We start from the raw sequence: 72,089 nt of genomic DNA on the forward strand, positions 1-72,089 counted from the left end.
CCATCAGCCCGGGTCTCTGGGAAAGGGAGCTTTGAGAAAGCCACATGAAGCTCAGGAGGAAGAAATATCTTGGGCTCTGAAATAAATTGTTTAGGTGAAGAATAAACGTTTGAGGTCATGGATATCTTAATAACCCTGATTTGTTCATTACAAATACATTACATTGTATGTATGTATCAAAATATCACATGTACATCATCAATATGGAAAAGTATTATGTATCAATAAAAAGAAAAAAGGCTACCATTTTAATAAAATAGAATAAAATTCTACAAAGAGTAAAACTCTCCTGCCAATCTGTGATGGGCATGTGCTATGAGAAATCTCCCTTTGTGTTTTAAGCCACTGAGATTTAATGGCATTTTGTTACCATAGCTTTATTTAACCTACCCTGACTGACACTGAGACTGCACTGCTCCATGGCTGCTGACTATATCATGGCTAAAACAATTCCACTCTAGTGCATTTTGCTATTCTTTCTCCTCTACTGCTGGTAGGGAGAAACCTACTTTCCATTTCTTTGATCCTCTTTCAGAGGAGGCTCCCACAAGATTCCTGAGGGGAATCAGCTTCTTTTCAGTCCAGGTTATCTTCTTAAAGAATACAGATAGTGAGTCCTGGGACAGAGGATGGAAAGCACAGATTTGCAAGCACTCTTATCAGCAACAACAACCCATTTTAAAATTCTCACCCTGATACTTAATTTATTATATGCTCCCAGATTTATTCTTCACCTCTACATTTTAGAGCTCAAGATGCTTCTTCCTTCTGACTCTCATGTGGCTTTGCTCAAGGATCCATTGTTCCAAACCATCAGACCTCCTAGAGCTATTACCAATGTCATACAATGTGGCCATAAATTACAGTACAAGGAATTTGACAGAGAAAATCTTCATAAATGAAATGTGAGAAAACCAAAAAATGGTAAAAGTATTACCCTTTATAAAGGACTATCAATGGGCTAAAGCAGTGGTTCTCAACTGGGAAATGATCGTGCCTGCCAGAGACATTGTGCAATGTCTACAGAATTCTTTGCTGTCACACCTGTAGGGGCTGCTACTGGCATCTAGTGGGTAGAGGCCAGGGATGCTGCTGAACATCTTGCAATCCACAGGTCAGCTACCCTTGACAAAGAATTATCTGACTCAAAAGGTCCCTAGTTCTGGGATTTAGAAAACCCAGGCTAGCCAGAACTTCCGACGCTATGTTGAATAGGAGTGGTGAAAGAGGGCATTCCTGTCTTCTGCCAGTTTTCAAAGGGAATGCTTCCAGTTTTTGCCCATTCAGTATGATATTGGCTGTGGGTTTGTCATAGATAGCTCTTATTATTTTGAGATACGTCCCATTAATACCTAATTTATTGAGTTTTTAGCATGAAGGGTTGTTGAATTTTGTCAAAGGCCTTTTCTGCATCTATTGACATAATCATGTGGTTTTTGTCGCTGGTTCTGTTTATACACTGGATTATGTTTATTGATGTGCATATGTTGAACCAGCCTTGCATCCCACTTGATCATGGTGGATAAGCTTTTTGATGTGCTGCTGGATTCGGTTTGCCAGTATTTTATTGAGGATTTTTGCATCAATGTTCATCAGGGGTATTGGTCTAAAATTCTCTTTTTTGGTTGTGTCTCTGCCAGGCTGCTATCAGGATGATGCTGGCCTCATAAAATGAGTTAGGGAGGATTCCCTCTTTTTCTATTGATTGGAATAGTTTCAGAAGGAATGGTACCAGCTCCTCCTTGTACCTCTGGTAGAATTCGGCTGTGAATCCATCTGGTCCTGGACTTTTTTTGGCTGGTAAGCTATTAATTATTGCCTCAATTTCAGAGCCTGTTATTGGTCTATTCAGAGATTCAACTTCTTCCTGGTTTAGTCTTAGGGGGGTGTATGTGTCGAGGAATTCATCCATTTCTTCTAGATTTTCTAGTTTATTTGCGTAGAGGTGTTCATAGTATTCTCTGATGGTAGTTTGTATTTCTGTGGGATCAGTGGTGATATCCCCTTTATCATTTTTTATTGCATTTATTTGATTCTTCTCTCTTTTCTTCTTTATTAGCCTTGCTAGCAGTCTATCAATTTATGCAGCCGAAAGACACATGAAAAAATGCTCTTCAGAGAAATGGCCATCAGAGAAATGCAAATCAAAAACACAATGAGATACCATCTCACACCAGTTAGAATGGCAATCATTAAAAAGTGCTGGAGAGGATGTGGAGAAATAGGAACGCTTTTACACTGTTGGTGGGACTGTAAACTAGTTCAACCATTGTGGAAGTCAGTGTGGCGATTCCTCAGGGATCTAAAACTAGAAATACCATTTGACCCAGCCATCCCATTACTGGGTTTATACCCAAAGGATTATAAATCATGCTGCTATAAAGACACATGCACACGTATGTTTATTGTGGCACTATTCACAATAGCAAAGACTTGGAACCAACCCACATGTCCAACAACGATAGACTGGATTAAGAAAATGTGGGAATATATACCATGGAATACTATGCAGCCATAAAAAATGATGAGTTCATGTCCTTTGTAGGGACATGGATGAAGCTGGAAACCATCATTCTCAGCAAACTATCACAAGGACAATAAACCAAATACCGCATGTTCTCACTCATAGGTGGGAATTGAACAATGAGAACACATGGACACAGGAAGGGGAACATCACACACTGCAGCCTGTTGTGGGGTGGGAGGAGGGGGGAGGGATAGCATTTGGAGATATACCTAATGTTAAATGATGAGTTACTGGGTGCAGCACACCAACGTGGCGCATGTACACATATGTAACTAACCTGCACGTTGTGCACATGTACCCTAAAACTTAAAGTATAATAAAAAAAAAAGAAAACCCAGGCTAAAGTCAGGTTTTATTTAGAAATTTGTTCTTAATTAGGAATATTCTTCTCTGGATGCTGCCACATCCGTCCTCTCTAAACATAACATATTCTTTCTATCCGAGATAAAACTTTTGGTATTGCAAGCAACAAAGGAATACTAACAGCAATACACAATAAGAACAGCAAATAGCATTGCCATAATAGCCACCAAAACTCCTGGGAAATTCCTAACTGTCATTTGTTACCTGATTAAAAGAGAAGAAAATTGACTCCCTCCTAGGAGGAGCTACAAATTATTTGCTCATTCTCTTTCAAAAGAACTGAATCTTGCAAGCTTAATCATACTGTATTCTCAGAAAGTTAGAGGGAATATCTGGATCATAGTTGTTTCTCTTTTCTTTTCTTTTTATTATACTTTTAAGTTCTGGGATACATGTGCAGAACGTGCAGGTTTGTTATACATGTGCCATGGGTTTGCTGCACCCATCGACCTGTCATCTACATTAGGTATATCTCCTATTGCTATCCCTCCCCTAGCCCCCAACCCCTCCACAGGCCCTGGTGTGTGATGCTCCCCTCCCTGTGTCCATGTGTTCTCGTTGTTCAACTCCCACTCATGAGTGAGAACATACGGTGTTTGGTTTTCTTTTCTTGTGTTAGTTTGCTGAGAATGATGGGGTTTTTTAATACTCTTGAGAGCCTGAAATGAGTGTACAGAACAGGATATCTTGTTCTTCTAAACAGAAGCAGAGCCAATAACATAGGGTACTTTATAAACCAAATAACGTCTGGTGTCCTGAAGCTAAAGAAACTGTCGGCACATCCTGCAGAATCACAGCTGTTTCAGTCTTATTTAGTGACTTGTCCCACTCTCTGCAGCCCAGTTTGCCTTTCGAAATATAGCACAGCTGGCTATTCTGCAGCAGTGATTAAAGCCACTGACAAGAGAAGTTTTTTTTTTTCTATTTGTTAGCTCTTTGTCTCAAAAGCTTTAGAAATCTTGACAAGTACTCTTACAAAATACAGATAACTTTCTTAAAAGAAGACACATAGAGATTTCCTAATGTACACATGACTGCATATTTTTATCAACAAACTAAATACACTTTGGAGTCATGAGGATAAAATGGTGCCTTTCTAAGATGAAAAAAAAGTTGAACAAATTTAACCACATGCAATGCCATTTTAAGAAAGGATTCCTGTGACTTCATTGGCTTATCATGTGCATTTTTAGGTTGCAAAACAGTCTGCCAGCAACCCTTCTTAGTCAGACCTTTCTTACAGCAAAGCCCTATCCCAGAGGACTAAAGAGCTTAAAAATTGGTGAAGATGCCGTATTTTGACATAAGACAGCTATGTGTAAATTGGAAGTGGGGCAAAAGGTGACATAAGCATAGACACTTCAAACTCCTCTAACAGGCCAAGGAGGACAGTAAGAAATGGTTACAGTTCTTTGCATAAATGTCAAGGAAATAATTCCTTTAGGAAAAATTCATTCGTTTAGGAAATTGTTTAATAAAAAGCAGGAGCATTATGGTGATGCCCAGAAAACCACTGGCAGTAAATCATTCAACATTGACTATATTTCTCCCATACTCCAAGACACAACTTTTTATTATACTTTAACTTCTGGGATACATGTGCAGAACATGCAGGTTTGCACATAGGTATACACGTGCCGTGGTGGTTTGCTGCACCCATCAACCCGTCATCTACATTAGGTATTTCTCCTAATGCTATCCCTCCCCTAGCTCCCCACCCCCTAACAGACCCCGGTGTGTGACGTTCCCCTCCCTGTATCCATGTGTTCTCATTGTTCAACTCCCACTTTTGAGTGAGAACATGCGGTGTTTGGTTTTTTGTTCCTGTGCAAAACACAATTTTAAAAGTGACTATCTGAGATCTTTTGTATTTCACAGCAAATAAAACAGGTAACTGGTAATTTTTAATAAATTAAAGGTTGAAGTGAAAATAAACTCGAAGGTTTGTTTCTATAGTTGATTAAGTAAATGGTAGTGAATTTGGAATTGATGGTATGGGCTGAAAATGTTTAAGAATTGGTAAAGTAAATAGTCTCTCAACTTTCATTGGTAAATAAAGTATCTCATTAAATATTCTTTACCAAAACCTAAGTTTTCACCTTTGCATAAAAACAAAGCTGTTAAAATATATTAGGTGAAGATCTTCTGAATGCAAATAATATAATTTCCCATCTTCTTAAATACACTGGAAAGCAAGCTTTCTTAACCTGGGAGACCATAGACCTGGGAAGGAAGAGCTCCATAAATGGGTATCTGCAGATCTGAGAGCCCCATGAAACTATGTACAGAACTGTATAGACAGCTGAACTTTTAATCAGCTTCTCAAAGAGATCCAGATCTCATAAAAGGCTAAATACCACTGGTACAACACAGAACACAAATTAATGCATTTCTGATAAATCAGTATATTCATTAGGTTGCAAAACAGTATTAATCTATTATTGTAACACGACACTGGAACATGATGATGTCTGCAGAACATATTGAGGTGATTAGACCATTTAGCCACAACGTGACTCTGAACTATCATTTCAAGCAGCAATCATTGACAATAAACTACAGATAGGCAAACTCTTACTGTGAGTACCAAATCCCCTCTCTAGTCTAATAAGAGTTCATTTCTGGACACTTCTCAAAAGAATTGTTTTCCTACGTTTTTGCTAATAAAGATGTAACTTAAAGTCCAATTACAGGTCTTGATTGATGATTAACATGTTAAAAATTTACTTATTAATTCATGTATCTGCATTGTTTAACAGAGCATAACATAGTAAATTCTCGATCAACTGTGCAATGTAATCATCAAAAGTTTCATAATATAAGTAGCTTTCTTGTTTATTCTGCTCTCCAAATGTTCATAAAACAGTGCCCTAAAATTATTACTACATATGAATATGCCTATGTAAAACCTTCAAGGTTTATAAAGTTGGGATTTCTTATTTTATCTTGGTAGATAATAAATCTGAGAAAATCTTGGCTTTCTAACTTTCTAAGTCAGTTTTAACATTGAAGATTCTAGGTCAACAGTTTGTATAGACTGGGGCAAGTCACTTTGCCTCACTAAGCCTTAGTTTCTCCATCAGGAGGATGAAGTTGTTGGACAAGATGCTGACTTCATGGTCACATTTTATTATAAAATTGTGTAAGTCAGCCAAGTGCTGTGGCTCACGCCTGTAATTCCAGCACTTTGGGAGGCCAAGGCAGGCAGATCACTTGAGGTCAGGAGTACCAGACCAGCCTGGCCAACATGGTGAAACCCCATCTCTGCTAAAAATACAAAAACTAGCAGGGTATGGTGGCAGGTGCCTATAATCCCAGCTACTCAGGAGGCTGAGGCAGGAAAATCCCTTGAACCCAGAAGGCAGAGGTTGCAATGAGCTGAGATCTTGCCACTGCACTCCAGGCTGGGAGACAGAGCAAGACTTTGTCTCAAAAAAAAAAAAAAAAGAAAGAAAAATTGTGTAAGTTGTATTTTGAAAGTTTATTAAAGTAAAATTTTCCAAAATGTAAAATCATGACTCTCAAGCAAATAAAATTATATGGCTCTGTGGTCAAATGTTTATTAAAGCAAAATTTTCAAAAGATAAAAAACTGATTTGTATGAACATGTTAAATGAATATAAAGATTTTATTCAAAAAATCAATTAATGATGGAACCGGTGAGATGGTAAAAACCATTTAAAAGAGTATTTCAAAAGCTAAATAATTACAGGCAATATTAGCATAAGATTGTTGGACTAGATTTAAAACTGGTTAATGCCCAACAGAGTAATAAATTGTAATCATTAAGGTTATCTCTTCCACCAGAAGGAAATTATTTGCATCTCTATGGAACAAAAGTCTACAAGTCTCTGCCCTCCTGCATTGTTAAGTAGCCCAAGTAGCAGAAAATTAAGCCCAGCATTGCACTGAAAAAAACACACAAAACTCTCTTCTGGCTATTTCCATGTTTCAAATAATTTTTCTGACAAGTCAATTCTTTCTTTTTCTTCTTCTTTTTCAACATTTATTTTAGATTCAGGGGGTAAATGTGCAGGGCTGTTACCTGGGCATACTGCATGATGCTGAGGTTTGCGATATGAATGTGCCCATCACCTAGGTGCTGAGCATAATACCCAAGAGTTAGTTTTTCAACACTTGTCCCCCTCTAGTAGTCCCAAGTGTCAATTTTTATCATCTTTATCTGACAAGTCAATTCTAGTTATCTTTCACAAATGAAAGTTCTTGATTATTGTTTATGATACTTAATTTTTTAAAAAACATCTTTATCATCCTTATTTGACCCATGTTCAATTTCCATATAATTTTCAGATGAATGCCCTAAATGTGTGCTTGTTCTGTGCTGACATAAACATAACAGAACCAAAGACAAAAACCACATGATTATCTCAATAGATGCAGAAAAGGCCTTTGACAAAATTCAACAACACTTCATGCTAAAAACTCTCAATAAATTAGGTATTGATGGGACTTATCTCAAAATAATAAGAGCTATCTATGACAAACCCACAGCCAATATCATACTGAATGGGCAAAAACTGGAAGCATTCCCTTTGAAAACTGGCACAAGACAGGGATGCCCTCTCCCACCACTCCTATTCAACATAGTGCTGGAAGTTCTGGCCAGAGCAATCAGGCAGGAGAAGGAAATAAAGGGTATTCAATTAGGAAAAGAGGAAGTCAAATTGTCCCTGTTTGCAGATGACATGATTGTATATCTAGAAAACCCCATCGTCTGAGCCCAAAATCTCCTTAAGCTGATTAGCAACTTCAGCAAAGTCTCAGGATACAAAATCAATGTACAAAAATCACAAGCATTCTTGTACACCAATCACAGACAAACAGAGAGCCAAATCATGAGTGAACTCCCATTCACAATTGCTTCAAAGAGAATAAAATACCTAGGAATCCAACTTACAAGGGATGTGAAAGACCTCTTCGAGGAGAACTACAAACCACTGCTCAGTGAAATAAAAGAGGATACAAACAAATGGAAGAACATTCCATGCTCATGGGTTGGAAGAATCAATATCGTGAAAATGGCCATACTGCCCAACGTAATTTATTGATTCAATGCCATCCCCATCAAGCTACCAATGACTTTCTTCACAGAATTGGAAAAAAATACTTTAAAGTTCATATGGAACCAAAAAAGAGCCCGCATCGCCAAGTCAATCCTAAGCCAAAAGAACAAAGCTGGAGGCATCACACTACCTGACTTCAAACTATACTACAAGGCTACAGTAACCAAAACAGCATGGTACTGGTACCACAACAGAGACATAGATCAATGGAACAGAACAGAGCCCTCAGAAATGATGCCACATATCTACAACTATCTGATCTTTGACAAACCTGACAAAAACAAGAAATGGGGAAAGGATTCCCTATTAAATAAATGGTGCTGGGAAAACTGGCTAGCCATATGTAGAAAGCTGAAACCGGATCCCTTCCTTATACCTTATACAAAAATTAATTCAAGATGGATTAAAGACTTAAATGTTAGACCTAAAACCATTAAAATCCTACAAGAAAGACTAGGCAATACCATTCAGGACATAGGCGTGGGCAAGGACTTCATGTCTAAAACACCAAAAGCAATGGCAACAAAAGCCAAAATTGACAAATGGGATCTAATTAAACTAAAGAGCTTCTGCACAGCAAAAGAAACTACCATCAGAGTGAACAGGCAACCTACAGAATGGGAGAAAATTTTTGCAACCTACTCATCTGACAAAGGGCTAATATTCAGAATCTACAATGAACTCAAACAAATTTACAAGAAAAAAACAAACAACCCCATCAAAAAAGTGGGCGAAGGACATGAACAGACACTTCTCAAAAGAAGACATTTATGCAGCCAAAAAACACATGAAAAAATGCTCATCATCACTCGCCATCAGAGAAATGCAAATCAAAACCACAGTGAGATACCATCTCACACCAGTTAGAATGGCCATCATTAAAAAGTCAGGAAACAACAGGTGCTGGAGAGGATGTGGAGAAATAGGAACACTTTTACACTGTTGGTGGGACTGTAAACTAGTTCAGCCATTGTGGAAGTCAGTGTGGCGATTCCTCAGGGATCTAGAACTAGAAATACCATTTGACCCAGCCATCCCATTACTGGGTATATACCCAAAGGACTATAAATCATGCTGCTATAAAGACACATGCACACGTATGTTTATTGCGGCACTATTCACGATAGCAAAGAGTTGGAACCAACCCAAATGTCCAACAACGATAGACTGGATTAAGAAAATGTGGCACATATACACCATGGAATACTATGCAGCCATAAAAAATGATGAGTTCATGTCCTTTGTAGGGACATGGATGAAACTGGAAAACATCATTCTCAGTAAACTATCGCAAGGACAAAAAACCAAACACTGCATGTTCTCACTCATAGGTGGGAATTGAACAATGAGAACTCATGGACACAGGAAGGGGAACATCACACTCTGGGGACTGTTGTGGGGTGGGGGGAGGGGGGAGGGACAGCATTAGTAGATATACCTAATGCTAAATGACGAGTTAATGGGTGCAGCAAAACAACATGGCACATGGATACATATGTAACAAACCTGCACATTGTGCACATGTACCCTAAAACCTAAAGTATAATAATAAAAAAAGAAAAAAGAAATAAAAAGAAAAAGAAAAAAAAAAGAATTTCATAAGACAGTGTGTAAATAAATCTATATCTAGGTATTTTATTCGTTATGTATAAGGTAAAGTATATTTAATGGCACAGTAGAATAAGCAGACTATGATTACAAGTCCAAAGATTACAAATATAATGATGATATCAAATATATGCACACACAAACACAATCCAACAAAATTCTTGACTCTCTTTCTTTTTTCACCACTAAAGATAGCAAACATTCCTCTGTACCTAGCTTTGAAAACACATCTACAAAAGCAAATGAACTCATCTGCAAAATAAAAAGCACATATCCTTAATTTCTGATGTTTTATTATAGATTTTTAAGATACATATTTATGTTTATATTATTAGCTTAAAGAAAGTAAGTCACACAAGAATAAGCTTTTGCATGTCTGCTAAGGTAAATTATTGTATTATAAATTTGTTATGAAGTTATAAATAAAACACATATTGTGCTTATGTGAATGAAACCACAGCATAATCGGAGTGCATTCAAAATGCACAGAGTGTTCTCATTGTTTCAATAAGACAAAAGAGAACATTACCTATTAGAATTAAAAGCCTGGCCTTCAGCTATCCATTAGTCAAAAATAATTCATCACGAATTACTCACTGATTACAAAACAAAATTGTTAAAAAGCAAAGGTGACTAAAATAAACATGTTGCTGGGCCTTTCATTTAGTAAGCATTTTGGAATAACTGGAGGCAAATAAACAAAGTTAAACTCTCATGTGGGAAGACCAGGCTGCCCAACAGCACTGTAGCTTGAGACTCAAAGTTTAAGCCAGCTTCTAAAAAGCCTGTTAGTCCTACCATCAATATGATAAATTTGGATCAAGGTGGTAAAAAAAAAAAAAAAAAAAGTTTTAAGCAGTAAAAGTGCAAATACGCCACCTTGGTAAGACAAGATGTCAGGCAACTTGCCAAAAGAGTTATTTCAAGTCAGTGGCTCAAAGTAGAATTCCAGTCTCTAAACTTTCGTTAGGCTAATTTTCATTAAGAGGATGATTTATAAGAGAAGAAAAGGATCTTAAAAATCCCAGAGACAGTGAGTAAAAGTGGAGACTCAAAAGAGCCAAGGAGTACTATAAATCTGTAGAAGCAGAGGGAGGCACTCAGGTCAATAGAGGGAAAATTGAAGAGGAAGATAATCCAAAGCTCAACTGTCCAGGGGGTAAGCACAGCCCATAAAGGTGCTAAAAGTAGTACATGAATGTGAGCCTAGAAAAGCTACAATTAGATTTTCAAATGATCTCTCTCTCGTTGGTCCATCTTCTCTTATACTTAAAACATTATTTTGACATTTTGTTCTACAATTGTATCAATTAGATCTATAGATTTTTTTCAAATCTAGCCTCTATTGTAATGTTGTTAGTAGTTCCCTTTCACACAGATACTGAGTTACCCTTGACCAGAACAAAGAAAATGTGGTGTATTTAGCAATAACAGACGTAACTGTGAAAAGACAGGAGAGAATGTATTATAAACATTCTCAAATTGTATTTTTAAACTTTCAGGAAATGAAAAAGTCACAAATTGAACTTTTAAATAAGGAGTAGGATGTGTAAGGGCAGGAGGGTAATGGTAATCTATTCTGAATTTGAAACTCTATGTGAATATCTACCATATGTGATGATCTTGGATATTTGCAAAGGACATAAAGATGCAACACATGAACCTGATTTGTCCATGTCTTCCAATCTGATTTAAAAAGTGTTAGAAGGAGTTTGGAGATGATTATTTGAGGCTTGATATTGTCCAAATTTACTGTTTTAGTTCTAGTCATGAGGAAAATTGATCAGAGGCAGGTTTTAACTTATTTTGTTCATATTACTCATGTTGAAATAAGCCAGATAATATATTGAAAAATACTCAATATTTGGACCAATTCTCAATATCTGGGCAGTAACCATTAAATCAAATTAAATATAACTACATAGAACAAATTTTAAGGAATTTACTATTATTAATAAAATATACATAAATTATATTACATTGTTTGTAAAAGTAACAAAATTTTTAAGAGACATCCATTTTAAAATGATACTCTTTAAGTACATTTTCAGATAGGTAACTTCATACTTTAGAATTATTTAATTTCTCAGCCACTAGATACAAATTGGACCAAAATAGAGAGAGTAAAACTCTTTAACATATAAATTGTCAGATGTGAATGATTTCCATAGGGGTAACAAAATAAATTTCTAAAAAGGAATGGAAAATATGATTCTTGTACTTAAATCGCTGATTATTTACAGACACAATAGAAAATACACTGGTGATTTTGCAAATAAACCAGCATTTCTGTTTAAATGTATGGTCAGCTCTGATGCTCTTGCAGGCTGTGGGTCTCTGTTCCAATGTAGAGTTGCCTCGGGGTAGTGTAGAGACTGCTCTATGTTAACAATCAGCAACAGAAAAACGTCAAGAATCATTCCCATTAGTATTTGGTCAGAACAGTCAAAATGGAACAAAATATGGTTTATTAATGGAGTCAGTACCTCTGGTTTGCACTTTTCTATTAAACAACATGACAAATGTTTTCAAAACTTAGCTAGAATAATAACTGAAACTTCTGTTGTCAGATGTTCAGACTCACACATAGCATGATGTTAGAGAAAAATATAAACAAATATTTCTCTAGTTTGTTTTTCAAAACTTTTTTAAGTACGCATACAGTGCTCAGTCCCATTACAGCTACTTGGTTAAAGTCGTTTATTTTATGTATTCATCTACAGTGCCTCATTGCTAAACGGGCTTGAGGTTGATGTGCTTGATTTAAAAACAAAACCAAAAATGCATAAATATATCTAACACCCTAGCCAGAGATTCTTTTGTCATTCATTCATAGGTAATACTTTGACCCCGTGTGCATTGATATAGGTGATAAGAATTTTGGCTCTGTGTTCTATTACGTCGATAAGCTTTTCAATTCCTTGTCTACCTCCTTGACTTTCCCAATACACTTTATCAAGAAACAGAGACTGAAGAAGTTTCTGCCGTAAGTGCTGGCTCTTCAAAACAGAAACTGCAGAAGCAGGAAACCTGAAAAGATAAAATGATATTTCAATCTTAGTAATTGCTTGGGAATAGTACTCCTTACCCAACTGTCCTGCCTTTCATTAATCTCACATAAATCACACTAACAAATGGTATCTTTGAGAACCAAAACATTTTTGTCACTGCCAAGGGGACACTTCTCTTAATAATAATATACTAGAAGAAAGTGTTTCCAGTGAACTGAATATTCTACACCATTCAGAACATGACAGACGTCTTACTTAAGTTCATTCTGTACAGTCAAACAAAGGCATGGAATTGGAAAGGATTCTATTAGACTGGCAGAAATACTTTTCTTAGTCTTAGGCTCATTTCACCTGCGGAAACCCCTTTAATCTGTCAAGTAGAAGAGTATCCTCAGATGTGTCAAGGTGGGATTTTACGCAAGAAAATATGAGAGACAAATTGATAATGACAACTTCAATAAAGTATTCTGCCTGAATAGAAGTTACACAACTGAATTTATGTGAAATAATAAAAAATGTGTGTACTAAAATGAGATAAGATTCATTCAAAAACATCAAATTAAAGAAAGAATTGTCTTTGAGTCATACTTCTGGAACTCTGAGGATTTAGGATCATTTTATTTAACTGGAGTATTAAGATGTTTTCAAATAAATTTAGCAAAACTCAAGTTTCAGAGAAAAGTTTTAGTTCCATAATGAAAGTCTCTCTGGAAAACCTAAGACCAATTTAGAGGGGTCTTTGCTGAATTACCTTAAAAGAATGCACTGTGCTTGCTTTTCTTCGTTTAGAAAGTAGAAAGCCAGAAGTCCAGTATATACATTATCTGAAGGACTTGGCAAAATTTCTAGATCAAAAACATAAGTAATATTTTGCTAAATCCCAAATTTGACATTTCTCAGCTTTCATTAAAATGCTGATAAAAACACAGTAAAAATATTGTTTTAAGAGTACATTTCTAATAAACTCAGTTATACCTCAAAAACTATAGTAAGAACATATATACTTGCTTAAAGAGTACACTTTGCCAGAAATTTCAGGCCTTCTAAGCACCTCTTCCAAATTTCAATGTAGCACAATGGAGATGGCACAGAGGGTGCCCGAAAGCCAAGGATCAGGTGCTCTAGCAGTTCTGATGCTGCAGAAAGAACAAAGGCCACAGCGCTGGACATGCTTAATGCTTGTGAGGAAGTGTGGAATGAAAGAATGTTTATAAGATGCTCTGAGTTCCCTGAAGACATTACTATATAGTTTAGGGCCTAACCTGTAGGGGATCTAGTATTAAGTAGCATTTTTGCTTTATGAAGTATTAATAATCCATGAATTGTCAATTCTATAGCCCTTCAACTAATTTAACTGTAGCAGAATGTATGAGAGGAAATCGTTAAAACCATTGGATCTCCTTAGTGGCTAATCCTTTTCATAAAGGAAAGCAAAAATATTACCTGTCTCTGCACTACATTGATATAATAGTAGGAATATTCAATGCATAAATCGGGGATTAGAAAAGCCTTCATTTTTGCTTTTCAATGTGTGAATTATATTTTCAAAGAAGATTTAACTTCAAACCCATTACTCCTCATAATGCATTTAAACGTAAATCTTCTTTGAAAGAAGAAATAAAGATATTCACATTTACATGAATATATGAAATGGATGGACTGTATTCTTCAGGCACTGCTAATTCTAAGAGGGAATTTAGGGATTCAAGAAGACCCTGTAATATCACCTTAGTAAGTGATGTCTTAGGAAAGTAAATTTTCCCATACATAAAATTTCCTTAGCTTAAAAGAGAGGACCTGCCACATATCCTGCCTTCAATCCACAAAGAGATGTGAGAAACAAGTGTCAACAGGGCAGGACCCGGCAAAAACTTATAAAATCGTGTCTCATAAAACTCTCACAGGAACAGTATTGCTCTTAATGCTAAAGTACACAAAATCCACACCATGTAGGTCATAGTGTTTAGGAAGAATGATTGAAATATGCTCCAGAATATTATTAACAAGAGTAATGGTAACAGAGCACACCACAGTTACTACAGAAATAACACCACAGTTATTACAGAAAAAAAAAATACTGGACTTGGATTTGGAAGACTTGGGTTCTAACCTCAATTTTAGGCTTGCTCATGCTTTCCAGCAGTCACCTAGCTTCACGTAGCTGGTTACCTATTTTACCAATGAACCCTCTATTTTTAGGTCTCCAACCTACCGCAGTCTCTTAGTCAATCTGATTTCTGACTAAGATGGGAAGTATGGAGAGTGGCTCTGCCCACTATGCGGTGCAGCTTGAAATCCAGCCACAATTTCCACTGCTGGGGTTGAACAGCTCATGCTTTATAGCTGGGTTCTTGCCATTACTAAATGTCTTAATTTCTTTTATTTCCTATAGATGTATGATCAAGTGTGCCATGAGCAACCACTGTGTTTTAACTTCTGCATTGCAGAACTCCTTCTTTGGTTCCCTCTCCACTCTGCATTCTTTCTGAGTCTTGACGGATGTCCCCAGATCTTTGAGGTCTTCCCTGAATTCTTGGTCAACCCTATGTAAATAAATAATTCTTCCCTAACTAGCCTCCATAAGCCCTCTCTTTCAGGTGTTAGATACTTTTCCCCTTAATCTATGTCTCCTCAAAGGATTTCAAAATGCTGAAAAATCCTCCTGCTGAATTCAACAGCCAGCTTTCCTTTGAGACTATGCCTTACTTACCAGATTGGCTGTCATTTTCCACTGCATTCATAAAAGTCACTTGAGTTCATTATGAATTTGGACATTCTGCCATGTCAATATTTGCACGTCTATTAGTTCTTCCCATGTCCTATCTTATGCCTAATAATGGAGCCTCTGCCACCTGCTTATCCCTGCTCTGCCAAATCCTATGCCAGAGGTCCCTGCATTCTTCCAACAAAACCCACATGGATTTTCACAATGAGAACCAAGCAACATCATGAATGTGAAATGTAGCATGCACTTTGCAGGCGGTATTGGTTGTTGATAGAGGCGCCATGGCTGCACTCTGGTTCTGTTCTTCTTGGGTTTGTTTCCCTTCTTGGGTCTCCATTCCCAGATTCCACATTCACAATTATTTTCAAGGGTTAAAATGATCAGACGTAAGATGTTAGTTTTCTCAGAACCTTGCTACTTATCTAACATAAATGTGATGTCCTGCAGATGTTACTATAAAACTTACTCTTTGATGCCTTCTAACAATTTGAAGTTTAAGTTATCTTCACTCCTGTCAAAGAAACCCTTGTTGTCTATAAAAACCAAATGCCTTGGGTCATGCTTTCGCTGGATAATGTGTGCTAGAGCCACAGAACCTTGGTCATCACATTTTGGCCTCAATCCATTCTGTACACAGGCATCTTCCTTGCGAGGTCTGAATCCACAGCAATTTGTATCTAAGCGATTATAAATCTGTAAATGGAAAACACAAAATCCAAGATGCTGAGTGAAAACAAAACTTGGGAAAGTTACAAGATTTTCAGAGACCAGTGCTTTCTGAATAGCTGACTTGCCAGAATCTAAGAGGGCCAGGCTCATTTAATTAAAGGCAACTGTCAGAACAAGTCCAAGGTTCATATCCTTCTGACTCAGTCACAGTTATAAGCATTTCCAGCTTCTGCTAATAGATCCAAAGTCAGATTATCCAAGTTAGGCATCTCCACCCTAAATATTCAAAGTTCCCACTGACATCACATACAGACACACGGCCAGCAGAACCTCTGACTCCATGCACGACAGAAGAAACACCATTGTACTTCTATGTGTCTGGAAGGCTCTGTCTTGTTTTCTCCCTCAGGTGGCTTATGGGAAATTGGAGTTACTTCACTGCCACAAAAAGTTTATTGCATCCCCTACCCTATCTGGACTTCAGTATTACAGTAATCTAACTTGAAATTACATAGAAGAGATACACTTAATGCTAAATGACAAGTTAATGGGTGCAGCACACCAACATGGCACATGGATACATATGTAACAAACCTGCACATTGTGCACATGTACCCTAAAACTTAAAGTACAATAAAAAAAAGAAATTACATAGAAGAAATCTGTTGAAAAGATGTGAGACCCAATCATAAAACCTAAAAGCACTATCAAAATGGAGGCCACAGCTAGATTAGATTCTAAACAAGTGAACAAAATGGGCCTACTGAAGTTTATTATAGGAGTTAAGGATACCACCCTATAGAAAAGGGTAACTAGATTAATTAGAAAAAGAAGAACTGTTTAATTCCATTTCCTTTGGGCAAGGAAAGAAATAATATTTATGAATCAGGTAAAATAAAGCCTGGGCAAAGAAATTAGATAAATTTAAGTCAAATCTCTGTTTTCACACTTCTGAGCTCTGCAACCTTGTGTAGATTCCTTTTCATCACTGACTCTCAATTTAAATGCCTGAGTAACAGGAATGATACTCTTTACCTTGAACACCTGGTAGAAAGATTGATGAAAATATGTGTACACCCTCCGTCCCTGTCCCAAGCATCTATAAGACACTCAAAAAATGAAAACTACTGTTACTCTTGTTGAAACACACCTACATACCATCCAAAGTTATTTATCTCAAAACAAGCTTCTAAGACAAAGAGTAATTTATCCTTTTTTTTTTTTTTTTTTTGAGAAGGAGTCTCGCTCTTTCACCCAGGCTGGAGTGCAGTGGCGCAATCTCGGCTCACTGCAGGCTCCGCCCCCCAGGGTTCAAGCCATTCTCCTGCCTCAGCCTCCCACGTAGCTGGGACTACAGGCGCCCGCCACCTCGCCCGGCTAATTTTTTGTATTTTTTTAATAGAGACGGGGTTTCACCGTGTTAGCCAGGATGGTCTCAATCTCCTGACCTCGTGATCCACCTGCCTCGGCCTCCCAAAGTGCTGGGATTACAGGCGTGAGCCACCACGCCCGGCCCTATCCATTTTAAATGTAGAAAAATTCAGCCTTAGAGACATTAAGTAACCTGCCCTGGGTAGAATATTAGTAAGTAAGTAGCAAAGTTAGGATTTAGACATAGATTTGTTTGTCTCCAAAATTCCACGATTTTTTTCCCCAGTACATCATATTGAATGGTTTTAGGCTAACTAGTCAAAAGATGGCTAGACAGACACTGCCACTTTTATTCTTTTGGTATTAAATTCCCATCTTTTTCTCGTCCTCCTGTGCTTCTGCAGCTCCCATGGAGCTGTCTAGGAGACCAGCTGCTTAGAAAGGGGTGCAGAAAAGCAGTGCCAAAATTTAGCCTACTTTGGAATGACCATTTATTCATTTATCCAACAAACACTTATTGAACATCTTCTACATCCTATCAGTGAGCTAGGCACCAAGGCAAATGCTGCCCATGGTCAGCACCTCTCCACCATTACCACTTCCAGTGGAAATTGAAATGGTTATTTAGTTTTCCTTTGCTACCAGAGCAAGCTTCAAGAACTGGACAAAGGACTTTCTTCTCTGTTTTCTGTATGTAAATGGACTTTGTATCAAATAGCATGCTTGAGATCAAGGATTGTAAGAGAAGTTAGCATAAGCCAATTTTCTATGAAGTTTATGTAAAGCTGGTCACATGAGTGGCAAGCGAGCGACCAAGCATTTGCACCAGTCAAAGGGTGCACTGCTGGCCTAGAAACAGTCACAGAAAAGGAGGGTTCTGTCAAGATTGGTTCCAAGTCACTGATCCATGGGACCGTAAGTCTAACCCATAGTTTATCCAAAAAGTCACACAGGCTGACTCCAGGGAACAGTAAGTTACCACTGCTTGTTAATGTACATTTGATTGACATGAGAATAAGAAGGTTTCCCAAAGGTGAGCAAGAGTGCCCCAAACAAATCACTGTAGGTTAGAATAGCACATTAAATTTAAAAAGCACAAATTAGAAACTTTTAGAAAACTTTATTGAGCCCTTCTCAATTTCAGTCATTTTATGCAGTACCTTCACCGACTGAATATAAGAGAAATCAAATGATATAAAAAAGACTGCATCTGATTGCCAATTATTTAAGTTCAGGTCAGAAAGAACATGAAAACTAACTTTTCTATAAGCTGCTTCCCTGATCACCCTTTTTTAAAATACACATTAACTAATGATTCTCAAAGAATCTGTATACCATTTTATCATCATCATTGTTTTATCTAGTTACATTAACATTAAAAATAAAAAAACTTAAATCTTATTTAATTTTGACTACAATATCAAAGTCTATTACATTGGACATATGTGTTTTGAATATAACCCATAAAGAAAACGCTACCAAACATTTCTTAAATGCTTCTTCAAACCCTAAGTTCTTCCATCATTGTGGATTTCATAGTAGTGGGGAAAGGACTAAGATACATAACTACATTTGTACTGTTTCTATAACAAAACCATGAATATCATATATTTATGTTAAATAATAAGCTCTTTAGAGATAAGGCCCTTTCAGTACTTCTGTAAACATTATATTCTTCTATTTTTAAACTACACAAAAGCATTAAAGTTAAAGTTTGAAAAGATTGATTTAGATCATCTTTTTATTGCCTTACCAACATTAGATTGTTTGCTACAGTGTACTTTTAAAGTACTTCGTCTGATCTAATTTTGAATCACTCAACAGTCTGTGATGATTTCACCACCTCCCTGACAGACTGTTGTGCCATTCAGATCTAAGAGACATTATTGCTGAAAACAGGTGTGTGTGTTTGGCCCGACTTCTCTTACAGAAAATGTTGCCACTCATTTTTTTCAGATCTATATATGTACTTGATGCGCGCGCGCGTGTGTGTGTGTGTGTGTGCGCAAACACTGTGTGTACACCTACAGATGTAAAATGAGCTGTAAGGTCGCAAATAATCTAGGTTTTACTTTGTTTTCCTTATCCTCCAACTATAGTAAATTATGTCTTTGTATTATTGCCCTTGTCTAGCAAGGGCTTATGTACCTCTTAATTCATGTTCTCTAGCTCTTCTCAGAATTTTGTTTACAGGGTTCCTTTTGAATTCACGTTCAATATACCAAAAATAACTTGACCACAAAAACATAATGTACTCCCTTAAATTCAGTGCCATTTTGTTAGGCAGTTAATTTAGTTTTCTATCGAGCATATTTATGCTTACTTTTAAGACAGCTTATCTATTTTTTAAAGCCTAATAAAGCATATCCTACATAGCTATGAATCTATAATATGGTTTTAATATATTTGTTTAGTGCATACATTAAAACAATCACTTAACTACTGCATAATTAAACACTGTAGTGCACATCTACGTGTCTGTGTAGGTAATTATCCTACAAAGAAGGCTATTTGGAGATACATTTTGTCAGCTAAGCAATAGTGAGTGTTAGTCCTCATTATTGCTGCTTGTTCAAATTCACATCTTATTCTTTAAAACAGGAATATCTTTTCCAAAACTAATCTTCTGCATCTTAAAATGCTGCCAATCACCAGTTTCCATAAAATGAGTCTTTCCTTTCTTAGGAAAATACATCTTTTCAATGTTTACCTAACTAAAATTATACTCAGAAAAACCCAGGTGTTCCAGCCAAATTTTTTGGTGGTGGTGGTGGGATATTTTTAGATATATTTCCTTCTTCAAAAATTTTTTTTAAATTCCATTTTCCTTTGATAGTGTTAGTTTTGCCTGTAGGAAAAAACCATCTCATGAGTGATTCAACTTACGCCTGCAGCACCTACACAAGGATGCCTCTGCAGCACTGTCCTAGTTCCCCAAAACCCATTAGAAATCTGAAGAAACCTAAAGATACTCCATCCCTATGCACACTACCACACCAGCTATGTCTTCAAAAATGGGTCTATCAAGAAATTGTGTCAGTTTCTTCATATCTTCTTTTTCCTCAAAACAATATGATTAAATCACTAATTTCAGGCAATGCTTGGATGAAGGCAATAAAAAGTACTACATTTTGGCCGCGCATGCTGTCTCATGCCTGTAATCCCGGCACTTTGGGAGGCTGAGGTGGGCGGGTCACGAGGTCAGGAGATTGAGACCAGCCTGGCCAACATGGTGAAACCCCGTCTCTACTAAAGATACAAAAAAAATTAGCTGGGCGTGGTGGCACGCACCTGTAATCCCAGCTACTCAGGAGGCTGAGGCAGGAGTATCACTTGAATCCAGGAAGCGGAGGTTGCAGTAAGCCGAGATCGCCCCGTTGCACTCCAGTGTGGGTGACAGGGTGAGACTCCGTCTCAAAAAAAAAAAAAAAAGTACTATATTTTTATTTTATTTATATATATAAAATGCTGCTAATATTAATAATAAAAATATTAATAGGTTTTATATTGAGTGTTTAGTATGTGCCAGGAACTGTATACTTAATGCTTCACATGTATTATTTCATTTAATCCTCACAGTAACCTTAAGACATAGGTGATACCAATAGTCTCATTAGATAAATGAAGAAACTGAGGCAAAAAAGGGCTGGTTGACCTCCCCAAGGCCCCTCAACTCCTAAATGACAGAACTCAGGATTCCAGTCCAGGTATCTACAGCTTTAATGTCCATGCTCTTATCCATCCTGATTGTATCTCTCAGGGGTGGTCTCCAAAATGATACTGCAAAAAGGAGGTGCATTTGTGTAGAATGTTAAATGATATGGAATTTAAAATATTAGTTATAAAGGTTTCATCAGAAATACAAAGAACTTCAGTAGGATTTCAGAGAAAAACTCATGAAGGAGATGACATTACGGTTAAATTTTAAGAGCCAGGAAGTGTTAGCTAAAAACCAGGCAACGGCATGGAAGTAAGAAATCCAAAGGCATCTTTAGAGATACAATGAGTGTATTTGGCCAGTGCTTCTCTATGTGGACTATTGTTTTGTTAAAAAAATGATTAATCATTAAAGAAATAAAATTTTTGAAATGGAAAATATCAGATAAACATCTTGTTAGATTCAGCAGACAAAATTATTCTATCAAATTATTATCAAAGTTTCTAAATGCTTACTTGTAACTTTGCATTATCTCATCATGAACTGTATGAAGTGGCATGGGTCCTTGGATCATACTTTGAGTAGCGCAGTAGGAGACCACATTACTGAGAGTAAGGGGAACATTAGGGCAGGTAGTCAGAGAGAAAGGCGAAGAAGAGTATTGTTAGCTAGGTGCAGTTATGTGCACCTACAGTCCCAGCTACTCAAGAGGCTGAGGCAGGAGGATCGCTTGAGCCCAGGAGTTCAAATCAAGCCTGGGCAACATAGCAGGACCCCATCCCCCCACCTCCCAAAAAACGCACTGTGCCTATTAAAAAAAAAAAAAAAAAGCTAAAAATGTTTTATGTGTCTGCAAGTTTCATTTTTATTTTCTCATGCAGAGCTGGAAGAAAGGTTGAAGGCAAGGGGGTAGGGCATCAGGTGAAAACATTAGAAGAATGAAAACTAAAGGGAACACAGGCAGAATGTACTTGACAGTTAAAAACAGGGCAAAATGAGGATGTTCTTCCTAACATAGGAAATCCCCATCATCCAAATGTTATTCTCATTCAAATCTGTTAGTTAAATTAGATAAAACTCTGTTTTTCCACCTCTGTTTTCCACCTCTTTAAGGGTCTAAGTGAGGGTATAATCACAAGTGTGTATGTAGGTGTGTGTGTTTCTGGTTTGGTAAGTCAGCATCTTAAGATCCTCATCATCTCTTTTCAAATGATTTGTTTTTAGCATTTAAAAACTGCATCTTTAGAAAGAAGAATGCATATGAGAGAGAAAGTATAAATATGCAATAAGACATGTAATTGGTGGAATTTAACATTCACCATAGTAATTCACCCAATGCCTAGCACATAGTAGGTACTCAATAAATGTTTGTTATTGAATGAACCCTGCTGAAAGTTGGCACCCACTTTGTATTTGGCTATTTACAATGCTCCTTCAAAGCACTGTTTTGTATTGGGAAGAGTCAAATAAACAAAATGATGGTGGCTTATCAAGATAATGGATTTTTTTTAAATGTAGCATACACTGAATAAAGTGCACAAATAATTCCAAATAATGGAATGGCCTGTGCTTGTTACATGCTTTTGGTTAGTTTCTTTATGTGGGTTTAAATTAACTAACCATGGATAATGAATTCTCATATCTCACAGAGGGTCTGCCATAATGCCATGTATGTAATAGGCATTCAATAAATACTTACTAGGCAGGTTGACAGAAATAACCAAAGGAACTGCTTTTCTATAATTAGCAGTTTTCTGGAAGATTTCTTTCAATCCAAGTTACCTCATTGGATATCTCATTTAGAAAAAAGTTCCATTTTCAACAATTATTTTAATTATTTCAAAAAGGGAAAAAGACAGTGAGAATTGTTATCATTATCAGCATCCCTTCAGACAGACAGATACAAAAACACATGGACTTACTTGTTTACCAGCTAATAACTTACACTAGAAAATCCCTTTACATGAGCTTGTCTTGATGAAAACCATTGTATGGTTGCCATATTATCAGTAGAGCTAGAGTTGGCCCCATATAGTCTAATGAGTGTATAAAGGGACACTAGATTGTAGCGAATGCAACCTCAGACAAATCCCACAATCCCATGGCACTTGTTAATATAGACACAGCCTCGTACTTGGGGAGCTATACAAAGCAAAAGCCCACAGTATTCCCCCCGCTCCACCCCCGCCAGCACCTGTATCACCTGGGAACTCTCACCGCATAAAATAATGAATTTCATTTTTATTCTCTGCTGCCATGACAACAGGTGCCTATTAAATTAGCGAGAATGCATCTGTGACTTGAAGAGCAGTTGATGTATGAAAAGAAATGTAAAAATAGTCTACAATATAGAAATCTAACAATGGGCATAGGCTCCTTTGTGCCTCTGCCTCTGTAAAGAGCATTCATTTCTCTACTCCACCTCTACTTTCGAATTCCGTGTTTAAAAATAAATGTCAGTGTATACCAATCCAGGGAAGAATCTCTAGTTTCTTCCACATTAATTAATAAATGACATGTAATGACACATTATTTCTTTATGTATGAGTAAAAATATTCTAAGGTTATTATACATTTGGATCGATTTCTATAGATGTAATGTTTAAAATCCATATATTGCACCTCTCAATAAGAACCAGAAGCCAAACATCACGATGCCACAGAAAGACTGGAGTCACCAGGCAAGCAACAATCTATTTTTGGAGAAAGAAAATTTATGTTCTATAATTTGCACCAGCAGAGATACATGAAAATAGTATCTGTCAAAGACAAATCCATTTTCCTGTAAAGATTTAAAAAGAACACTCAGACTAAAAAAAAAATAATTTTTGCATTTTATGAAATTCTGATTTATAGAATGAATTGCTATTAAGCAACAAATTTAACATGGAAATTAAATAACCTTATTGTAATAAAATTTTTAAATGCTTTTCTTCAGTGAAGTAAAGTACTACTATTTGGAACTAAATCTATAAAATAGAAATAAGTAAAACGTGTTCATTTACATCTAAAGGAATAGTATCACTGAAAACCTTTTTTTTGCTGAACTTGATGTGTATTACTTTTCTTATTAACATAGTATTTCTGTCAATTTTTTTCTATAATATAGATTTTTAAAGGAAAATGACAAAAGTAAAGATAAGCTACGTGACTATATTAAAACTCAGTTTTGGTTATGGTTAACAGAACCTAATGCAGCAAACAAATCTAATAGCCATTTTAACATATTTTTTATAAAAATCAGTTCTCTTTTGAAAAAATAAATTAATTTTGGCAGCCTAATTATTTTCTGGCCACTAAAAATAAATTTTGCTTTTATGAATTAAACTTTTCTTAAAAATTACTTTTACGTATACATATAGAATTTTCCATCCTATGTTTCTATGCTTCTTGGGTTAGAAAATAGCTACAGAATCAAGCCCTTTATATAACCTGGCTAAAATATTTCAGAACACTGCTAAAGCACTTTACATTAGAAGTTCCTAATCATCAAAATAATCCAGAATGGTATATATTTTTCCCATATTACAATTGAAGAAAAACATTCAGAGAGGATAGCAACCGGCCTAAGGAGATAAAACGAGTGACTCGTGTGGATTTCAAAAGACATCCGCCTGCCTACCACGATGCTTCCCCTGCTAGAAAAGACAAAGTTCTTGCTTTCATGAAGATTACAACTTAATGCCTCTAAGTATGATTCACTGGGTATTCTCTATAGCAACCAGCATTATACTTTATACAGTGCAGGTATTTTATAAATGTTTGTTGAAAGAAATCAAAAAACGCATACCAGCTCCATTCAGCTCACCCATTGAAACAGAATGCAGATAGCTATCTACTAAAAGGTCTGTTTTCCCCTACCCATCCTTTTGTGGAAATCTCAAAATCTTAAAATCACAGAATCTTAGAATCACAGAAATGTAATACCTTTGAAGTTACTAGATCTTATATAGACAAAAGGAAGTTTATTTCAGAAAAGATAACCTAGAGCAGTGGTCTTCAAACTTTTGATTTCAGAATTCTTTGACACTCTTAAAAATTACTAAGGACCCCCTAAGAGTAGTCATTTGTGGTTATTTACCATATTAAATGAAAAATTAAAGCGAAGAATTTAAAAAATAAGTATGCATTAAATTTATATAAAAATAATCTATCATATGTTAATATAAATAACATATTTTAAAGGAACTTGCTATACTTTCCAAACAAATGAGAGAAGTGGAATTGTTCTTTCAAGTTAAAATGGCATTTAATGAAAAAAGCAGCTAGTTCAGCTCACAATTCAAACAATTACATAAGTGGTTTCCTCAGCACAACCATTGCACTATGGGATACAGCCAATGTGCTTTACACATTCTCATTTTGTCATGCAGGATATTAAAAGACAGGGACTTACAGGTAGAGATTTTTAAAAATTAATAGATTTTCATTGCTTCAAGAAAAATTTTATGGGAATCTGGAATTTATTTCATGTCCTACTTTTCTTCCTGTGACTGCAGTGGCAGTGAAGAGTACAATGACCACTAGTACACTTTGGTGCCTACCTTTATTCATGCTAAAGCATCAACAGATTTAACCACTACTGCATATATCAACAATGAAAAAGCGAAAAAACAAAGTTCTCAGTATTACTGTGAAAATAGTTTTGCCCTTATGGACTCCCGGAAAGGCACACAAAAACCATGCCCCAAACAGTTCCATTCAACTTGACCATACAACAGTAATAATTCTTGGCAGCTCCATATATCCCTTAGTGATATGTGTCCATAAACATCATGAATATGGCTGGGAAGAGCATGAAACTAATAGAACACTTACCCTATTTTTGCACTGGTTGAACCAGCTCTCACTTAACCCTTAACCCTCTCTGAATATACTTCTTCATTAGCCAATAATGAGTCATAAATTTTAAAAAATACATACAAAAACCATATACATTGAGCCCAATGAGTATCTGCCTGCCCTCTCAGATGTTCCTATGAAAACACTATCACGTTCATTTTTCCAAAACTGTTATATTTGCATCCTACCAGACTTACTCAGAGGCTCAGTGCTTTGACCTCTTGCTTTGCTGGAACATACCCATCAAGGTTGGTTTCAGACTGTCTATGGTTCCATGGCACAGGCTTAGTGAAGAAGCCAATCCCAAAAGCTAGTCTCAGCAATACGTTAAACAATGTTTGAATCTCAAATGGTTATTTATGAAATCACACAGGCTTCCTCAAGTCTCTCATCTTTCTAGCCCAGCTATGTCTATAACTAGACTTACGATTGAAGCATACTAACTATGCACTGATCAATTTCAACATAGTCTAAAAAATTCACCACAACGGTGGAAATAAGCAAAAGAGACATAAAACTTAAAAATACATACTGCACTTTTGATTAATAAAATTAGAATGAATCCAGCAATGCTCAACTGGTTGTCACTTAGCAATTTGAAATTATAAATATGACATATTTGATCAGACATTTCCTTCTTTAATTCAGACGGATTCAAGAGCAAAGACTTATGTTAACCAATTTTCTAGTGTACATGTTATGCAGATGAGGCTTTAGAACAACAACACCAGCAATCTCTGAGCATGAGTGCTAGATAGTAGGTGGAAAGAATATATTAAGTTCTAGAGGCTTTCAAGCTGGAAGCAGACATATGAGGAATCTATATGTTTCTTAATGGAAGAGATATGCTTTGAGACAAAGATCATTCTGAAAAGCATGTGTACCAGCACTTGTTATAATGATCCATGTTCATTATAGAGGCATAGCTTATGAGATATTCGGCCTCAATAACCAAATGTATCAGAAAACATTCAGAAGTACCTTCTGGTTATTGAGGACAGGTATCTCATAAGCTATGCCTCTATAATGAACATGGGTCAGGGTGGCTAGGCTATTCTTTTTCTTAAAGTTGCCTTCATGAAAGAATGCTTAAATTATGTGAAGTGAGAGAATGTGATCTTAAGTCAAGTCTCCACTAGAAAAATGATGTTAATGCCCAAAAGGGAGATTCATAGGTCTGTGCCTTTGTATTTACTTTTTTTTTCTTTTTTTTTTTTTTTTTTTTTTGAGACAGAGTCTCACTGTGTTGCCCAGGCTGGAGTGCAGTGGCGCGATCTCGGCTCACTGCAAGCTCCGCCTCCCGGGTTGACGCCATTCTCCGGCCTCAGCTTCCCGAGTAGCTGGGACTACAGGCGCCCACCACCACGCCAGGCTAATTTTTCTGTATTTTTACTAGAGACGGAGTTTCACTGTGTTAGCCAGGATGGTTTTGATGTCCTGACCTCGTGATCACCCCACCTCAGCCTCCCAAAGTGCTGGGATTACAAGCGTGAGCCACCGTGCCCGGCCGATGTTGTGGTTTCTTACAGCACCAAATACCATAATGAGCAGCTCCACACTGTAGAACATTCAAAGAAAGACCAATATAATCTCTACTACTAAAGGCAGTGGTGAATAGACCATGAACAAGAGTGTGGGGCATATTTAATCAACAGTGGATAGACCAAACTACAACACACACACACACACACACACACACACACCGTATGAGCAAATAGTGGCAGACAAGATTGGAAAGTCAGCAAATTAGGTCATGGGATTTATTAAAAGCAATGCTATTTTTTTTCTATATAAACTGTACCCCTGGGTAACCAAACAGGACATGAGGTGAAATTTCTCTTTAAAGAAGTAGTCTAACTAATAAATGAAGAATTAATGATATAATTAATTTTTCAATTCCCAGTGAACTGGTGGATCAATGTGAACACCAATAGCTGCTATTGTCACAAAAAGGACTAACCAGATATGATGTCTTCTGATAAAAGAACACACCACTATCTACAAAGAAGACTTGACAAAATAAATCAAATCTAAATTTGATCATCAATTCAACACCAATCTATAGGGAATATAGACAACGGAAGGGAAAAAGAAAGGCACCACAAAAGTATAACCAGCAAAATCGAGAGTGTGAACTCTACAAAACAAATGATCTAGTTTCTTCAACAAGCTATTGAAAGGGAAGAGAGAAGATATAGAGATGAAGTCCATAGATTAGAAGACACACCAACCAATCACATAGTGTGGGCATTATTTAAATCTTGATTCAAATAAACAAACTGAAATATATGAATGGCACTTATGAAACAAAAATGTGGCCACTGATTGGATATTTGGCTAAAATCACTGCTCAATTTTATTTTGGGTGTGATAATAGTAATGTGCTTATGTGTTTTATCTTCTAGTGATACATACTGAAATATTTACAGATGAAATAATATAATGCCAATTATTTTCCTGAAATTAATGTGGATGTGGAAAGTAGATAGAGATAGAGATTTAACAAGCTGGATCATGAGCTGATAATTGTTGAAGCTGAGTGACAGGCACATAGGGGTTTATTATAATATCCTGTCTTCTCTTGCATATGTTTAATTTTCCATAATAATTTTTTGAATTTAAACTTTATTTTCCAATCAAATGGAAGTCTTTCGAGATTTTATTTTGCAAGTGGCAATATGATTAAAAGGGAAATACGAAAGATAAATTCAGCAATGATTTGCACATTAATTGGCAGTTGGGGAAGACTAAAGACCAGGAGATTAGTTAAGAGTCTCTTAGAGCATCCTGATCTACATTGACAAAATTCTGACTGAGGTAACATTAATAGAAATGAAAAGGAAAAAGTGACAGGAATGATTTTGAGGAACATCAAAGTTCGCTGCTACTTGAATATGAAACACCAAGCAGGGAAAGATTAAAAGATGACACAAAAATCTCAAACATGACATATTTTAAAAATAGTAATGTCATGAATAAAAATAGGCCAGTCAAGATGACAAACTGTTAGGTGATGAGGTAACGAATTTACTTCTAGACATCAAGTTTGAGAGGATGAAGTGACCACTTGCTATTAAAGTAAAATATTGTTTAGCTACACATGCATAAAAAAATATATCCTTTCTGCTGTCTCCTGAAATGTGATGATGTGTTTAAAAATACAGTGTCATAAATAAACACCATAATAAAATAACTGAATAGAATAAAAATATAAGTCAAATGTCCTTGTTACTAATATTAAAATAGCCCAAACCCTTCTTTGATAAAATTCTACTTTTTTGTCATGCTTTACCATTTGTTTACATTATTCCCTGCAAAAAAAAATTCATGTTCCTTGATATCATAAGTAGATCTGTATATGTACTTATTTTACATCACTTTCCCTGTCTCTACACATCTAAACATATAAAGCAATGAACACATCATAGGTGCCCAATAAATACCAAGTTTTCTGGCCAATATGCTCACTTATTGCAAGCAGTACTCAGAAGAATAAGATTGTAATGTTGCCAGAAAATTTGGAAAGTCTTCTGAAGCTTCTTTAAGTAAGATAACATCATTATTTTATTAAGTAGTGTCATTAATTATCTTAAGAAACATCATCAATACTGAAATAATTTCTCCTAGTGACAAACTATGGAAATATGTAAGTAGAAACTGTGTCTAAGTCAGACTTTTGAATTTCATTTATGACAAACCTAGTTATACACTACTAAAAGTCTGTAATAACCACAATACCATTCAGTGCTTAGCATGTCCGTACCTGAAAATTTGGAATTTGTCATTTTTAATCCCTAGCATCATACATTCCCATATCCTTTACCTTAGTAAGTGATTCCTTGTGACCAAGTGAACCACTCTAATTACCTCCATAAAAAGAAATTGGGAAGATGCCTCAAAAACAATAAAAAGCAGAAATATATTGTTCTCTAAACCCTCTGATTCTTGATAGTTTTTGCTCCCTAGATCCGCCAATTAAGCATGCTACTCAATACTGACAACTAATCCCAGACTTTCTTTGCTACCTGAAGCCAAGACAACATCCAGCTACATCATCTCTCACTGTTTGCTTGAAAACAAATGTGAAACTATTTCATTCGTTTGCTTGAACTTACCAATAACTACATGGCTAGAGGTCATTTAGTTTGGCAGTATTCTGATTCAGCAAAACAATAAAACCAACCCAAACTATTTGAAATCCCAATGTTCAGGACCCTGGTGCACTATGTCTCTTGCTGTTAAAGCACCTGACTGTGAGTGTGTTTCCTTACTCGCCTCTGACAGCTGGCAGCAAGACCCTTGACCATCAAGCAGGAGAAAAATCCTCATCATTTATCAAGGGGGCCATAGTTGGAAACTTTCTTTGTTATGCACATAGGATGTTCCTGCAGAAACAAAGATCTTTCCATGAACAGTAGTAAGTTCCCTCTTGTTTCAACAATGATTGGTTGGAATTTTTATTCTTACTTTTATCACACCATTAAGTGGGGAAAAGAAATGCACAGAATCAAAAATAGGAGAAAGTAGGACAAAGATGAACACCTCTTAATCTAATTCATTAGATTCAGGAAATAATTCTTTAGAAGTCAGGTAAGAATTAGGAGGACAGAGTTAAGTTAAAAGAGACAAATCTAGGAGGTAAGGCATACCAACTCATATTCTTGTTGTCTGTTGAATTTATGAATATAAGTTTATTGCAGCCATCTGAGAGAAAATCACCTTTAGGGAACAGGATATTTCTGTAAACACCATTTCTCCCACTCAGTGAACTTTTTCATACCTTCAACCCTTTGCTAAAATTCCTCTCTCTTATAAATTCTCTTCCCATCTCTTACACTCACCTAATTTCTGCACGTTTTTCCATTTCTGGATTACATATCACATTTTCTGTCTATGCTCTTGAAATTTCTTTCTATAAAATATTACTCTTAATTATGACACCTGCTATATTCTGCTGTGATTATCTGTCTCTTCTACTAGATTGTATAACTCTTGAGGGCTGGGAAATAGTCTCATTCATCTTTTATCACCAGCACTAAACCTACTCAGTGTCTGGAGCAGTTAAGAGCTCAGAAAAGTCTGTTAGGATCAAGTGAAAAGAAATATATGCAGCCTTTTTTTGATGGTAGAAAAAATATCTCCCAAGACATATCTTTGTTGGTCCACCTCTATGTTAACACCCATTAATTTATCATTAAATAAACAGTTATTCTTAGAAAATGTAAGTATATGAAGAATGCCATCAGTGAAAATATTAAATATTTTTTACTTGTTTGATTCTTTTATTTTCTAAACTTCTAATTCTCTTCCTTTAACAAAACTAAATATACATGTATTGTGAGAACACTTTATATCTTTCACTTTCAACATTGTTAATCTGATACTTTGGACTTACTATTTTAATATAACTAGTTTTTTTTTTTTTCAATAAACCATGCCCTGAGTAAGTGTGACATTTCCAGACACTCTGCTGTTAATAGAATTGTTACAAAGTTGAAAAAGACAGGGACTTGCCCTTGAGAAATTTACAGTTTGTCAAGACAGACTAGTAAAAAATAATTAAAACTTAATAGGCGAAGGCCTATAATATAAGTACGAAAGTCCAGATGAAATTATTTGGGAATGGCTTATAATTTAATAAATAAAAATAATGATAATATAATACAGTTTATTTAATTCTTACTTATTTCTACTCTTATATCTGGATGATCAGTTGCTTAATTCATAAGCAATACTTATTGAGTGCCCACCATGTACTAGGCATCATTCTAAATGCTGTATGTATATAAAAATATTTAATCATCTCAATAGCTCTCTATATATGCACCATTATTATTCCTATTTTACAGATGAGGACACCATTGCAGAGAGAGGTTCAAGCAACTTCTTGAGGTTAAATCAGTAGTAGCAGAAATGGTACTGAAATGTAGCTGACTGCAGAGTCCCAGTTCCTAACACAATACAATACAGTGATACAATACAGTGTCTCTTTGGTCAAAAAGCAAGTTTTCTACCTCCTGAATGTGTTCCTGTTACTTTATATAATCTTTTGAGAGAAGTTTGACCAAATCTTGGAGACTCAAACACTCTCTAGAATACTTCTCTTTGTCATCCTAATGGAGGTGAATTTTTGTCTAGGCAGTTTATACCCCCACGCTTCAAGAATAAAAGATTATTTGTGCTTCTCTCACATTTTACAGACCCAGTAAAATGGCATAGCCTTTGTGAATGTAGATTTGTTAAATGGGTGAAACAAAAAGAATGCTGTGTACAGAAAATTAACAACTGGGTTCTGTATTCCCTTGCTCTTGCTCTGGCATCATAGAGCAAGTGATTTTAGATTGCTTCAGGCATAACTTTTCTACGATTGTTCACAAATATCCATCCAATACATTCCTAAATACCATTTAAATGAAGCATTTATTCTGATTTAAAATAAAATTTTCAGTGTAATTGATGAGAAAGAGTGTATAGATAATAATAACTATTTACTATGGCATTCAGGAAAAATGGCCTAAGTTTGTCCATTTATTTATTTATTCAATACACTTTTTTGATTGATATGTTCTATAAGCATCTGATGGCCAGGCATGGTGACTCATGCCTGTAATCCCAACACTTTGAGAGGACGAAGCAAGAACATCACTTGAGCTCTGGAGTTTAAGACCAGCCTGGGCCACATAGTGAGACTCTGTCTCTATTGAAAATCAAAAAATTAGCCAGGCATGGTGGCGCATACCCATAGTCCCAACTACTCAGGAGGCTGAGGCAAGATGATCACTTGAGCTAGGAGACTGAGGCTGCAGTGAGCTATGATCATGTCAACACACTCCAGCCTAGGGAACAGAGCAAGACTCTGTCTCAAAAAAAAAATAAATTTAAATTTAAAAAAAACTTGTATGATGGTGAATACAGGAAGTAAAAGAATCAAGATATGATTTTATTAAAAACAAGCAAAACTCCTCTAGAGTAAGATCTACTGTAAGCCAAGTCAAAAGAAAAACAACAAAGTAAGAAAAATTATTTAAGACATAGGATTGACAAAGGTTAATTTTCATGATATACAAAAACTTTGTATCGATCAATAAGAAAAAGCTACAGAATACAATAAAAAAGCACAATGATTTGAATGAGCAATTCACAGAAAGTAAAATATAAATAATCAATAAATATTTGAAAATAGAGGCTGGGTATGGTGGCTCACGCCCAGCATTTTGGGAGGCCAAGGCAGGTGGATTGCTTGAGCCCAGGAGTTTGAAACCAGACTGGGCACAATGATGAGACCTGTCTCTAAAAATAATTTTTGAATTTTTTAAAAAGTGTGGTGGCATGTGCCTGTTGTCCTAGCTACTCAGGAGGCTGAGGTGGAAGGATCACTTGAGCCCATGAGTCTGAGGTTGCAGTGAGTTATGATCACATCACTGCACTCCAGCCTGGGGAACAGAGCAAGACCCTGTCTCTATTTTAAAAAAGGGAAAGAAAATATAATATCCTCAATATCACTCAAAATGAAAAACTGAAAAATATAAATAACACCCCATCACCATCTACAAGATTAGCAAAAATATTAATTTACTTTCCACTTCCCACAGTTGGTAAGAGAAAAGGAAAGAGGTACTTTCATACCTTACTATTGAAATTGTAAAATGCTGCAACATCTACAAGAAATTGGCCTCTTACCTTTTGCACTGTGGGAAATAAATAAATATTGAATGAACAAAATATGGAAGTCCATTCTCTCAATTGCTATCCCTGTATATATAATTTGACAAATAGTATGACTTTTGTAAATACTAACCAAATTAACTTCTAATAATGAGATTAACTTCTGATTTTAGCTTTGTGCTTTAGCCATAGCTAAAATCAGGAGCTCCAATCCTGGTGTTATAATTTGAATAAGTTCTAGTAAAGTCTTGCAGAGACCTCAACCTTATGGAGCATCAAAAAAGAGAAAGGCCCTCCCACCCCAGGCAGAAGGAGCAACAGATTTGAAATATTTATTTTTGTTGAAAACTCCTAATAGTGATTTCACATGTTCTTATTCATCCTAAAGACCACAGACAATAGGCACGATAATGATTAAAGCTGCTGATGCACTCAGAAGAAGACTGGGGATCAGCTGGAATTTGTTCTTGTTCAGTCAGGAACATGTATGAACAGTAGAAAGTTACAAAGTAAACACACATCTTGGAGAAACATCTCTCTTCTTCTATGTTGAATCATATCTCTTAGAGGCAGCAAGCATTACTATTCTGCTCAAAGAACTCTCTGCTTCAAATGGTATATTTAGAATGCCCTGAATGTTATAAGAACAGTACCAATCTTACCTTTTTACTCATGCTTTTCCCTATCCTCTCAATCATTGACAGCCTACAATCCTACTCAAACTCTTCCTCCACTATTTTATGGCAAAGTGCTCTTCTCTTTTGACCTCATAAAAATTAGAACTTACATTATGTCATCCAGCAATCCTTGGATCTACCATTCATTTCATGCACTATATTTTCTTAACTAAATAGTTTTTAAAAAACTTAGAGTGGGACAGTGAGGATAATCACATTGTACCACTTTGCTACCATTGTGGTTGTTTTCTTCACTATAACACACAATAGATGTTGCATAAATGGAGCTTCCCTCAATAGAAAATAAAATGATAAAGGCAGTAGGGTAGAATGAGATTTAGTTGAGGGGTTCAGAATTAAAATACATGTCACTAGAGAACATAAGAGTTTGTCCTCTATTCACAATAGGTTAGCTCTTAGGATGTTCATCAGCTTCAAACCTCAAGGTCCTTTCTCATAGACTTCACTGCCAGGTTCAAAATTTACTTTCCATTGTCCTTCTGATCATTCTCAGGAACTTCAACATCTCTGCTTACCACTCCCCAAACACTTGACCTCATAGTGAGAACTTTTACCTACTTCACTCTAGGTACCTTCATTCATTCTCCACTTTATTACTATTACATTTTATCATATTGACTTGTTTCATTAATCCAAGGATAACTTGGTAGTAGTTATACAACAATGGCTAAAAATATGGAATCCACCATCAGCCAGATTTGATGATATCTCTGTTTAGGAACTTACTAGCTATGTAACATTGAACAAGTTAGATAATTGTTGAGAGACAATTCTTCATGGCATTTCTGCACATCTTAGATTTTGTTCTGCATGCATTTTTTTTTTTTTTTAAGACAGAGTCTCACTCTGTCACCCAGGTTGGAGTGCAGTGGCGCAATCTCGGCTCACTGCAAGCTCCGCCTCCCAGGTTCAAGCCATTCTCCTGCCTCAGCCTCCCAAGTAACTGGCACCACAGGCATCCACCACCATGCCTGGCTAATTTTTTGTATTTTTAGTAGAGACGGGGTTTCACCATGTTAGCCAGGATGGTCTCGATCTCCTGACCTCATGATCCGCCCACCTCAGCCTCCCAAAGTGCTGGGATTACAGGCGTGAGCCACTGCGCTCGGCCTCTGCATGTATTTTTAAGAGTGTCAGCACACCAGAGAATATCTCCCTCTGAGATGAAGGGCAGATTTGTTTCCTGACAAAGATAATAAAGATAATGTATCCATCTGAGGCAAATATTGGGCAGGTTAGCTAGCAGCCCCTTAGAGAATGGGGGGTTTCCTAAGCTTAGAGTCTCTCAGCAGTGACATAAACACACTATCTGAAGCATTCACCAAGGCCACTCTATCACCCCAATAGAACTTGAGAGGCAAGGGAGCATAAAACTGATGCCACCTGCTATATCATAAGTAATAAAGTCATTTGTCTCTGACCCAGGAGTCTCATATCTTCTGCTAACGTCTATCAACCTGTGGCAGACCACCTTGTTAGCTTCCAAGTAAAGTAAAATCCCAGACTCTTCATAGTTCTTGATAATAACTTCTCTGTGCTTCAGTATTCCTACCTATAAAATGGAGAAAGGATGCCTACTTCACAGAACTAGTACATTAATAAAATGGAATAATGAGATAATGCATATACAATGCTTAAAACCAGTTACAGCCTCATAGCAGGACTGTTGAACACTCTTTAAGGAGGCAGAACTTGGTGGCTGCTGACCATCTCCTTGCCAAGTCAAATGTCCTACTCCCCAGTTCAGTCCTTGCTGGTGTCTCTGCACCACTGACGTCAGAGATCCTTCTCTCCTCCATCAAAGTTCCTATTTCGTAGACTGTGACTCTGTACTAAACTGGTTTTCTTCCTAAATTTTTGTCCGTCTGCAATTTCTTCCTCCTACTCACACTCACAAAATAATGAACTAACAAAAGGATAATGTTTTCCAAATGTTCTAAGGCCATCCTAAATTTCCACAAGATACTAGTTAACAATGCAACAACGGAAAAGTTTTTTTTCTAAAATGGGTGAAAGGAAAGGGAGTAATCAGAATAAGGGGGTGGAGAAAGTCCTGAGATATTTATCAAAGGGAGAAAAGAGTCAGAAGAAAACCTTATAAAATGTGAGGAGTCACACAATTATGTAGATGATCAATATTTATTATTCTGTAATGTAGAATCTTCATGAAAAATTTGCAATAAATTTAATTGGAAAGAAAATAAGGAAAATAAGTTACATGGCCAACTGACCATTGAAACACAGTGTGGAATGTTGGAAAGAAGACACTTTTACCATCAACAGATCCCAACAAATCCCAGCGCCAGCCTTCAGTGGTTGTAAGAACTTGAGTGAGATACTTAACCTCATCAAACCTCAGTTTACTCACCTCCCCAATGGGGTAAGACTATTCCTCATAGCTCAATAAATGGTAGCTATGATGAGTATGATTATTGCAGGATGATGTGAACCAAAAATAAAATTCTAAGCCCTCAACTAACTGCATTGACCTCTAAACCTGGGGCAATCTACAACCAATACCACAGCAATAGAAAAGATCATTCAAGGCTACTATAAACACCTTTACGTGCACAAACTACAAAACCTAGAGGAGATGGACAAATTCCTGGATATATACAACCCTCCTAGATTAAACTAGGAAGAAATACAAACTCTGAACAGACCAATAACAAGCAGTAGTATTCAAACAGTAATTGTGATGGTTAATATTGAATGTCAACTTCATTGGATTGAAAAATGCAAAGTATTGTTCCTGAGTGTGTCTGCGAGGGTGTTGCCAAAGAGATTAACATTTGAGTCAGTGGACTGGGAGAGGCAGACCCACCCCCAATCTGGGTGGGCACCATCTAATTAGCTGCCAGCGTGGTGCCAGAGTGGAAGGAGCTGACTTGCTGAATCTTCCAGCCTTCATCTTTCTCCCATGCCGGATGGTTCCTGCCCTCAAATATCAGATTCCAAGATCTTCAGCTTTTGGACTCTTGGACTTACACCAGTGGTTTGCCAGGGTCTCTCAGGCCTTTGGCCACAGACTGAAGGCTACACTGTCGACTTCCCTGCTTTTGAGATTTGGGGACTTGGACTGGCTTCTTTGTTCCTCAGCTTGCAGATGGCCTATTGTGGGACTTCACCTTGTGATTGTGTGAATCAATACTCCTTAATAAACTGTTCATATATACATCAAACCTATTAGTTCTGTCCCTCTAGAGAACCCTAACTAATACAGTAATTAAAAAATTGCTAACAAAAAAGTCCAGGACCAGATGGATTCACAGCTGAATTCTACCAGACATTCAAAGAAGAATTGGCACCAATCCTATGACACTATTCCACTATAAGATAGGGAAAGAAGGAATCATCCCTATATCATTCTATGAAGCCAGTATCACCCCAATAGGAAAACCAGGAAAGGACACAACAGAAAAAAAGAGGAAACTACAGACCAATATCCCTGATGAGCAAAGATGCAAAAATCCTCAGCAAAATACTAGCTAAACCAATCCAGCATACCAAAAAGATAATCCACCATGATCAAGTGGTTTCATACCAGGGATACAGGATGGTTTAACATATGCAAGCAAGTCAATAAATGCGATACACCACATAAACAGAATTAAAAACAAAAACCACATGATTATCTCAACAGATGCAGAAAAATCATTTCACAAAATCCAGGATCCATTTATGATTAAAACCCACAGCAAAACTGGCATAGAAGGGACATACCTTAAGGTAATAAAAGCCATCTATGATAAACCCACAGCCAACATTATACTGAATGGGGAAAAGTTAAAAACATTCCCCCTGAAAACTGGAACAAGACAAAGATCCCACTTTCCCCACTTCTATTCAACATAATACTGGAAATCCTAGCCAGAGCAATCAGAAAAGAGAAAGAAATAAAGGACATCCAAATCAGTAAAGAGGAAGTCAAACTGTCACTGTTCACTGATTATATAATTGTATACCTAGAAAACTCTAAAGACTCCTCCAAAAAACTTCTAGAACTGATAAATGAATTCAGTAAAGCTTTGGGATACAAAATTAATGTACACAAATCAGTAGCTCTGCTATACACCAACAGCAACCAAGCTGAGAATCAAATCAAGAATTTAACCCTTTTTACAATAGCTGCAAAAAATAAAATAAAATACTTAGGAATATGCTTAACCAAGTAGGTAAAAGATCTTTACAAGGAAAACTACAAAACAGTGCTGAAAGAAATCATAGGTGACACAAACCAATGGTAACACATCTGATGTGCGTTTGGATGGGTAGACTTAATATTGTGAAAAAGTCATGACCATCCTGCTAAAAGCAATCTACAAATTCAATGCAATTCCCATCAAAATACCACCATAATTCTTCACAGAACTAGAAAAAAGACTCCTAAAATTCATAGAACCAAAACAGAGTCCACACAGTCAAAGCAGGACTAAGCAAAAAGAACAAATCTGGAGCCATCACATTACCTGACTTCAAACTGTACTATAAGGCTATAGTCACCAAAACAATATGATACTGGTATAAAAACAGGCACATAGACCAATGGAACAGAATAGAGGACCCAGAAATAAAGTCAAATACTTACAGCCAAGTGATCTTCAACAAAGCAAACAAAAACATAAAGTGGGTAAAGGACACCCTATTCAACAAATGATGTTGGGATAATTGGCAAGCCACATGTAGAAGAATGAAACTGTATCCTCATCTCTTACCTTATACAAAAATCAACTCAAGATGGATGAAAGCCTTAAATATAAAATCTGAAACCATAAAAGTTCCAGAAGATAACATCTGAAAAACCTTTCTGGACATCAGCTTAGGCAAAGGCTTCATGACCAAGAACCCAAAAGCAAATTGCAACAACAACAACAAAAAAGATAAATAGATGGAACTTAATTAAATTAAAAGGCTTCTGCATAGCAAAAGAAATAATCAGCAGAGTAAACTGACAACCCACAGAGTGGGAGAAAATCTTTGCAAACTATGCATGACAAAGGACTAATATCCAGAATCTACAAGGAACTCAAACAAATCAGCAAGAAAAAAAAAAAAAAGAAACCATCCCATCAAAAAGTGGGCCAAGGACAAGAATAGATAATTCTCTTAAGATATACAAATGGTCAACAAACATATGAAAAAATGCTCAACATCATTAATGATCAGGGAAATACAAGTCAAAACCACAATGTGATACCACCTTACTCCTGCAAGAATGGCCATAATACAAAATAATAGATGTTGGTGTGGATGTGGTGAAAAGGGAACACGTTTGCACTGCTGGTGGGAATGTAAACTAGTACAACCACTATGGGAAACAGTGTGAAGATTCCTGAAAGAACTAAAAGTAGATCTACCATTTGATCCAGCAATCCCACTACTGGGTATCTACCCAGAGGAAAAGAAGTCATGATACAAAAAAGACACTTGCACACGCATGTTTATAGCAGCACAATTTGCAATTGCAAAAATATGCAACCAGACCAAATGCCCATCAATCAAGTGGATAAAGAAAATGTGGTATATATATACCATAGAATACTACTGACACATAAAGAGGTATGAAATAATGGCATTTGCAGCAACCTGGATAAAATTGGAGACCATTATTCTAAGTGAAGGAACTCAGGAATGGAAAACCAAATATCATATGTTCTCACTCATAAGTGGAAGCTAAGCTATGAGGATGCAAAGGCATAAGAATTATACAATCGACTTTGGGGCCTCAGGGGAAAGAATGGGAGGAGAGTGAGGGATAAAAGACTACACACTGGGTACAGTGTACACTGATCAGTTGATGGGTACACCAAAACCTCAGAAATCACCACTAAATAATGTACCCATGTAACAAAACACCACCTGTCCCCCCAAAACCTATTGAAATTTAAAAAAATCAAAATTAAAAAATAAACGTAAACCTGAATACTAGTTCAGGCCATGATGGGAATGGGTGGTTGGGCATGCTGCCTTATACACTCTTCCCTTTGGAATTCAGGCACAGTTGACCGGCATTAACATTAAAACAGAACTTAAGACCGACAAAACAGACTCTCTTTGTAGCAATAAGATACCAGCATGACAGACAGTGGGCCCTGAAAGAAATCCAAGTATTTTACCCCAAGATGTATTTCTTTGATATATTTTGAAATGGCCCTGCCAAGCTGTCCTTTGTGCAGAAAATCTACATTCTGTAGAGAATCTCCTTCCCTTTCCAGATCTTTTTCCTGGTCCAGGAGAGATTAAGAGTCTGCCACCTCTTTAAGTCTGATAAGAACTTCTATCTGAAGCCTGCTACCTGGAGGCTTCATCTACATTTGGCCGTTAGGGCCAAAACCACAATTACTTTTGTACCAAGCTAATAGAAGTCATCACCAGCTTCATAAAAACTCCAGGTGCTGAATATTCCTTAGTGTCAGGCTAATATAACTTAGTGCCAGTCTTAGATAACTGTTTGCTTGATTTGATAAACTTACCTGTAACAAAAAATCAAAAAGTGCCATCTTGGACCACTCATGATGATGTATTTCAGTACAACCCGATTCAGGCTTGGGTACTCTGCCATTCTGCCAGCATTTCTTTTTCAGCAACTGCTGATAAGTTCCCCAGGTGAGCTTAACAGAAGAATGGGTGTCATTACTTGCTGGAGATAAAGATGCATCCCAGAGAATGATGGGGCATGGGCGGCCATCTATGGAATCAGAAAAACAAACACACTTTCAGCACACTATTGACTCAGGGTGTGTCTTTGAGCAGGTCATTCACTCTTTCACAGTCTCACGCTCACCTATCAAACGTGAGAGTATAATTTGACAATATTTTATGATCCCTTTGTCTTCTGAAGTTTTAATACTTTCATACCTCAATGCTTCCTGTTTGAAGTCTCATAAAGCAGAAAGTTATTGTTAGACAATGAAAAAAATTTTAAACAAGATACTTTATAGATGTGGCAGGAATAGGCTACTAAGCACGAATAACAACGTCCTATGGTTAATGTGGTTTTATTCCACATCTAAAAGCAGCCACCACAAAAAGGGAAAGAATCCAGACATTTATAATTGTCTATTCAATGTCTGAGTGGAGCTGCTCTTTATTTGTAATAACAACTGTCTGATTTTCTGAGGCCACATTATGATGTCAGGAAGAAAAAGAATTTTTAGAAGTCGCAAATTTGAAAGTGAAATTGTATGGTTCACACCAATCACTATAATCTCCAAAGACGGAAAAAAAAGAGGCAAGAGGTTTTTTTCTTTCCTGACAGAAACTGTGTAAGCACAACAGTGCTCTTGGTAAGGGATCATTTATTCACACACAACCTCAACAAAGTGCATTTAAGCAAATGTCAGTTCTTCAACCGCATGTTCATAGATGATCTTTTTTAACTTGTCCCTCAATTTGTTTTGTCTCACTCTTGGAAGTTTAGAAATGCAATTTCTTTCATTGCTAAACTTTACAAAGAATTATGGGCCCCAGTGAAATAATCATAAACAAGGAAGACCATGATCCAGACACATTAAACAACACTTCAAGCTTAAAACCAATAACATCATTCCCAAGCCCCCATTTCTGCCCAATAAAGTCACAAAGAGATGGTGTGGAGCAGCTTTGCTTATAACTCAAAAATCAGAATGATGCGCCTGATAAAAACAACTAAATTACAAAGATCCAATAAAGCCCACTTAACTCATTCTTAACAGGCCTGAACAACAGAGGCCTCTGAAATTATAACTGGAATGTTCAGACTTGTCACAGGAATTTTTAAAACCTCTCTTAAATAGCATTGGATGTTCTCAATATATAACTTTATGGCCTATTAGAAACTTTTATTTTGCCACCTTACTGTCTTGCCATCTTGTAGAATTCTTATCTCCAGTCTTTAACACAGGAAACAGTCCTCCTCTCTAACCACTCCTGAGTTTGGTGTTATACTAACCTTAATAGTTTTAATAGCGTTCACTTAAATCATTCTAATCATTTGCATTCCAGTTCTGTTCAAAGAAAAATCTTTCTCCCTTTAGCCTTGCAATGTAGGCCAGGGCATGTGGAAAGTCTATTGGATTATGGAAAATATGCCACAATCATTGATACGAAACTAAGAGAAGAGTAGAGAAAGAAATGTGAGCTATAACAAAAGAGCTTCATTTGTAGCACTCTCTCTCTCCTTCCAATGTCTTTTTACCTTAGTAAATGATTTGGGGTTCCTGGGGCCTAATTATCTTCTTAGATATCAGATAATTTTAAATGTGTATATCCCAAGTACAATGCCAATTTATTTTAAAAGAATAAATTCCAGGTAAAAGCAATCCATCATGCTGTGGAAGACAGCACTGGGCCAGTATAACCAAATACAAATAGAAAACACACACATAGCCTCCAAAGGTGTGTACTTCAGACATCTAAAAATAAACACCAAGAAGCTCTTTCTATCAGTGTCTTTGAACCAAAGTTATACACACACAAAGAGCACTTTGCATGCTCAGGGCTAGAAAGTATTCAAAGGAAGTTGAAACCTAACAGTGAACTTCAACACAAATCAACACACGGGTCAGAGGGACAGCAGTTTCCTCAGCAATTCATATAAGGCCTTTGGAGAAATATGGAAACGATCCACATAAACAATTGAAACCTGCTGGACTGTTTTTCTTCCCTTTAGAAACATTTGTTTCTAATTGTAAAACTAATTAAAGGTAAATCCATTCATTTCATGAAATATAGAAAAACATAAAAATGTATAGCTAAGAAAATAAAAATCACCTATAACCTCATCTCCCAGTAATTGGTTCTGTTATTTGTATATTTACCTCCAGTATTTTTCTATCCCTTTCTTTCTCATCTGAATAGGTAAACTGCTTCTAGAATTTTTTTTAAAGAGTATAACTTATGGTTAGAGCTGGAATCCAACAAACTTCTGGTCACATTATGTCTTCATTTTGTAACGTTAGAGAAGTTATGTAACCTTTTTAAACCTTGTTTTTCTCACTTGTAAAATGAAGCAACATCATACATTCAAAACTGACCTTTTTAGGAAGAAATGAGTTCGTGCATCTAAAATTCCCAGCATGGTGCCTAACATAAACACATGCCCCAGAAAGGTTTTGCTCTGATGATTATTACATATATACATCACATAATCACATAATTCATCAGGCTTCAACTGACCTTTACCATTTCTTGAGCATTTACTGTGCACTAAGCACTGTTCTAGAACCTGAAGCTACATACATAAATAGATAAATGTCAAGTTTTTTGCTTTCATGGAGCTTACACTTCTACCAGGAGAAAGAGGCAAAAATTATGCAAAGAAAAAAAGCTATTTGGGATCATCTTGTACGTAGAGTTTGCCATAATTATTTCACTAAATATTATACTATAAATATTTCTTTTAATTATTTTTAAATAGTACCAATTTAATCGTAATGCAATACTCTAGCCCAGTGATCAGCAAATTTTATAAAAGGCATATAGTAAATATTTTAGGTTTTGAGGGCCTAAAATATCACAACTGTTCAACTATGCAACCGTTTAACTCCAGTGTAGCCCAAAAGCAGTCATGGACAATATATAAACAAGTGGTTGTAACTATTCCATTAACATTTTATTATGTATGCTGAAACTTAAATTTCATATGAGTCTTAACGGTTATAGCAATATCACTAATCTTTTGATTTTTGTCAATCATTTAAAATTATAGAGACTATTTTTAGTTCACAAAATAAAAAAGGACAGTAGGCCATTTTTGGCCCACAGGCTATACATTAACCCCTAATTTAGTTTATGGGTATACTGCATGTCAGTCACCATTTCTCTATTTTAGATCACCAAATTTTTGGAATGATACATTTTCTATACTAATCATTAAAAAGGCGTTCTCAAACTGCCAAAGAAAGTGTTCGGATGATAAGTATAATTGGTTTTCAATTAATAGCCTATGTTTTTCTCCCAATCCATCCATTTCCCCTCAGCAAAATATTTTGAATGCCAACTATCGCATAAAGACATTCTTTCCTGCCCTGCTAGAAATCAGTGCACCTCAGGAAAGGGGATTTCCAGAGAACAAGAAGAAAGCATGGTGAGCAGTAAGACAGACTGAGTCACAGATGGCTGTGGTTCCTTTCCACATACAGGCCTTCTTACTACATATATGTGTGTGTGGCCCTTGCAGGTAATAATAGTAGTCAGTATAACTCCAGATCTCAGAGCAATGAGTCCTACTGTGAGGAGAATTCTTTTAATATATGGCTTTTGAAAGAATTAAATGAATCTTGATGGATTTGCAGAGATGACAGAAAAATTGCCTCTGAAAACAGGAAACTGGTTGAAGCAACTTACCCTGAAGTGTTTCAGAGATGAGAAGCATTCATCTCTCCACATTCAGGTTTGTCAAAATGATGCAGTACTGGACTCTCTAGAGAAATCTCAACAAGTGAAGAGATAAAATTCTGTCACAGTGGTGAGAAAGCGGGTTTTAAAAGATATGTGGGTGTTCATGTGAATTAAAGGTTATATAGCTGTCCTAAAAAATGAGACTTGCCAGGAAAGCTTCTTTTTTCCTGAAATCTGAATATTTCTGCTGAATTTTGATGCTCTCCCAAGTCATTTTTTATTCAAAAACACAAAGAAGACATTCTTCTGAGAAGACGAACATGAAAATTCACTTAGAATGAGTGCTTTATACAATCTTCTTTGTCTAGATTTATTAAATGCCCTTCACTTTGAGCACTGGCTGAGCGGTTTTGTGGAATTATAGGTGAATGCTAAGCATGTTGGGTGGAGCTATGAATGTCTATGAGCATTTGTCACTGAGCAAAAATGAGAAGAAAAGTCTTGAGCTCTGAAATCAAAAGTTCTTTCTCTTGCACGGGCCATGTTCCAAGACTCCTTGTGAACCAGATAAAAAGCAAGTGACAGTCCAGCTCAAATCCTTCATTAAAAACAACTCTATAATAGCCATTGAAGAAAACAAAAGCCAGTCAAACTTGAGTGGCATCTTTGTTATAGGAAGCAAATTCTGTTGGGCCCCATCGCAACTGTCAACAATGCATTGAAGGAAAACTTTAATGCGAAAAGAAATAAACCTCCATAAGGTTTCATGATTTTTAAAAACAGTAGGTGGGGAGGTTGGAGCCTGTAGATTACACAGGCATAGATTTTACATGGCCAAACAAGTCCTGAATCTAGGGACTTGTCCTGGAGCAAATTAAAACCACAATAACATATGACTTCACCCCTGTTAGAAGGGCTATGATCAAAAAGACAAAAAGATTACAAGTGTTGGTGAGAGTTTGGAGAAAAGGGAACCCTTAGCACTGCTGGTTGGAATGTGCATTAATACAACCATGATGGAAAACAGTATGAAAGTTTCTCAGGAAACTAAAAATAGAATTACCACACTAACCAGTAATCCTAATTCTGGGTATCTATCCAAAGGAATTGAAATCAATATGCCGAAGAGATGTCTGCACTCCCATGTTCACTGCAGCACTATTTATAATAGCCAAGATATGGAAGCAACCCTAGGTGTCCATCATCAGAAAATGGATAAGAAAAATGTGTTTTGTTACATAAACTTAATGGAGTACTATTATTCACCCTTTAAAAAGGGAGAAATCCTGTCATTTGTGACAACATGGATGAACCTGGATGACACTATTTTAAGCAAAATAATACAGGCACTGAAAGACAAATACTGCATGACCTCACTTATATGTGGAATCCAGAAAAGTTGAACTCAAAAGTAGAGAGTAGAATGGTGGCTACCAGAGGCTGAGAGAGGGGGTTAGATGGGAGGAAGGTTGATCAACAGGTACAAAGTTTCGGTTAGACAGGAGGTATAAGCTTTAGTGATCTATTGCACAGAATGGTGACTATAATAAATAATAATACAATGTATATGTCAAAATTACTAAAAGAATATATTTACAATGTTTCACCCCCAAAAAAACCTATGATTTGAAGAAGCCTAAAAAATAAATTAGTTTATTTATTTTTTATTTAAATAAATATTATTTAAATTAAAAAAAAGTAAGGTGATGGATTTTTAAATTAGCCTAATTTAATAATTCCACATTGTAAACATATATCAAAGAATCACATTGTGCCCATAAACATATACAGATATTATTTTTCAACTTAAAATTAAATTAAATAATAAAAAAGAAATAGATCTCTGGGTGATTCAGAATACGTTTCATATATTTATTTATCTAACTGTTTTTCACTTCATAGTTTGTTTTCTCTAGGCCTAACTGAGTTAAAATAATCTCCATACTTCCTCAGGAGTTAGCTAAGTGTGAAGTCAAGGAAGCAGGAAAGGAGAATGTCTTGTGACTTCATTCATCACCAACTACCTAAACAACCTAAATCGCCAGTTCTCCTCTGAAAACAAAGCGTTCTTCTTTGTTCTGACAAATGGGCAGTAACTTCTGCTTTCTAGGTCTGCCCTGAACTTCTGCTGTATAAATGGAAACTCCAAGACTTTTCCTGTCTCAATATTCCACTTTAAAAAACAGGAATCAAATTTGACTTCAGACGGTGGTGATGATGTGGTCACTGTGCCAGACTCTACAATCACATTTTGCAGATGAAATCTTGGTCACATCGGGGTGACTCAGTCCTGGGCGATTTAGCATTTGTTAATCCAGTTAAAGGAGCCATGAATTCCTGACCTCAGTGACCTTCTTACTTCTTACAGTGCAAAGCCCATGACATCACTCCCTTTCTTCAAACCCTTCAGTGACTCTCTATTTTCTTCAAGATAAAGTCCAGGCTCCTTGCAGGACATAAAACACACTCATTCTCCATTTACCACAGCTTAACTCACATCGTACCCCCAAACCCTAATCTGTTGTTTTTCAGAACTATTTGCAATTTCCTGAATACACTCTGCTTTCACACGTTTTTCATAGTCTATTCTCTCTATACTTTCTGCACCCATCCCATCTCTCACACCACCCACAGTGACTTTTAAGAACCAGTTCTGGCATTACCTCTTCCAAAAGTATTTATAATTTCCCACTCAACCCCCTACACACACATTCTAGGCTAAATTCTCCCTCTTTGTGCCTACAGGGCCTCCTAAAAATATCTCCATTGAGGTTTTTATCACACCTTTTTAGTAAGGTAGGTTTGCTTCACTGTCTCCTGTCTTCCAAGCTGAGAGCTCTGAAGAACAGAGACTACTTCTTAGTCCTCTGGATCTCCAACTTTTGATGCAGTGTCTAGAACAAAGCAAGCACTCAAAAATTCTGAATGCATTTTTTCAGAATCCCTCAATGTTCATGGATAGCTCTTAGAGTCTAAGGAATGGTCCATGGACCCAGAATAAAAATTTGCCTGGCATGACATCCTAGTAAGGTGTAATTTCACTGTCTTCACTCAATATGAATTGGGAAGGATTAGAGAAAAGCTTGAGACATAGAGACAGGGATGTGCAGAGGTTTTGATGCCCTCATTCTGTCCAGCTTGTGCTCAACTATCCACTCCCATGTATCTCTTATATACTGGGACAATGAAAATAGGGGTGGTGGAAACACTACTGCCTCTCTCCTTCTGACCCCAGATCACTATCACGAGAAGGGGAACAGTTAGGCATCATGGCTACACTCAGGAATCAGGCGACAAGGCAATGGGAAAAGTGGTTGCAATTTGGATGGATGATTAACTGGGAAAGCCCCAGGCTGCAGTCATTGGAGGCTCACAAATGATGTGAAGGGATAGTGGGAGGCAGTACGGCACAGCTTTGAGGAATGAGGCTATGGAGTCCTCTTGACCCATGTCTGTATCCCAGCCCTACTGTACGCTACCTGTAGGCTTTCAGGGAACATATATTATTCTTTCATCCTCAGTTTCCCCTCAGGAAATGTGTACAAGATCATCTGATGCAGGGGACTGTTGTGACATTTAATAAGATAATGGATGCGAATTGCCTAGCACTCCACAAATAAGAGATCTCGTTATTATCCACTATAAGCTCCAAGGTCCTTCTTTAAATGAAAATTTTAGGCGCCCATTTATTCTACTCAAGTAAACATCATTCTAGACAAACCAACTAAGAAAATCTAAAGAAGCATATCACAAAGAGCTACATCAGCTTAGAAATGGCGTGAAAAAGGTAGCATTCAAGAGTGTTAGCTGGGCGCAGTGGCTCATGCCTGTAATCCCAGCACTTTGGGAAACCAAGGCAGGTGGATCACGAGGTCAGGAGTTTGAGACCAGCCTAGCCAACATGGTGAAACCCTGTTTCTACTAAAAATACAAAAATTAGCCAGGCGTGGTGACAGGCACCTGTAATCCCAGCTACTCAGGAGGCTGAGGCAAGAGAATTGCTTGAACCCAGGAGGCAGAGGTTGCAGTGAGCCGAGATCGCACCATTGCACTCCAGCCTGGACAACAGAGCAAGACTCTGTCTCAGAAAAAAAAAAAAGTGTTAGTATGCGTTAAGCAATGTTATATTTTCTACATATTAACTCATTTCATTCTCATGACGGCTCTAAGGTAAGTAATGTTATCATCATTGTTTTTATTATCATTATCCCTATTATGCTAATAAAATATAAAGCACAAAAAGATTAAGTAACTTATCCCAGGTCACCTAGCTAGCAAGTGGCAGAATCAGGATTCACCTGCAAGGAGTCTACATTGCCCGTCCACACCCCCAAACACAAAGCTATTTAAATTACAAACTGTACCACTTTTCCCTAGTACCTGGGGCAGTGCCTCACACATAAAAATGCCATTGAATTGAATTGATTACAAACACATTGGAACTGTAACAATTCTTTTTTAACTTAGGTAGAAAGAGCTATCTAGCACTCCTGCACCTGTGTGGTCCTTACATCAACTCAGAGACAGCAGCAGATTCACTCCCACTGAAGAGCCCACCTCTTTGAGCTTGGGAAGGTGCTTAGTGAATCCTCACATCGGTGACAGGAAGATTTCCTCCAGAACACTGAACTCACACACGGCCCTCTAGTGTCAGTGCCACGAGAGCAGAGATTCCTGACTGTTTTGTTCACTGATGCAGCCCCAGTGACTAGAATAGTGGCTAGCACATAGTAGATGCTCAATAAATACATGTTAAAGGAAGAAAAGATAAATGTGATCCTATAGAAGACAATAGATTGCATGGAGTTAAGGCACATGCATCTCTTATGCTGTGGGTACTGTGGCAACCATTAATCACCCCTTTTATCCCAGCAGAGTGTGGGACCAAGGACGAATTACAGAAGCACAGCAGAGAAGGTTGCCTGGTTCCTCGTTTGCCTATGAAGTTATGTAGTGAGCAAACAAGAGGACACTGGAGCACAGCGCTGCTTAGAGCCGAGGCTCAGTAAACTTTTGTTCACTGATGAATGAATGTATTAAGCTGACCAGCTCAATCTGATTCATAAAGAAATAGCCTTAGGGCTTTTCTGAGGAAGAACACAGCATACTTTCAATCCAACTGTTTAAAAAATAAAACATGATTACACACTCCTAAATAAATATTTTCAGAAAGTTTGCCTATATGTCAAAGATTTCTAGGATTTGGAAGCCAGTATGTTCCCAAGTTGTGAGGACATCTGTGTTATTCTCAACACTCCCTGCAAAACGACTGTGTCCTTACCTGAGAGCCTGAAACAATATAAAATGCAAACCTGCCATCCCCCTGCCTCGGCAACTGCACATTCATCCAGAACTCACAGTGTTGCTCACATAGGCTTGAAAAGAGAGGGAAAAACATGCCATATATTTCTCCTACTTTATAATACGAAGAGGCAATACAACTTGGAAAACAGTGAGCAACTTGGGATCTACAATGAATTTAAATGGAAGTTTGTGGGGTGCCTGCAGTTTGTCATCTAAGCAGCCTTGACATACAGAATTCCTGGAACTAGGCTACCTTAATTCAGTCTGACAGCTTTGTGGCAATAAAGCAGCATCCTAAAAATAAAGCATACATAATGCATCTTCCATGCTGGGCATGAAAAATAGTACAATGCTTAAATGCTACCAAAATGGTGTCCCTTGAGATTCATTCACACTACTGTGCAGACTACAGGGGAAGCTCTGGCAAAGCTGCTAAATCAAAGATCACAGAAGGGTGCTGGGTTTTCTCTGTTTTTATTCTCTTGATTTTTACATGGACATAGTCTGCTTTGTCTAATGCTAGATAAATACTTTAAGATATTTTCGCGTTTTTAATTATCGAAATGTATCAAGACCACACAGTATCTGGTGACTTTTACAATAATTTGAGACTCTTGCAAGGACAATTTGGCAGAAAACAAATACGTCCATCACATTGATACACGTGATTGTTTATGGTAAACAAGAAAATCTGGTAAGCACTGGCACCTTGGCTTGCATTAAAAAAACTTGTGGCAGTGTTCACAATGATACATCAATACTGCATTTGAGTAAAAATATTGTCAATATTAGATTATTGAATAGAAAAAAGAAATTAAATAGAAATGTTGGCATAGTTGTAAAATCAGAAACCATCATGCTAAAATGTGTACATTTTTGACATTATCCCATAATTGTAGTAAGTTATGTTTGTGAGGTAGTGTGGGTTAACAGAAGCAACATGAGGAAACTTCAGTGTCAGAGACAGAATTGGGCACAAATTCCAATTTCATTGCTCTCTAGGTAGGTGACGTAGGGCACATTTTATAAGCTCACTGAGCCTCAGGATTCCCCTATTTAAAATAAGAGTAATATCTGCTGTGTAAAATTGTTAGGTGGTATAATAGACAACACACATCAAATACAATGTAAATACTATGTGATACATCACACTAGATTCTTTGTCACAATTGAAAAGTACTTCATTATTGCACACAAACATTTTAAGGCCCTTTGATGCTATATTTTAATTCATTTTAAGACTTCCTACACAGAAACATATAGGATGAAAATCTGCTCCAGTGGTAACTGTTGGATCTTATATTGTGGCACACTGCTGGCTCTGCCTAATGACTATCTTGCCCTTCCTCAAGTGCACCCTTCTCATTTTCTAGGATATCTTGGAGCATAACCTGTCAGAAAATAGTCTATTATAAAGTACAACACCAGTAAGTCCACTAATTTCACACATCTTTTTGTATTCAAGAAGAATCATCTAGAACTCATCAAGTCACACAGTCATGATCTTGTCCCAAACTAAGCTGAGCTAGCTGATTGGATCACCCACACCAGTTCTGCCAATTTAGAAAAACCCTAAAGATGAGCTTTACAATTGGAACTCTTTGTCTTTTGACTAAATCAACAGAGAGCTTTATGTGAAAGGCTGGGGCAGGCAGATCATTCAAATCACAGCATTTGATTCCTTTTTACATCTCCCTTTTCACATCACATATCCATTTTATAATTACTCTGGGCCTCAACTTCCATATTTGTTAAATGTTTGTCAGTGTCCCCAGGCTCTATGACATCTGGGTGCAGCTGGCAGAATTTGTATGAGGATTTAATGAAATAATGCAAGCACAGTACTTAGAATGGTACCTGGTATATATATCTAGGAAAATTCAATAACTCTTAGCTACGGTTAAGGTTGCTTTGTCTCCTTGAGGAAAAAAAGGAGGTTCCCATAGCTATATCTGTGCATCAGTGTATAAGTCATCTGTTTCATTATATTAAATAACTAAACTTTCTAGTAGGCTATGGTGACAGAGAAAGACGATGTACCTTAGGGCCCCTTAAAGCATTTGTTGAGGGAAGCAGATTTATGAAAAGAGAAAAGACTTGGAAGTTAGAAGACAAAAATTTTTGCTGGACAACTAACTCATCACATGACCTTGAGCAGTCTTCTTGCCTTTCTTTCATCTCTAAAATGAGGTTTAGAAAGTCTACTGTATAGGATTCTTAGAAAAATTAACTAAGACAACTTAAACATCTAAATTCAACTTGCAACACAGACTAACCACTTTCTTGGTGCCAGAAAATTTATTTTCGTAAACATTAATTAAAAGTCAGAACAGAAACAACATTTAGGGTAGATTACTTACAGCTTTTGCTGGCTTCTCACTCTCTCAAATATTAAAAGATCTACTCCCAGACCAAGCCAGATCATCAGAGAAATATATACCTAAATTAAATCCTATTGTTCTTCCTGCAGAAAACTCATTATCAAATTACACTCGAGTGTGATGCCAACACACCACATTGATAGTTCTCACAAGAATAAGCCCTGTAAACCTTTAATTTGCATTGTAAGGAGGCTACCAGAAACATTTTTTATTACCTCCACAATTCCTTATGAGATCCTCCAGGAGAAAGCCCAGCCTGGACTTAGGACTAAAAATGTTATTACGTGTCCTAAGTATTAGAAGCTGGTGGCTTCCAGTATAGTTTTACTGTTTAGAGTCCAAGGAACAAGAAATGAACGCATTCCTTCATTCATTCAAAATATTTATTGAACATCTACTATGGGCCAGACTCTCTACTAAGATCCAGAAATGCAATTCTAAAGAAAACAAGAAGTATCTTTGCCTTCACAGACCTAGAGAGTAGTGGGAAGGAGCAGATGATTAAACAAATGATTATAATACAAATATGTATTATATAATGATATAGAGCAAGCTGAAAAAGATGCTGGGTAACTAGGTAAGATCTGTTGCCTCCCTGGGTGGGCTGAGAGGCTCAAATAAAGTCAAACTCCGACCAACAGAATAGGAGGGCCCTAGAAGAAATCTACACACTTCCGTGGAAATAAGGGAAGAAAAACACAGTGAGGAAAAGACTAGAAATAGGTGGATGGGTAGAGATACTGAGAACCTAATGCTGTCTATACCATGACCAGAAGTGTTCTATTTATGTACTTTGCATCACTATAACAGTCTGCTTGAGCAGAATTATATTGTGTAGGGTATTCATAACTATATGAAATCATTTCATGAGCCCCTGGAGAAACTGGCCTGACTTTGTGACTCTAAATGACTAAGTAGAAGAAGGTATCAAAGAGAGAATGTTGTTTGAGATATAATCTTAGGGATTTTATTTATTAAATTGAGTCATATTAGTATAGCCTTATTAGTTTATTTCCATCACCACTCCCATATGAAAGGAGAGAGAAATATCCAGGCTATATTGAGATTATAAACCCCGCCTTCAAATGAATTTTTGTTCTCAAAGAAGCTGGAAATTCAGAGCAAATAATTAAATATCTAAGAGGGACTGTGATTACAAAAGTTTAATTGAGGAGTTTTAGTCATAGTCCTATCACATAACGAAATAACACATGAAACTTGGAGATTACGTGAGGAATTCAATGAACTTGGTACCTCATGTGCTTGGTACAATAATAATAATAATAATAACCAATATTTATTGAAAGTTTATCTTGTGGCAAATACTGATTCTAAGTGTTTTCCATGTATTAACTAACAACAATCTCATATGGTAGGCAGTATTGTCATTTTACAGCTGGGGAAACTGAGGCATAGACATGGCAACATTTCCAACTCGTATGATTGGTAAGTTCAAACCTAGTCAGTCCAACTCCACGGCCCAGGCTCTTAGCCACTACTGTATTCTCCCAACTTCCATCCAAGAGCGTCTAAGGGAAGCTCAAAGGACATATCAGAAAACCCTGCCTCAGGATATACACAGGAGTTCATCTTCTCCTCTCTGGGGCCTTTATGACGTGAAAATGAATGGGATTACAGCATAACAAGGGGGATCCTGTGCCCTACTCTGCTCAGAACAGTCAGTGTGTGCCTGTTGTCCCAATGCCCACCAGCATCTCCTTTCATGCCACATGGTTCCAGTTTGGATAAGTTACATATTCACCTAAGTCCAGTGGCTAAGAAGTTATGTTCTGAAGTTTGCTGGGTCTACAGTCAAAACCCAGCTTAGCCACCTACTAGCTGTGGGAGTTGAGGCCAATTACTTTGTCTCAATAAGCCTCAATTTCCTCATCTACTAAATGGAAATAATAATAGTCCCTACTTCACAGCATTGTTATGAAAATTCTAGGAGCCAACACATATGAATCAATTTGTATAATCCTTAGCAAATTGTTGGCACCCAATAAAAATTCATTTTTATCAACATTAGAATAAATGTTTGAGAAGGTTTCTTACATTGGCCTAATCGTGGTGGACTGCTTTGTAAACTTGAGACATCAAAGCATACCTGTGAATCTGGAGCACTTAGACAAGAACCACCATCAGTAAGGAATGTCCAATTTTTCTAAGTAAATCACTGGTACTTCCAGGAGTATCCATTCTACAACGAAATTATAATGCTAAAGCCATTGGAAATGCAGTTTGGGTCTCAGCCACTCCCAGGGATTTTAATCCATTCCATTCTAGGCTCCCTGGGAACCTCACTGAAATGCTAAATTTCATGGTGACCTGGAGAAAGTTAAGTATCCTTTCAGTTTATAATCTCTTTGGGGTACATTTTAGCCTTTTGGGCCAATCTGGATTCAAAGTTGTAACTTCTGGCATCATTCTGCATTCAAACATAAGCCACTGACTCACTGTACTTTGTATTCAAGCCCTGGAATAGCTTTAATATTCAGAGAATATCCTTTATATGGCATGGGCATGACCGCAGACCAATCCTTTTGCTGGCAACTGCAGCAACTGGCTACATATGTTAGAACCTGCCAAAATGTTTGTCACCCAAGAAGGGAGAATCTTGAAAGACAGGCTCAATAGACCATAGTCAGGGGCTTGATAAAACCACACAGCTAGTTAGTATACATACTGAACAAATTACCAATTTTTGCTCATTCTTTTTATCTGTTAAATAAAGAGGTTAAATCCATTAAAAAAAAGGGGGGGGGGTTTGAACCTAACATGGTCTGGCTCTGCGCCGCTTAAGAAGATTCCATCTGCTCAAGAACGATAACCCGCTTCCCCCCTACTTTTAAAAACTTCTACTTCCTTATATGTTAGACCTAAAACCATTAAAATCCTACAAGAAAACCTAGGCAATACCATTCAGGACATAGGCGTGGGCAAGGACTTCATGTCTAAAACACCAAAAGCAATGGCAACAAAAGCCAAAATCGACAAATGGGATCTCATTAAACTAAAGAGCTTCTGCACAGCAAAAGAAACTATCATCAGAGTGAACAGGCAACCTACACAATGGGAGAAAATTTTTGCAACCTACTCATCTGACAAAGGGCTAATATCCAGAATCTACAATGAACTCAAACAAATTTACAAGAAAAAAACAAACAACCCCATCAAAAAGTGGGCAGAGGACATGAACAGACACTTCTCAAAAGAAGACATTTATGCAGCCAAAAAACACATGAAGAAATGCTCCTCATCACTGGCCATCAGAGAAATGCAAATCAAAACCACAGTGAGATACCATCTCACACCAGTTAGAATGGCCATCATTAAAAAATCAGGAAACAACAGGTGCTGGAGAGGATGTGGAGAAATAGGAACACTTTTACACTGTTGGTGGGACTGTAAACTAGTTCAACCATTGTGGAAGTCAGTGTGGCGATTCCTCAGGGATCTCGAACTAGAAATACCATTTGACCCAGCCATCCCATTACTGGGTATATACCCAAAGGACTATAAATCATGCTGCTATAAAGACACATGCACACGTATGTTTATTGCGGCACTATTCACAATAGCAAAGAGTTGGAACCAACCCAAATGTCCAACAACGATAGACTGGATTAAGAAAATGTGGCACATATACACCATGGAATACTATGCAGCCATAAAAAATGATGAGTTCGTGTCCTTTGTAGGGACATGGATGAAACTGGAAAACATCATTCTCAGTAAACTATCGCAAGGACAAAAAACCAAACACCGCATGTTCTCACTCATAGGTGGGAATTGAACAATGAGAACTCATGGACACAGGAAGGGGAACATCACGCTCCGGGGACTGTTGTGGGGTGGGGAGAGGGGGGAGGGACAGCATTAGGAGATACACCTAATGCTAAATGACGAGTTAATGGGTGCAGGAAATCAACATGGCACATGGATACATATGTAACAAACCTGCACATTGTGCACATGTACCCTAAAACCCTAAAGTATAAAAAAAAAAAAAAAAAAAAAAACTTCTACTTCCTCCCATAGTAACCTATTTAATAGTATGCCTGACTGTCAGCAAGTTCTTTGCCTCCAGCCTAGCTTCCTCTCCTCATCATGCAAATTGCCGTTGGCTTTAATTAGATTTAATAAGCCACTGGGAAGTGCAGCGAGGGAAATGGAGAGCAAAGATTATACAGTATGGGCTTACTCTTGCATGTCCAATACAGCATTTCCCTGGAACTCTCATATCCTCCCAGGCTGGGAAAATAAAGAATGCCAAGCGCATGGAAAGACACGCTGCTGCTGCTGCTGTCCAAATGTGAACCGTGGGTGGAGAAAAATCATTTAGAAAAAGAGAGTGAGGGAAAAAAGAAAATGAACCAGAATCTCCAACAGCTGCAAATAACGAAGCATGTGAATCTGTTACCTTGGATGAACTCTGCTTTCCTGCTCACAGACGGTAGGGTCCTGTTGAGCCCCAGGATCCTGTCTAGGTGGAAGGCAAACACCTCACTCATGTCCAGGGGCTGCTTGAGAAGCCCACAGGGGCTAGGGCCGCAGCGGAGCACAGCGCCAGGTGCGCCCCCGTCCAGCACCAGCAAACGGGCTCCGCTCTTAGAGGACACAGGCCGGAGCCCTGCCACTGCGCTGTCCGCCAAGAGTCGCATTCTTCGGACGTCATCTTTGCTCAGCCAGGAGGGGGCGCTCTCGCTGTAGATCCTAATGTTGCTCTCCCTGGAGCTGGGCTGCAGGAAGTCTGGGCCCCCGGCTCGCACTCCCGGACCCCGCACCAACCTCCAGGGTCGCTCTCCAATCTTAACCAGGTTTGCTCCCTGAGCGTACCCAGGTGCTACAGCATCAGCTTCCCTTGCCGCTTCCTGCGGCTGAAGGGATGGTCCGACCAAAGCCTCCCGCCCTGGGGCAGCCGATGCCACTGCATGCTTTTTCCTACGCTTGGGCTTCACGGTGCCACGGATATTGGCAGGCTTGCTGCGCTTGGAGCGTAGGGTAATGTACACCACATTGGGCTGCAGAGTGGACCCATTGCCCTGGGACTCTGGAGGGGCCAGGGTACCATCCAGGGGTATCTCAGGGAAGGATGGCTCGGCGGTGTCGCGGCTGCGATGTGGCCCCTTCTCCGCCGCCTGTCCGTGCTGGAGAGAGGCCCTCCCCACCTGGCTCACCAGGAAGCCCAAGTAGATGGCACAGGCAGTGCCCAGCAGAAGGTTTCTCCGGGTCCTTGGACGCCGGCTGCTCCAGAGCTTACGCACCCGCGGGACGCACAGGGAGCAGATGAACCAGTTTATGAGCTGCCCCGGCTTGTCTGGACAGGTCATTTCTCTGCCGCATCCACATGTTGAACGGAGTTTAAAGTCTGCAGTTGGCTCCTGCTAATGTGATGCATGGTTTCCTGACTTCAGCTGTCGCGTCCGCTTGAGGATATAAGTGGTCTCCAGTTGGCAGAGGTGGAAGGAAAGGGTTGGTGATGAAGCTGGGAATGTTTCTGACACAACAAACCTTTTAAATTATCAGTCTCCCCAAGGAGAAATGCGGCTTGTTTCTGGGAATGAATGGATACAGAGTTAACTGAGTCACAATCTCAAACCATTTAAGTTCCTCTACAAGAGTCAAGAAAAAAAGTAATCATTTCCTTTCATAAATATCACCACTAAATGTTTTTAAAAATAAAATTTAAAAACATGGAAACGAGATAGAAGTATAGGTTTGATAGTCACTTTAAAGTAGTGAAAACAAGCCACAAAAATCCAAGAGTGTTTTATAACTTGTACCTAGAGTCATTTAGGTTGACTCTGAAGCAAAAGCGTTAAAATGTGACAAACCTGGGCTTTTCCTTTTTGAAATTCAGAAAGAACTTAAGACAAGTAATAGATGATTTTTTAATACTCTATAACTATACCATTTTTATTTTTTAAAGTCCTGAATTAACTAAGTACCAGCAGCAAGTATTAACAATAAAATTTAGAAACATATTCTCTTAGCCTAATGGTACAAATTTTTCTTCATATTAATAATATGTTCCATTAGCTTACATTGTTAGTATAATACAAAGCCATAAATGTCCATATATCTTGGAAGCAGTTGCATTTATTCTGTTTCTCTCTCTCTTTCTCTCTCTCACACACATACACACACACAACACAACACAACTCTGACTGCTTTTTATTTCTTTTCTTTCCACCGAAGTCAGCTGAAAGAAAATAAAAGCATCTCTAGTTCTGTTTTTTCACTATTAAAAAGGAACAGAAGAAACTCGTAAGCAACCTTACTTACACAGCTGGCCCCATGCTTGGCTCCAGGAAGAATGTAATCCTTGACTCTAATGCAAAGAACTTTTAAAGGCTGAGGCATGTAAGTAGAACATATTTCATAGTCAAGAGTGTTCCACGTTTCAAACATTTCAGTTCAGCTTTAAAAGCTCCCTTGAAAACTACTGATTGCAAAGCAAAACTTGGAAACTGACTGCTGCATGGTTTTAAGAGATATAAAGCTTTTAAAAACAATAGTTAACAAAATAAACTTTAATTTAAATTCGGAAAAAAGAAATGCCGTAGAGAATCAGTTTTCATTCAAATAAATTTCCACTTATTTTTAACCCCTGGGAGCCCTCTAGTGTCCTGTTCGCAAACAGACTCAGAAATGTCAGTCTCATGAAGTTCAAAAGATCGAGAGTGTTTGCTATCTTGGTGGAGCAGCCGCAGCCAAGTAAGTAACTTGTAAAATGAGGAATGCCATCACCCCTCGAGTGGCCATTCCACATAACTTGGGGTTACAGCACAAGCGTTCCCAGGAACTACTCAACTTACCATCTTGGCCGTTTCATTTGTCTTCCACCAGTTCTGGAAAAAGAAGGCCTAGAAGTTCAGAAAAAAAGGTAAGAACGAGTTAATATAAATGAGGGGAAAAAATAGAACAGTGAGGTAAGAGTGCACATAGATAAGGAAAGACATTTATAGTGTGCAGTTGCACGGTGCAACAGTTCACAAAAAGAAGTCGTGGATTCTCTCTGATTGGAGGTTTTTTGAAAAAACAGGTTAGGGATTGGCCTGGGTGGTTTGTGTGTCCTAGCACAAAGGCAGGGGCTGATGACCTTGGGGTCTCAATTAAACTATGGCAAACAGAATCAAAAGGCAAGAAGACAGAAGGGGGACAGGGATTTTTCCTCCCCACAGAGAAAGAAAGTTGTGATACTGAAGAGTGGGTAAAAGATTAGCATATGGTGTATAATCCTAAAAATACTATATTTTACAATGCAAAAAGAGCAAGAAGTTGGAATATATATGGAAGGAGAGAATAAATGTCCAAGTGGTAAATTGGCAAAAATTATAATCGGGCTGTTATTTCAGCACTCTAAACTCAGTCCTTTTTTCCTCTTTAAAAGTCCTGCCACATGGAGGAACGAGAAGGAGCAATCCCAATATTGACAGTAGCCTGGAAGTACCTGGATATTTTGGCTAAACTTTGTGAGAATTCAGGCATCAAAACAATTTTATTTGCACTCAAAAACTCTTAGGCACACACTTCCATACACACAGAATAATTTTCTTGATAGAAAATGTGAACTTCTTGCAAGGAAACCATACCAAAGCTGCATTTTATAACCATCTTATTACTTCTACAGTCAAAGGAATAACTGACCTGGCTCTATAACAATTAAAAGTAAGCCTTTGGCAGAGGCCAGTTATAATAAGCAGACGTCTCCTCTAGCTGTTTTTAGAGCTATTTTTTTCATGGAGAAATGCCTAAGAGATAGGGAGAGTTGTGTGAGTTAGTCAATTTCGTTGACTACCTTCCCACCCCTACTCTGAAAATGTCTCCTAGAAAAAGAACAATACACTGTTCCCTGCTATAGCCACAATAGGGATTAATGGAGGCTACACTATCTACTCTGAACTATGATATTCAGAGAATGGGCTGAAGAGGGAGGCAGACTGGCTTTAAATTCTCCTCATTTACCTCTTACCTGTGGTCCCCTGTGGCAAGTAATCTTACCTCTCTAAGCCTCAGTTTCCCCATGTGTAAGAGAAGAAAAATAATAGTACTTACCCCATCAGTTTCTTCTGATGATTGAATGAGATAGCAACCTTGGAATGATCATTTGAAATATTCAGCAATGTGTTTGTTTTTATCCCCCATGATGCCTCATTAAACTGCTCGGAGGCCTCTCTCCTCAGCCCAGGCTTTGAAAGATAGTCACCATTGCACCACAGCAAAGCTGTCATGGTAGAATTGAGGACAAGCACACTGAATTATTTGTAGCCAACATATTGATATAGCCAATATAGTGGATAAATGGGGCTTGTCAGATATAATCGGAACACAGTTTTAGTGATTCCCTCCACTGCCCATTGAAACCTGTTCTGTAGCCTGATATCTCTTTTCAACTTTCTTAAATGGAAACTCAGGCAGGCCCCATGACTTTTCCAGTCATATTTAAATTTTTTTAAAAGTTCTCCAGTTGTTAGTCATAGACATACAGACACATAATATACATAAGCTAATTAATATGTTTGATTCTATATCATAGTCAATTTTTAAAACAATTTCTTTTAAATTTCCAGAATTTCTCCAGAAGATAGCAGTCCCTCAAAAAGCATAACCAAAATCTACTGAAAAGGGACAGAAGAGATCCATCTTACATTCTTTTTTGTTCCTGCCTAGAGCTCTTATTCCTTAACCACTCACCCAGCCACTCACCCTACTTTGAGCCTGGCTCTGGCTGTTCCAAGGTAGTGGAGAGAGAGAAGCAATAATAGCAGAAATGGCCTTGCTACTCCATTGATACTGCTGCAAATTAACTTATAAGCTCTCCAGGTTTGGCAGGTGTGTAAAGCTGACTCTGCGATAGTTACTTCAAAGACACCACTATCAAAGCATCTCTCTAGCTGGCTGTTGATGGCCCCTTAGTCCCTTGGAACTTGGTAGCCCCCTGTTCTGTTGAGATCACCTGATCCATCCAGGCTGTTCTCTTAGGCAGCAGTTAAGCTGACCCGCAGGCTGGTTTCCTAACGTGGGCCTCTGTGTACTGCCCCACAAGTGATCCAATGGACATGGTCACCATCATTTGCTCCAGCAACCTCAGACTTCCCAATGCAGCAACCCACTTCCCTTAGCACAGCGGATCCATATCTCATTTTCAAATGTGGAAGCAATTGCCATCAATTGCTCATGGTCTCTGTTGAAACTGAATGGAAAGGTGTTTTTTGCCATCAGGTAGCATGGGACACACAGAAGTTTAATTTAGTTTTAGAAAAATAAAGCTAAATTCCTTGAACAAATGTTAGTTGGAAAATTTGTTGCCACAATATAATATTCATGTATAACTTACAATATAATCTGTGAGTGCGCATATAGAATTCAAAGCATTCATTGTTATTGTTAGATCAGAGAGACTAATAATTCTCATGCCTAAAGTACTTCCTCTTCTTAAAAAACAATGAGAGAAATAAAGTGAAAAAGTAGACAGTAAAATAACGGTAGGGACCATTAGAATTACCTGGGGACTTTTTATATCTTTATGGAGGGGCAAGGATGGTAATGGAGAAAAAATATGAGCAGAGCAGGATTGTGGGAATGTTCTATTTCTTCATTTAGATGGGATTGATCTAAGTATGTTTATTTTGGGATAACACATTGACTATACATTTGTGATGTCCGTACTTTTCTATATTTATATATATCTTATCCTTCAATCAAATTGGAAAAGGTGGTAGATAAATAGCTACTAACTTTATATTCTTTATACCTTGTATATATGTTATAAATCTACATAGGAGAGTAGGACAAATAATTTGTTTACAATAAAAAACGCATGTTACTTCAGTCATTTAAAAATTGTTTACATATTAACAGTAAAATCCCTGAAAATTTTAAAAATATATGAGTGTCTAGGCCCCATCCATCTTCCCAGAGATTCTAAATGATCTAAAGTAGGGCCCAGGAATCCACAGTTTTAAAAGCTTCTAATGTGCAGAGTTATAATTCACTGCACTATGAGTTAAATACTTAGTTCTAGGAGCAAGTTAACACCTTTTTACAATTAAATGATGTCTTAGGTTCCACTGGCAATGAAGTAATCCATAAATCCTTCAAGGCTTCCAATAGTAAGATCCTAGTTTGGTAAAGGCTATTTGCCTTCAGTCTGGGACAACTCCTGAACCAGATTAGATAGTGAATCGGGCCTCATTCTTCCACCCACAGCACTCTCATTTCCCCCATTCCTGGCAGGTGTGTCACTTGTTGTGACTGTGTGGCAGCTTGCCCATCTCCTGCGAGCCCTTGGGAAAGTGAAGGACAATATATAAGGACTCCAATCACTGAAAAGCTAAGTATTAAGTTTTTCCTTGCCACTGTTGACCCAGGTTTGTCGCACAGATTGCAGATCTGCAGATGGATACCTTGTTCCTGGTTCAGTGCTGCCCAGACTCTTCCACTAGGGGACCCTATCCCTTGCTCCTCATAGTCCTGATTTCTAGGATGCATAACCCTATTATAATTATAATCCCAGCATTAGCATAGGTTCCTGGGTACAACCTTTGCCCTTCTTATTGTATGGAATTTGCTAATACCTTTGCTATCCATTCCAACACCAGGCCTGGACAGCAAGCTGCCCTGCCTGCAGCTGAAAAACTTCTAACTTAATAATCTTTGAAGTTTTGTCATAAAAGTGTTAAATAGTACTCTATATTACATCTTTCTTTTGAACTGTATGCAAAAGAAGTTACATTGACTATATTTTATAGAAATATGTGCACTTTTTATCTGACACTTGATTGCTCACCCCTAAGGACATCATTCCTGTTGACCTAAACTAGTACATCTATTTGCAGTAGGAGAAGTGCTTTTGGAGAAAATCACCTGTCTCCTCAGAACTGGTCTTACAAGTCTATGAAGTAACACTATGTGCCATAGCCTGATCACTCATATATGACCAAGAGAACACCAAATAAGCATATTTCCAGCAGATAAAAAGCCTGGCATTGCATTGTATTAGGTATTCTCTCCTCTGTCTACTATTATACCATGCACCTTCCTCCATTCTCCTGGTATGGAAATCTCTTGCAATAATCCATTTGCCTCATTTCCCTAGGAATGTTTGTTCCATTATTCGATGTTGTGTCTGTGTTAGAATGGTCCTGCCACATGACCAGAAGCTGGGCGATGTCTAAGTGAACATACCATGATATGGTAAACAGATAAAACGTATGACAGCCAATTTTGCATATATTTGAAATGATAGACATGTATAAAGTTATTATTTCACTTCTTAATAATTAGATAATTTATGCAGACTAGAATAATTTGCATTTGTTTTATAGTTCTAAAATCTGATAATTCATACGGTCATCATGGAATAAAGTAAGAATTAGGAAAATTGGAGGTTGCCCTGGGTTTCTTCAAAAAGCCCCCCACACAATCTAGACAACTAAGCTTCCCTATTTCAGAAATGGGCACTCAAGGTCTCGATACTCTGCTCCATCTGTGTCCCCAGGGCACACACACAAAGGAGAAACCAGGACAGACACACTGGCTCTAGGTCATTCTTGGCATAGACAGAACAACCCACGCAGCAGTAGTTTTCTGTCTTTGTAAAGGAGTAAAGATTGGATAAAACTGCTCAACCCTTGGGCTCCTTGCAGGAAACTAGTGCAGACCAACAAATTATTTTTTTCTCTCCTCAACTAAGGTATAGTTTATGTAAAAGAAAAAAATCTACAGAGTACATTTAAAGGAAGGAAAGGCCCCTGGCTTCACTAGATTAAATTTGGAATGTTAGAAATGCATTGGGATTATACACAAACACCTTAAAGTGCAGGAGAAAATGTAGAAAGAAATTTGGAATTCTTTATTCATCTGTATCTGGTAGTTTTGGAACTGAGTTGGATCACCTATTGTGATTCAGACATATATAGCATATCTGATACAATGTTGGGGTATGTAACTACATACACAAGTTCCAAGAATTGATAGCAAAACTGGATTGGAAAAGACAGACTGGGTTAATGTTACATACCCTACCCATTCACCCACACCCACCTCCCCAGCACTATGGATTCAAGCACCAGAAAAGAAGAACTACAGGAAGGCACTGATGGAGATATTTTCATACATTATTCTGTGCAATATCAAAGCATCAGCAGCCATTGGCTTGCAAGGTGAGGAAATATGATGCAGAGTCAGGGAGCATCTCATCCTCTCCATCACCTCTCAGGTATTGCAACTTCTGGAGCATGGGTGGGTAGCTCCCATGGTGTTTACTTCATGGTTACCATAGAAAGCAGCAACGGCAGCAGGCGCAGCAGTAAGTTGCCCATAAGTAGCTGCACAGAGAGAAAACATCCGTGAAAGAGGCTTGTGTGTGGTAACCAGAACTGCCCGGGTTATAAGCATATGAACTACAAGACTAGGCATCCCTAAGACACAATAAGTGCTTTTTGGAGAGGTGCTGGAGTTCTTGTTTTATGCAGGAGAGGGTAAAAGTCAGTGCAGTTCAAGTCACTCCTGCCAAAGAATGCTTGGTAGCCATGGGCTAGAGAGACTTAGAGAAATGTACGTTGCACAACAATTTAAAATGTATTGAAGTCCTACTCAATGCTTGTCACTAAAGCTGGATTCTCTGGGGAGTATGCAATGTGTAAGGCACTGCCTGGACGTTAATTGAATGAACAAATTCATGAATGAATGAACAAATGCATGAATGAATGAACATATTAAGATGGTAAAACACATCCAAAGGCCAGTGGTTCTCAAAGTGTGGCCCTGGACCAGCAGCATCAGCTTCACCTAGAAATTTGTCAGAAATGAAAATCCTCAAAACCCACCTGAGACCTATGGAATTGGAAACTGGAGGACAGTCTTATTTCAATACAGATATTGAAACAAGCCCTCCGGGTGACTGCCCTAGTGAGAAGCCCCAAAAAGAATGGGGCAGGCCAGGGGGGAGACAGAAAGATGCTAAAAGAAGAAGGACAGAAAAGCAAAAAGTTGGGAGAAGAGTTAAAACAATATTTGCAGTTTATCTAAGGTTGTTCTATTCCTTTTCCCATCTTTATGAAAGTTCCATTTCCTTCCTGATATTTTATGCTTTGGATGGAAAACACAGAATGTGTTAACATCACATACCCTGCCCAGCCACCCACTCTCACCTACTCAGCTCTATAGATTCAAGCCCCTTCTCAAAGCAAGTTCACAGCATGTAGAAACTGGAAAAAGAAGTAATTTGAGAGAGACTGTAGTTCACAGCACATGGAATGAAAACCAGGAGCACTCATGGCTGGGTGTGGAAGGACTGCCTAAGGAAAAATGCCAGAGAAAAATCAATCCTCAACAGCTCATCACCAGTTATGAATCCATAAAGACTGCTTTTATAGTAAAATCATACTGTTTTCCAAGAGGCAGTCATCAGGTTCCCATGGTCATGTAACATGTAGCATAGCCAAAAATTATAAGCCTAAAAGCTTTTGGTTAGAAGCTTGGAATAGGTTCCGAAATAAAAAGAAGAAAAGATACCAAGGAGTATAACACAGAGAAAAAAAATTGAATATTTTTGTAAGAATGAACATGTCGTTCTCTAAATATAACACACTCCAATTATTTTTCCACAGGAAATGACCAGTGCTTTGGTTAAGAATGCACATTATACCGCAGTTCTTTGGGGAATGAAGCCACCCTTGACTGAGGTAATCATCAATTCTGAGGCAACTCCTTGTTTTATCTTTGCACTAATTGCTTAGAGAAATAGCCAGACAATATAATTTATGACAATAAATCTGCATTTAACTGAGTTAACGAACTTGTAAACAAAAAGATTCCTATCTCAGGTAGGTGCTTTTGGCAAGATATTTAATTTTGCCCAGTTTCCTCATCTGAAAAGCTAAGAGCATTGTATCTAGTATACAGAACGGTTCTAATAATTAAATTGCACGTTATATGTAAAGCACTCAGCACAGTGCTCATTCATTATTTTCTCTTTTCTTGCAAGGATGATACTAATGGCTAGGCACTCTCTAAAGAATAAGACACTGTTGGTAAGACTCATTGACCAACACATGATTTCAGGTTCAAGAAACAGTTGTATTATTAAGTTACTAATGGAGCAAATTATCCAGAATTTGCTTCACTATCTTCTTTTATACTTAACAAAAGACTTAAAATATAATCAGGAATGTAGTCTGCACGTTACTTTGGATTCAAATCTTTGGCCATTTTTGCCTTTGAAATTTAGAACTAGTCTATGGTAACCTATGAAGCTATAATGAGGTAAGTCATGGCAATGTAATTGAAATAGGGGGGTATAATAATTGAATACTTGTTTTACCTTTCTTAATAATGGCATCGATCTCATGGAGCTGGTGTGAAGATTAGATGAATCAATACATGCAAGCCCTTACCATGCCAAAAAAAAAAAGTTCGCTTTGTTATTATCAGGTGGGGAAAGACAGACCTTAGAAATATTCATTTATTACGGTCAAAATGAGATTCAGAGTTGGTCATGCCCATTTATACTTTGATCAAGGGAGAGGTCACCCAATTATTGGATGGATTTAGTCAGTTCTCCTGGCAGGTATCTCCTTATTACGGAGAAACCTGTAATCGCTTATTAGAGACTGAAGTATTTGTTGTCATATCTTTAGACTCCTCTATCATTCTTTTATTTTTTTCATTTAAAATATTTTTGGAGCAACTATCATGTGATAGATATTGTGAAATCACTTTGGAAGTAGCAGTTAAAATGATATACAATGGCCTAGCAGTCAAGGGACTTACAGGATCCTACCTTCTAGGCTGGACTCCCTTCTCAAAATTTCATTTCTATCCTGTTCTCCACCTTCTTCCTCATCTACCACCCTGAGAACCTGCCCAAACCGAACAGAAATGTCGATTTTCAGGTCTCGATTCTTCCCATTCTATCTGTCTCAATATAATTAAGTAGACCATGCCTACTTACCTCAAATATGTCAATTCTAATCATGCTAAATTTGTCTACCAAGTGACAGTAATGGACTGCTTTGGGTAGTTTTATAGATAATTCATTTTCATTGATAAATAATTCACCTACCAATCTGTCATAAGTTTCAAACTGAACCAAAGCTTATTTTCACTTATTCAATTATTGAACCATGGAAAAAAAGACATTCTTCTTTTCTTTTCTTTTTTTTTTTTTTTTTTTGAGACGGAGTCTCGCTGTCGCCCAGGCTGGAGTGCAGTGGCGCGATCTCGGCTCACTGCAGGCTCCGCCCCCTGGGATTCACGCCATTCTCCTGCCTCAGCCTCCAGAGTAGCTGGGACTATAGGTGCCCGCCACCTTGCCCGGCTAATTTTTTTTTTGTATTTTTAGTAGAGACAGGGTTTCAGTGTGTTAGCCAGGATGGTCTCGATCTCCTGACCTCGTGATCCGCCCGCCTCGGCCTCCCAAAGTGCTGGGATTACAGGTGTGAGCCACCGTGCCCGGCCTCTTCTTTTCATTAAATAAGAAAAAAATGCTTTACAATTAATTGAATTTCGGCTAACAGGTGGATAGATTTATTTCTAAAATGTGTAGCTTTGTAAAATAAAAAAGTTTAATAAGTTGAGTTTGGAATTTCTGCAGCCAAAGCATATACGTGTCTGAGAGGCTTGGTGAACATAAGTTCATCATTAAACATTTTTATTTCTTTTCAAGTTTTCCACGGAGAGCACAATTCAAAATTAAAATGTATAACTTTCTGTTTCAAGCAGTATATATTGTGAGGCTGGAAACTCTCAAAGGCCCTCTTACCTAAAACCTAGACCCAGAATAAATAAGGAAAAAACACATATAATCCATCGTTTACAAATTTCCTAAAAATGAGAGATTCTCAAATTTAAAACTTCCATAAATGACATCAAGGTATCTGCAGTTAATATTAGAAATCACAAGCATACAAAGGAAAAGAAAACACAAAGAGAGAGAGAGAATTTTTGGAATTACTTGAATCCAAACATAAATATAGATAGATAAATATAAACCGTATAAAGGAAGACAAAGGGAACATGCAACGAAAGGTTTTAAAAATGACTGGGTACACATTAAAAAGAAATCTTAAAATAACATTTAGAAATGATAAAACTGTTCAAATTAAAATTCACTGGATAAAATGTTGGACCCTGGAGTCAACAGTGTAGCTTACATTTAACTAAACCTCCTACCAAAAATAAGTCTAAGAATTGGAAAACATATATATATAAACAATCCTCTGAAGGCATTGGAGAGCCAGTGCAAGTAATATTGAGCAGCTAGAATCCTTGAGAAAGGGAAGCATACAAGATGTATTCAACATTCACCTCGGAATTTTCCTCGGGGCATTTTCCAAGTTGCGGTGAAGGCGAAAAGAGCCCAAGAAGAAAGAAGGAGTCACACGTCAGAGGAGAAAAGTCTGGCGTTTCAGGATGCCAAAGGAGCTCTGATTTGAGGAACAAACTATTGAAAAAGACAGGAAGCTAAGAGAGTGTCCCCAAAATTGCATCCTAAGTTCCCTCAAACTGTGGGTAAATTTCTGACTTGTGCATGTACAAGGCAAGCCTTCAAGATATGTAGTAGGAAACAGCAAACAGAAAGCTCCAATGCTGAGCAGAGATTTCAGCAGCTGAACGGCACTGAGGAGTTAGAGATTAGAATTAAATCCAGAGGGAGCATGCTAACCCAGGTCCAGGACTTGGGCAAAGCTACTTTCTAAGATTAATGATCACATCCTGTAAGTAACAAATTAAAAAGGTCAAGTATAACAAAGCTTAAAATTAAGTCTCAACTGGATCAAAGTCATTCACTGAAGTGCTTTATAACTAAAAAACAAAAACAGCACTTTCGTGGGAACATCATACAGAGAATGTACAGTATGCTATCTATATTCTGAAAACCGACTGAAAATTATAAAACATGCCAAAAATAACAACAGCAAATGACCAACACAGAGGGAAAAGGCGGGAAATTTAGAAATAAATTAAAAAAAAAAAACAAAACGCAGGCTCTATCCTTCAGGAACTCGAGGAGACAGGCATGCAGCTACTGTCACTCAGCCTGAGCCTAAGCTTGACGCATCAACTCTCCGTCACTTCCTGTGCCTGCACGCGCGCTCCGACTGCATGCCGGATTTCCGGGCTCTGTGCTACTGGAGTGCCTGGCTCTTGCAGCTCACAAGCCTGGGAAGCCGCCTCTCTCCAAAGGCATTTTACCTGTGCTGTCTGCGCAAACTGCCCTCTCCCTGCCTGCCCACCCGAGCATGACCAAGGTGGTACGCTGCCAGTGGCCATCTCCATAAAGGCAACTGAAAAGTTTCATACCAGAAGCTCTTTGGCTGGCACTCCCACAGTTCTATGAAATAAACTTACATAAAGCTCTATGAAATATGAAAACTTTGCCCTGCTTTTTGACTTGCACAAATTTTGTTTGTATCATACATTAAAAGAGAGAAAAGGACGGCTTGCGATGGCATTATTAACTAATGGGGCACTGCAATTTTTACCAGGAGATGAGCTATGCTTAGAAGGCTCAGACTTTTTAGAAAATCATTGCTCCACTTGAAAAAAAAAAATTGAAGGAAGGCAAGAAATTTCACAACATAGTGATAAACAGCCACCATCTTTATAGTATCCATATATCTATTCAAAAATAAAACATTTTTCCTAAGACCTATATGGTAAGTCAGTAGATAAGAGGCTTTTGTAAAGTGCTACTTACTGGTAAGCTGACTTATATGAAGTAGTCCTAATGAATAATGAGGGTTGACTAGTCTGTTTGAAACTGTGCCTGTGAAAGTTACAGCAGTCTTATTTAAAGTGTATTATGGTGCTCTCTTGCTTAATTGGATCTTTAACATTGTAGTATGCCACAACTATAAAGTATTAATGATATTATTACCAAAACAAGAAAAAATTATTATTTTATTATGTCAAAAGTTTAAATAAAATGTTCTGCTGCCATTGTTCTAACTGCCCAGTGTATTAGCACTCCTTGATGTGCTTAGAAGGTGGATCCATGAATTCCTTAGACTTTCTGCCAGAATTAAAAAGTATCTGATTAAATGGTGAACAGTAAGCAGACTGAGGCAAATTTCCAGTGATGTTGTCATTTTTTTTTTTTTTTTGCTATGCCTTTAGCTTGAGGATTACAACACAATTCTGTTTAAAACAAAATGGCATTAGTTCTTATCTATTCCCCAGATTGGAAATCTATTTTAAGTCAATATTTTAAAGAAATATGAAGCCATAACAAAAGCTACCATTATTTTTGCTCTGAAGTGCTAGTTAATGAATGCAAAGAAGATAGAGAGATTTAGAACTATTCATCATTTAATGTTTAATGGAATTTATTTTCAGTATCTTTTATATGGGTAATTTTTTTTACCTCCTCTAAAGAGGAATAATGTTTATTGATTAAAAGTGAAAAATAACGGTTTAGACACCAATTCTTTTTCAAGATCTTTGACTACATTACGCATTGTACAATGGATTTTATTCTTCATGAAATTTTTTAGTTTCCCTACCAGTAAGATAGAGATAATGACTTAGAGTTCTACAGGAGACTCAGACTTTAAAATACTTAGATTGATCGATAAAAGAAAGTAAAGCAAAAGATAAGGAGTGGTAGAATTTCAACAGAAAATTAGAGGCTATAAAAAATCAGTGGGGCCAGGCACAGTGGCTCATGCCTGTAATCTCAGCACTTTGGGAGGCCGAGGCAGGTGGATCACAAGGTCAGGAGTTTGAGATCAGCCTGACCAACGTGGTGAAACCCCATTTCTACTAAAAATACAAAAATTAGCCAGGCATGGTGGTGCGCTCCTGTAATCCAAGCTACTCAGGAGGCTGAGGCAGGAGAATCGCTTGAACCCAGGAGGTGGAGGTTGCAGTGAGCCGAGATCACGCCACTGCACTCCAGCCTGGGTGAGAGAGTGAGACTCTGTCTCCAAAAAAAAAAAAATAAAAAAATTAAGTGGACATTCTTAGTCTGAAGTTTTTCAGAAATTTGAAATTTAAAAAAACATTTATTTGATTTTAAAGGCAGATAGAACAAAGCAGAACAGGAGGTTTATGAAATTAAAAACAGGTCCCTAGAAAATATTAAATATAAAAGCAAAGTATTAGAAAAATAAATAGAAAAAATTAAAACCAAGTGTTTAAGATATGTATTGGACACGGTTAAAAAATCAAACATAGGTGTAACTGGATGACCCAAAGAAAAGAGAAAGACATAGTGGCAGAACAATATTTTAAAAGATGATGATAGAATTTTCAAACTCAAAAACTCATCAACCCAAAGATTAAGTAAAATCATTGAATTCAATACAAGATATGTACAAGGAAATTATCAATAAACACCTCATAGTTCACTTATTAAAAAAACAAAATATATACAATTGAAAAGAGAATTTATAAACTAAAAGGTAGGTCAGAAGAAAATACCCAAACGGACACACAGACAGTTAAGAGGATGGAGAATCCAGAAAGGGCATGAGAAACTTATCAGATATAATTAAAAGGTTTACTCAAGGTACAGAAAGAAAGGAGAAGAAAATGGGACTAAAACAATATTTGAAGAGAAAGTAGCCAAGAATTTTTCAGATTTAAGAAATGCTACAAACCTCCAGAAGGATAAACACATTTCCATTTTATAAGAAGCAAGCAATATAAAGTTTGGATAATTGAGGTTTCATTGTATTTTTATGGAATATTAGAATGGGAAGAGGCCTAAGAGATAAGCTAAATATAACCCACTGATTTTATACAAGCAGCAGCTTGAGGGGCCTACCAGTAAATAACTTGAGAGTCAGACAGAATCAGAACTCTTAAATTCAAATTAAGTGATATTTTCACTATACAAGACTTTCTCTC

General features: G+C 37.4%; 1 protein-coding gene across 4 annotated transcripts; it reads right to left on the reverse strand.

The window, feature by feature from the left end:
- Window positions 1-9,583: 9,583 nt before the first annotated feature.
- Window positions 9,584-58,662, reverse strand: GASK1B (golgi associated kinase 1B). 4 transcript variants are annotated; one of them, XM_055276243.2, is made up of 5 exons: window positions 58,515-58,662; window positions 56,650-57,783; window positions 40,695-40,909; window positions 15,785-16,011; window positions 9,584-12,612 (listed from the first exon to the last, which is right to left on the reverse strand). In XM_055276243.2, the coding sequence occupies exons 2-5, from the start codon at window positions 57,557-57,559 to the stop codon at window positions 12,405-12,407; spliced, it is 1,560 nt and encodes a 519-aa protein (XP_055132218.1). In that variant the 5' UTR covers window positions 57,560-57,783; window positions 58,515-58,662; the 3' UTR covers window positions 9,584-12,404. The 4 variants fall into 4 exon arrangements, with proteins under 4 accessions (XP_055132218.1, XP_063494394.1, XP_063494395.1 ...); XM_063638324.1 differs by having other exon boundaries at window positions 58,511-58,544; XM_063638325.1 differs by lacking the exon at window positions 58,515-58,662 and adding an exon at window positions 58,274-58,398.
- Window positions 58,663-72,089: the final 13,427 nt, after the last annotated feature.

The sequence above is a fragment of the Symphalangus syndactylus genome, chromosome 4, assembly GCF_028878055.3.
Source record: "Symphalangus syndactylus isolate Jambi chromosome 4, NHGRI_mSymSyn1-v2.1_pri, whole genome shotgun sequence".
Classification (NCBI taxonomy): Eukaryota; Metazoa; Chordata; class Mammalia; order Primates; family Hylobatidae; genus Symphalangus; species Symphalangus syndactylus.

Coding starts and splice junctions, on each gene's coding strand:
- GASK1B (XM_063638326.1), bottom strand. CDS start 57,559: ATGACCTGTCCAGACAAGCCGGGGCAGCTCATAAACTGGTTCATCTGC. Junction 16,012..40,694: donor TTTTTGATTTTTTGTTACAG/GTAAGTTTATCA, acceptor TTCCATTTACAG/ATTTATAATCGCTTAGATAC. Junction 12,613..15,784: donor TTGTTAGAAGGCATCAAAGA/GTAAGTTTTATA, acceptor TTATCTTTTCAG/GTTTCCTGCTTCTGCAGTTT.